General features: G+C 41.5%; 1 protein-coding gene across 1 annotated transcript; it reads left to right on the top strand.

The window, feature by feature from the left end:
* Nucleotides 1-8,063: 8,063 nt before the first annotated feature.
* Nucleotides 8,064-55,845, top strand: pcp4b (Purkinje cell protein 4b). Its single transcript, XM_024014058.3, has 3 exons — nt 8,064-8,181; nt 39,164-39,215; nt 55,491-55,845. Exons 1-3 carry the CDS (start codon nt 8,173-8,175, stop codon nt 55,631-55,633), a joined length of 204 nt encoding a protein of 67 aa, XP_023869826.1. The 5' UTR covers nt 8,064-8,172; the 3' UTR covers nt 55,634-55,845.
* The last annotated feature ends 9,094 nt before the right edge of the window (nt 55,846-64,939 follow it).

Raw genomic sequence — 64,939 nt, 5'->3', positions numbered from 1 at the left:
GACACTCCCATAAACAAACAAAACTCCTCTCCTCTCTAGACAATACCAAAACACATTACAAAGCTCCCTCCTAGTCTCATCTACTCCTGTACCTCCTAACTAAATATAATAAGAAACAAAAGATAAACTAAGCCAGGGCGTGACAGTACCCCCACCCCCCCCCAAATGTGCGGACTCCGGCCGAAAAACTTGACACAGAAGGGAGGTCCGGGTGGCCTTCTTACGCGGCGGCTCGGGTGCGGGACGTGGACCCACTCCAACATAGTCAATACCCGCTTTGTGGCGCTCTGGAGCGAGGACCCTTACAGCGAGTCCCGGACTGAAGACCATCCCAGAGGCGCCACTGGACGGAGGCAGCTCCGGACTGAGGCGGGCAGCTCCGGACTGAGGGGCAGCTCCGGACTGAGGGCAGCTCCGGACTGGCAGCTCTTGCAGCTTCCGCTGCGCGGGGCTGGCGGCTTCTCTTCCTGACTGGCGGCGGCTCTGGCGCTCCTGACTGGCGGCGGCTCTGCGGCTCCTGACTGGCGTGCGCTCTTGCTGCCTTCCTGTATCCCTCCTCGCACTGTTCCATTGAATCCCAGGCGGGCTCCGGCACTCTCCCTGGATCGATCGACCAACTCTCTATTTCCTCCCAGGTTGTTTTCCACGCATCCTTCTCCCGGGTCCATTTTTCCACCAAATGCTGTTCCTCCCTTTCACGCTGCTTGGTCCTTGTTTGGTGGGTTATTCTGTCACGATCGTCGTATGGTGGAAGAGAGGATGACCAAGGCGCAGCGTGAAGTGCATACATACTACGTTTAATGACACGAAACGAAGAACACTTGACAAACTATACAAAACAACAAACCGACGAACGTGACGCTAAAGCTAAACAGTGCAGACACAGGCAACTGACATAGACATAGACAATAACCCACGAACTACCCAATGAATATGGCTACCTAAATATGGTTCCCAATCAGAGACAACGATAGACAGCTGTCTCTAATTGAGAACCAATCTAGGCAACCATAGACATACATACACCTAGACTAGACACTGCCCCATAAACATACAAAACCCCTAGACAATACAAAACACATACATCTCCCATGTCACACCCTGACCTAACTAAAATAATAAAGAAAACAAAGATAACTAAGGCCAGGGCGTGACACTGTCTGCATTGTGYCCCACCACCCACCAACCCCTCTTTACGCTACTGCTACTCTCTGTTCATCATATATGCATAGTCACTTTAACCATATCTACATATACATACTACCTCAATCAGCCTGACTAACCGGTGTCTGTATGTAGCCTCGCTACTTTTATAGCCTCGCTACTGTTTTTCACTGTCTTTTTACTGTTGTTTTTATTTATTTACTTACCTATTGTTCACCTAATACCTTTTTTGCACTATTGGTTAGAGCCTGTAAGTAAGCATTTCACTGTAAGGTCTACACATGTTGTATTCGGCGCACGTGACAAATAAACTTTGATTTGATTGGATTTGATTTGAATCAATATGTTGATAGAATTTCAGGAGCCTTTTCCTCAAATTTGCTTTGTTAAAATCCCCAGCTATAATAAATGCAGCCTCAGGATATGTGGTTTCCAGTTTGCATAAAGTCCAGTGAAGTTCTTTGAGGGCTGTCGTGAAATCCGCTTGGGAGTGGATACAGACCTCTATATCCCCCCAAGCGGATTGCTATCCACAAATGCAATTCCCTATCCACAAACAAACACCTTTTGATTTGTATTTGTAAATCGGTATATTGCGTTAGATTTTTTTTTATAACTGCAGATATACAGGTCCTTTCCAAGGGCCTTAAGTAAAAGGACTGCCATGAAGACAAAAAGTTATCACGCTTTGAAAACGCTTTGTAGTCGTAGAAAAAAGTTGATCCCAAAAAGTTSATCCCATTGATGCTGTTGACCCGGATCACTGGTTGCTGCGGCAAAGGAGGCCCTGGCCCCGTGCAAGGGGGGTGAGTGTAACCAGTGTGAAATGGCTAGCTAGTTAGCGATGCGCGCTAATAGCGTTTCAATCGGTGACGCTGTGAGACCTTGAAGTAGTTGTTTCCCTTGCTCTGCAAGGGCCATGGATTTTGTGGAGCGATGGGTAACAATGCTTCGAGGGTGACTGTTGTCGATGTGTGCAGAGGGTCCCAGGTTGGGGCGAGGGGAGGGATGGAAGAAATACTGTTACAAACTCTGATCCCATATCCTACACCTCCCCTCTACCTTTTGCATGCCTCTCCTGGGGAAATGGTTAAAGGCCTCAGGAATATTTATGTCTCCTTAATGCTCATCGTCTGTGCAACATGAGACAGTGGATGGATTATAATAATTTGCAATGTATGACATATCCTTCACATTTAGTGGTGCTATCACACTGGCCAGCTAATTCAACTATTTGGGTGATGAATGGGTGTAGACCGTAGTGTTGCAAATATAGAGTAATCTAAAGCTAGGGTTTTGATTTATTTATATTGGACATACTATGGTTACACATATGGTTGACATATTATGGTTACCATGCTATAATTTCTGCAGCCTTGAAAGTCAGGCATCAACATGGCCGAACGAGAGGCTGCCAGCGATTTATAGAAATCGCTTACTATGAGTTCAAACCTTTTTTCTACGACTACAAATCGCTTTCTACCGTGATAACTTTTTTTCTGTTGGATAACTTTTTTTCTACCCGTGAGAACGTCTTGCCTTTTCCTTGTCGTCAAATCCCTACCAAAAGTCAGGTGACCTAAGCGCTTTCGAATATGGAGTTGCAGGTTTGCCATATCTGTCATGTTTGCACATATCTCTCCTATGTGCAAATCTTTATGGCACTCATTTTACCTCTACGGGATTGGTGTCCTCCCTGCGGGACGGTTGAGCTAATGTAGGCTAATGTGATTAGCATGAGGTTGTAAGTAACAAACAAAAAAATATCCCAGAATATAGACATATCTGATATGGGCAGAAAGCTTAAATTATTGTTAATCTAACTGCACTGTCCAATTAACAGTAGCTATTACAGTAAAATAATACCATGCTATTGTTTGAGGAGAGTGAACAAATATGAACTTGAAAATGTATTAATAAACCAATTAGGCACATTTTGGCAGTCTTGATACAACATKTTGAACATGCATTGGTGGATTGGTTCATTGGATCAGTCTAAAACTTTGCATATACACTGCTGCCATCTACTGGCCAAAATCTAAATTGTGCCTGGGCTGTAACAATACATTATGGCCTTTCTCTTGCATTTCAAAGATGATGGTACAAAAAAAWATATATATATTTCTTGGTATTATCTTTTACCAGATCTAATGTGTTATATTCTCCTACATTAATTTCACATTTCCACAAACTTCAAAGTGTTCCCTTTCAAATGGTATCAAGAATATGCATGTCCTTGCTTCAGGTCCTGAGCTACAGGCAGTTAGATTTGAGTATGTAATTTTAGGTGAAAATTTTWAAAAGGGTCGGATCCTTAAGAGGTTTTAAGGCCCTTGGAAATGACCTATGTCTGCAGTTATAAAAAAAATTCTAATGCAATATATCGATTTACAAATAAAAATCAAAAAGTGTTTGTTTGTGGATAGTGAACTCCATTTGTGGATCGCGGTTTACATTTGTGGAAAGTGATTTACATTTGTGGAAAGTGATTTACATTTGTGGAAAGKGATTTACATTTGTGGAAAATGATTTACATTTGTGGATTGGTGATTTACATTTGTGGATTGGTGATTTACATGTAGAAAGTGATTTATATATGTGAATTGTTGATTTACATTTGTGGAAAGGGATTTACATTTGTGGAAAGTGACTTTTGTGGATTGGTGATTTACATTTGTGAATACATTTTGCATGATATTGATCCCATAGTGGAGATACATTTTCATGATAAACTAAGCTAAATGAATGAATTAAAGGAAGATAACCTTAGTGGTTATTTTTGGTTAGTCAAAGCCAAGTATTTATCTGTGAGAAAAGCCAAGAACATTCCCCTAATGATGCCACTGATTAAACAATATTCTTTGTCAATAACTACATATGTTGGATCTTAATTTGATCACCCTGTTGCAGGAGACATTTTCTGCAATCCAGGAAATGTAAAACATGTGTTGTGTTTGAATTGTAAAAAGGTTTCTGAAGTTTGTCATTTCTACTTGAAATTTCAGACTTGATATTTGCTTATGAAAAATGTATCAGCCCTTACAAAAATGTACATTGAATATAATCCACGTAATAATTCAAATTTCCTGTTGCAGCAGGATTATTTTCCTGCTGTAGCAAACTGGCTAAAATTCTAATAAAATCGAATTGTATTTGTTACATGCTTAGTAAACAACAGGTGTAGACTAACAGTGAAATGTTAACTTACGGGCCCTTCCCAACAATACACAGAGAAAAATAACATAAAAAATAACAATAACTTGGCTATATATACTGTAACTATTTAGCAGACTTTTGGCTTGAGGGTAGAGGCTGTTCAGGGTCATGTTGGTTTCACACTTGGTGCATCGGATTGAACAGTCTATAACTGATCCCACTTCGTCATAAAGTTTGAAAGACATTCAAGTCACACTTATAATGAAATGACTTGTGCCAAAAATAGGGTCTGAAGTGCTAAACTGCTCTCACCAAATCTCATTCTCTTATCGCTACTGATTTATTGCGGGTATTTAGCACTATTTGAATGATAAATTCTTACACCTTGCATATTAAATATCATGTGCTGCTAAAACAATGTTTTCACATTGTAATAACATTAGCACATAATAGCAGGGCCACACAATTGGACTTTTGTACGTACATAACGTTTAAAATAATATTTTYCCTATATCCTTGTTTCACAAGTTTTCTTTCCCATCATTCTTTGTGTAGTTTATCTTGTAATTTAAATAGAGGAGCTGCTTGGGTATTTAGATCCCTAAAGGGGTTGGAAAAGACCCACACCGCATGCCATATTTATTGAATACATAAAAGAGGCTGCTACCACAGAGGCAGTGCTGAGAGGAGCAGGAGCAGTGCTCACACACACTCACAGCGCCCGCATGCGCAACGCCCCACACGCACTCACACATGCATACACATAGTTACACACCTCTGAAATAGACATTCTATGCAACCCACTGAGGGATGAGCAATGCCCAGAACTAACTAAGGAAATACAATCAAATACAATGCTATCCCTTAAAATACACTATGGTCACACTTCACGCTTACAAACACTAAGGTGAGATATGAAGGATAARTATGCAAAGTTATTAATGAAGAGCTAAGCCTCACACATTATCATCATAAACTCATTGTGGGGTACAGGACCTTAGGCACCTTTGAGAACTGGGGTTCCTCATTAGGACATGGTGAATATGAATGTCCATTGGCTTCTCTTCTCAAGTATGATAATAAGGGAGATATGCTGTATGGTAGATGCACATTACATATGGGTCTCACTGGATGGATATGTATAGACACTTCCTCTAGATGAGGTGATGCCCTCATCAGAAGGACACAGACGAGAGGCCTAGGCTACATTTGTAATCCTTCTCCCTTCCATCTGTCATCACTCTTCAGGGACTACACTGGCACTCTGATGACAGTCCCGGCCTTAGGATGCTACAGTAGCTATAGGAGGACGGGCTCATTGTAGTGGCTGGAATGGAATTAATGGAACTGAGTCAAACACATGGTTTCAATTATATGTTTGATGTGTTTGATACTGTTTCATTTATTTCATTCCAGCCATTACAATGAGCACATCCTCCCACCAGCCTCCTCTGCCGTACACCCCTAAAGTGAAAACCAACTACAAAGGCGCTGAGAATATCGCTCATCTGCAATTCCTACTTGTCCATAATGATTTCTGTTAAAGAAAAAGATACGAAGAGATGAGTGAATGGGAGCACGTTACATGTGGGTGAAATCTTTCCTTCCCTATTGAGTGAACAGAAAACCATTGCTTAATTTGTGTCCAGTATGTTCAGAGAAAAAATGTGCAGCTTGGAAGCAAATTCTAATGAGCTATCCTCAATTCCATTTAATAGACTTTGTGGGGATTATAAATGGAGATGATGGATAGAGAGAATAAGAGCCAAAGAGTAATAGAGTGGATATTTTATTTTTTACGCCAATAGACCTATATGCAATGGCATGCAATGACATTGAGGACTAGCCTACTAATAAACGTAATGATATGACAAATAATATCAGAATTTTTCAGGCCCTTAGGAGAATTGTTTTGGGAAACATCACTCTGAAGAGATTGTCAAATAGTTGATAGACCTAGTTATAATATGCATTACCATATCCTTATAACACCAAAGTAAACTGTCCTAAAGAAAGATCACTTTAAATACAACCGTCTCTGACCACCAATTCAATCTAAACCCTGGAGATTCGCCAAAGGAATTCTAATTGGTTCAGAACAAAAAAGGCAAATACAATTTTATGTCTCAGTTCACCTCGGAGATTCTTTGAAGCCATAAAACACCCACGCATGGTGAGACCATGCGGAACTTTGTATAAGTTACTCTCATTAACTCTCTGGTGCAAAGACATTCAAGTGTTCAACCTCTCAACACAACCTACTGTACTGTTAAAATCTAAGTAAAAGTATCAATTACTAGCCTACATATGTGTCAAGATAGTCAGATACACTACATGACCAAAAGTATGTGGACACCTGCTCGTCGAACATCTCATTCCAAAATCATGGGCATTAATAAGGAGTTGGTCCCCCCTTTGCTGCTATACCAGCCTCCTCTCTGTTGGGAAGGATTTCCACTAGATGTTGTAACATTGCTGTGGGGACTTGCTTCCATTCAGCCACAAGAACATTAGTGAGGTCGGGCACTGATCAGCATTCCAATTCATCCAAAAGGTGTTTGATGGGGTTGAGGTCAGGGCTCTGTGCAGGGTCAGTCAATCTCGACAAACCATTTCTGTATGGACTTCGCTTTGTGCACGGGAGCATTGTCATGCTGAAACAGGAAAGGACCTTCCCCAAACTGTTGCCACAAAGTTGGAAGCACAAAATTGTCTAGAATGTCATTGTATGCTATAGCGTTATAATTTCCCTTCACTGGAACTAAGGGGCCTAGCCTGAACCATGAAAAACAGCCCCAGAGCATTATTCCTCCTCCGCCAAACTATACAGTTGACACTATGCATTGGGGCAGGTAGCGTTCTCCTTGCATCCGCCAAACTCAGATTTGTCCTTTGGATTGCCAGATGGTGAAGCGTGATACATCACTCCAGAGAACGCATTTCAACTGCTCCAGAGTCCAATGGCGGCGAACTTTACACCACTCCAGCTGACGCTTGGTATTGGATATGGTGACCTTAGGCTTGTCTGCTGCTGCTCTGCCACGGAAACCCATTTCATTAAGCTCCCGACAAACAGTTATTGTGCTGACAAACGGTTAGTGTGCTGAAGCTGCATCCAAAGGTAGTTTGGAACTTGGTAGTGAGTGTTTTTTTAAGCACTATGCATACGCTTCAGCACTTGGCAGTCTGGTTCTGTGAGCTTGTGTGGCCTCCCACTTCGTTGTTGCTCCTAGAAGTTTCCACTTCACAATAACAGCACTTACAGTTGACCAGGGCAGATCTAGCAGGGCAGAAATTTGACGAACTGACTTGTTGAAAAGGAGGCATCCTATTTACTACCAATGTTTGTCTTTGGAAATTGCATAGCTGTGTGCTTGGTTTTATATACCTGTGAGCAACGGGTGTGGCTAAAATAGTTGAGTCCACTAATTTGAAGCAGTTTTCACATACTATTGGTGATGTGGTGTATATTGTGGGTCCCTCGCTCTGCGTAAGAAGAGATGCACAGTGATAGGATAATGACATCGCAAATTCATAAAATGCCTCTCCCTGTTTTAATTCATGACCTAAAGCTTGTCAGAAAGAAAAGAAACACTGGTTTTGGAATATAATGAAAAAAGCTTACACAGTCTATGAATATTTTAAAGAGATGGGTGGTGACATGTGAGACAAATTTGCCGACGGCATTCCTATTGGTTTAGTGGGAACGTGATGACACAGGAGTTCGGCATAATACTTTAAAAAGGTTCTCTGTCCGTGGTGAGCCACTGTGAAAAAGACGACCGTTATCTCCTGATAGGCGAACTCAAGCGTTGGAAACCGAGAGCAACCTCGAGATTACTACTGAACATCATGAGTGAGGTAGGATACTTTTATTTTATTTATGAAAAAATTGAGAATGGAGAAGTATTTACACACGGGCGCAGCTCTTGTATGAATAGCCTAGTTCTGAATAAATGGCGATACCCATCTTTTAATAATCCTCATGCTCCATAACCAACGGATTGCTACCAGCTACCAAATGATGTGATTTATTTACCTTGAATTTGATGTGATGTATTTACCTTTAATCCACTGATGCTACGAACAGACATGATTCACGTTTGCAGTTGGATGCTGCAGCATCAAAGTGCCGCGCCGCAACGCTCAGTTTGTTTGGAACTCCGCGGGCGCATCTATACTGTACTACCCTCAACTCATCCCACCTGCGGTTTAGAAAGGTTTACACGGGTTTACGAGTGGACTAAACAATGTAAGCCTACCCTTCATTCATGGGCACTGAGTTGCAATATGACCACGAAACTCTTGTTTATGCCTTTACAATATATAAGTTCGAAGCCTACTTGTTTTTCGATTACATGTGGCATATAAACTGGAACTGTACCAATTGGAACAGATTTTAAGTAATTGTTGCATGGCCAGGTGAATTCCGGGTGCCTAGAGTATAGTAATTMATTTCCAATTTTAGGCTAATGAGTGTATTGAGAATATCACAGATCAATATGTCTTATGAAGATTCACTTTTATTTAGATACAATGTCAAGGATCCCTCACCATGAATTGCAATGGCCAATATACTATAGCCCTCTGTAAACATTTCTTAACGATTTCCTTGAGGAACAAATAACTTGATGACTGCCATGAATAGGTTTCTTATCATTCATTCGACAACGAATGATCTTTTCATCTCAATTCATATAAACTACTGTACCACTGGCAGTCTATATGTTAGGTGATTGGTGAGATTGGTTACTGGCTACTATACCCTCAATATAGCTGTAACCAGCACGGTCCTAAGCAACAAGAGCACAACCAACTTCACAGGGGTTTACAGCTTGGAATGGAAAACTGCTGTTAGGTTTTCCCACAGCTAACTGGCCTCTGATCCTTAGTCACAGATGTTCCGGCTTGATTCCTTTCAAAGTGGTTGGAGGGGGATATTAATAGCATTTTTTTTCTGCCAGAGCAAGAACRTTTTATCCGGCAGGGTCTCTCTCAAAAGTTCATTATTGAATATTCGCACATTGGTGGAGGTCACAAATCTCTTTTGCAGCTATGGTGTTAATAGGGTGCTTATATGTGACAATGTCATAAACTTTAGTGTTAATCGAGTTTCATAAACCTTGTCACATTACAATTTTGAAGGTCCAATGCAGCCGTTTTTATCTCAATATCAAATGATTTCCGGGTAACAGTTAAGTACCTTACTGTTTTCAATCAAAATGGTCAGTAGTGCTGAGCATTAGTGCTTTCTGAGGTCGGTTCAGTTTCGGTTCTAATATGCAACAATTATTTCGTTTTTTTTAGTTTTTTTTTWCCTTAATGGCATTATGAAATATAGCTTTTTTTAAAGTAAACATTAAATTGTCAAAACATTGAAAATATTCCATTGTCTTTGTTAGGTCCACATTGGGTAGACATCAATAGAAAAATAGGAAATTACTATGAAATAATTAAATATTTCAGTTGTGTATATTACTAAATCTCACCTCTGCTCAGGCAGTAGCAGTCTGCCAGCCAAACCATCTACAGTATGTGCTCAACATACTGTACTGTCTTTAGTCATCCTGTYTAGCCAGCCTGCCTACGTAACCTATGTTGCAGAGCTATCTGACGAAATAATTTGACTAGTTCTTCAAAGTAGATATGCCATACTTTCACGAACTGTCTCTGTCCCTCTCGTTGTTGTGTTGTGTACATTCCACTTTCATGCGGTGTGTGTGTCTAACGTAACTAGCAGGCGTAAAAGTGTATCCGTCCACAGATCTGCATTTAATGATGAGATGCTCATGTCTCCACCCTAATAATGGGAGTCGTTGTCCCAAAGGCGGGAAGGCAAGCGACAAGTTTATATCCAAAATAAGCCCATAGAAACACATTGGGCTTATTTTGGACACACTTTGGTGAGAATAAAAGCTTTCGCTTTGCCTCTTCCTCTCTGATCCATCTCCGTCCGAGACTGAAAACTGGCGCAATGGATTATGGGATTGTAGTTAATTACCACTTTTCTGAGCTGAACTAGGTTGAATATTTGTTTAATGAATACAACTCCCTTCAACCCAGAGTCCCACATGGTTCTTGACTTGATTTCTGTAATGATGATCTGAAACTGCATGCTGGGCTCACAAAAAAAATGGAATTCAAGTAATTTAACCGACGTAGGTCAATTAGTTGTTTAATAACAGAAGAAAAACAAAAATGTCGGTTAATCTCTCAGCAATAATGGTAAAAAATAAACAAAAATAACTTCTTAGCAAGAGCAATTTCTCAAGCAAGAATTTTGCTAGGGCTGTCTGGGAGTGGTCTGAACAGGGAGATGAAAACKGAAAACTAGCTGTTATTGGCAGAGAGGTTTGGAACTCTCTTTCTTATTGGTCTATTAACTAATTTACTCCTTGGTGATGTCAAAAACTCCATCCCACCAAAACAGGCTGAAAGCAGCTCTTACACTAAAAAGTARTTATCATAATTTCCACAATTTCACAGTATTATTCTAATCTCAGTCTGTAAATATATATAAAACACAGGGAAATCACGTTTTTGACTGCACTGGCCTTTAAGTAATTTGACTGACAGCTTGCAATACACATATTTGGGGGCAAAACTATTCTGAATTGTCACCATATTGTCTGTGAAGTCAAAGATGTTCAGCTCTCAATTCTGCTGAGAAGTCAGTCACACTTGTGGAAAGAGCGAAAGATTAATGAAGGCTTTTCTGCCACCCAGGGAATTAACAGGCTTAGTGCTCTTACTGTGACATTCTGTCTTCAGAACATGAGTGACAAGTTAGCAGACAAACCACTTGAGTTTACTCACACATTTAGGCTGGTACACTGTATATGCAAAAGTATGTGGACACCCCTTCAAATTAGTGGATTCGGCTATTTCAGCCACACCCGTTGCCGACAGGTGTATAAAATCGAGCACACAGCCATGCAATCTCCATAGACAAACATTGGCTGTGGAATGGCCTTACAGAAGAGCTCAGTGACTTTCAACGTGGCACCGGCATAGGATGCCACCTTTCCAACAAGTCAGTTTGTCAAATTTCTGCCCTGCTAGAGCTGCCCCGGTCAACTGCAAGTGCTGTTATTGTGAATTGGAAATGTCTAGGAGGAACAAGGGCTCAGCTGCAAAGTGGTAGGCCACACAAGCTCACAGAACGGGACCGCGAATGCTGAAGTGCGTAGCGCATAAAAAATATTCTGTCCTTGGTTGCAACACTCACTGCTGAGTTCCAAACTGCCTCTGGAAGCAACGTCAGCATAAGAACTGTTTGTCAGGAGCTTCATGAAATGGGTTTTCATGGCAGAGCAGCCGCACACAAGCCTAAGATCACCATGCACAATGCTAAGCGTCGGCTGGAGTGGTGTTAAGCTCGCCGCCATTGGACTCCGGAGCAGTGGAAATGCGCTTCTCTGGAGTGATGAATCATGCTTCACCATCTGGCAATCCGACGGACAAATCCAGGTTTGGCGGATGCCAGGAGAACGCTACCTGCCCCAATGCATAGTGCGGAACAATGGTCTGGGGCTGTTTTTCATGGTTCAGGCTAGGCCCCTTAGTTCCATTGAAGGGAACTAAGGTGCATGAATTGGAACGTCGACTGCAAGCCAGGCCTAATCGCCCAACATCAGTGCCCGACCTCACTAAGGCTCTTGTGCAAGTTCCTGCAGCCATGTTCCAACATTTAGTGGAAAGCCTTCCCAGAAGAGTGGAAGTTGTTATAGCAGCAAAGGGAGGACAAACTCCATATTAATGCCCATGATTTTGGAATGAGATGTTCAAAGAGCAGGTTTCCACTTATTTTTGGTCATGTAGTGTAGAACACAGACTCTGAGGTAGACTGAAGCGAGGATGACACTGTCACTTTGAGGACATTTTGTGCTGAAAGTACCATCTGAGTTGTGGAAGAAACCTGCTGGGCATGTGTGCATGTGCGCGCGCCTGTGTCCGCCCGTGTGTGTGTATGTTGAGGTTGCCTGAGAGCACTGCGGTCCCTGAGGATCTGCATCAGCAGCAGACTGTTAACCTCGCGAGACACCGTGGATCCTCTCTTAAGACACAGGCTAAGGGAGGCTTCCAGCCTAACAATGCCCTGGGACAGGAAGCTGCTCCAAGTTAACACGAGAACCAACAGAGGTTATTCAAATGCATATTTATTTACAGTCTGGTGCTCTTCATTTCTTATTGTTAGTGTTACATGCCTCAGACTGAGACGTGGTCAGCAGATGATAAACCTGGATTAGGGTAAAATGATGAGACGGAGAAACGTTAGTACTGTTCAGTAGTAGGCGTTCTCCAAGATTTATTCAAATATTGTTCATATTTTTTTGTTGTCMAAATCAATTATCYATTACAACTCTATTGTAGTATTACATCTGCACATTTCATATTCTAGTATCAAAAATAAAAGTTCTCAGGTTCAAAAACGATCACCATACATCTACACATTCACATTATATATAACTCAATGTACTATCACTGTCAATTTCAAAAATCTTTAAATTACTGGATGCCTGTGCTAAACGATCCTACAACCATTACATTATAAACCACAAACATGTAAGCTAACATTGAATGAAACCAACTATAGTTAGCAAACGCACATTTGTACATTGCGCTGTAAATGTACAATTTACCTTATTTTAGCGCCCAAAAAACGTAATACTTCCATGTCAACTGTAATATGAATACCATTGTAAAGCACAATTTCTCCCCTTTCCAGCAAAATAAATGACGAGACCTTCATGCTACCCGTCTCTGCATGATTGAAGAAGGCAATGAGCTCTGTCGGGTCTTTTTAAAAATGGCGAGTGGGGAAGCAAAACCTACTGCGTGATCGGGAAAGGTTGAGATAAGCCGTGTGGGGAAACTGCTTTTTTCACCCCATCTGTCCAACTTATCACCTCTAAAATGTAAATTAAACACTATAAATAGTTTATATAATTTTAAGGTTTGTGTCGAATTTGAATTGGGTTTTTAGGGCAGCGCTAAAATTATCTTCAGAAGTAAACAGCGGCTGTCACGGCTTTTGAGAGTCATGATGGCTTGCAGTGATGACGCAAAAAATGAATGCATTCAGTTGTACAATTGACTAGGTATCCCCCTTACCCTGTCCCTTTCTTGTTTTAATCTGCGAGAGAAGCGCTACACCTGGTGGGGAGAGGCTAGGCTGTATGACACAGAATGATTTGCATTATGTGTGCTGTACGTTACGTCATGACACGTCACAATTTAACGTACAGCGTCAGAGGGGTCCGCTTTTTCAACTTTTCTCCAATACTATCGGGCCATTACCATGTCAATCAACGCTTGAATAGAAACGTAGTTCACACCCCAGTTTTTGATGCCAACACAGTCGCTACAGTCCCATTAGTTTTCATTGCAGCCTCGTTTGAATACCGCGATTGAGCAAATTTGTACGGAATGGGTTAGTCAACAGTAGCCTAAATTTGGTTAGCATCAAGCTAGCAAACTGTCAAACGCTATTTTCGGTTAAAACTCCCTTCAATTGCCTTCAAACATCACCAAACCCATAGACTATGTAGTTAACCATGTTACCTCAATACTTTGAGTCATATTGCACTTTTGCACATTACATACTTGAATTAACAGGGTAAAATGATGAAACATTAGTAGTGTTCAGTAGTAGGCATTCAGTAGTAGGCAAGTCCTCACAATCTCACTAACGCTCCCCATTGGCATCACAGCTCCCCCTAGCGGCAGTAATCATATACATTACTTTAAATGCAAATACCTGGGAGGCCTAGAAAATGATACAAGGTATTGGCCCCATAAAATAACAAACGAAATAAAACATAAAAAATATGACCATACATATTTGTGTGTCACATTAGCTTGGCCTCAAAAGGTAGATTTGGAAAGGAAAGGAATTTGCAATGAAATTTGCCTCATTGTGTTTAGGCTACAGTTGTTTATCCAGCATTGTTCACCACAATGAAAATGAAATGTGTATATTACACAACAGGAAATATAACAGGTCTTGAATTATTGAACACTTGCCAGCCCTGACCTAAGGGAAATTAAACGTCCCTTGTAAGATATGCAAGGCATACTGAGCCTCCCATATGCAGCTGATTCAGAGAAGTGTAATTTCGGTGAGGATACGTCCAGTGTGGTTGGCGGACAGAAATCAAAGAGGTTATTCTGTTTAGTTTATGTATTTTGTCAGGCCCATGCAGAGCAGAGTTGTTCTCAATCAAAGTCGGCTGCCTCTCCCCCACCAAGCTTGACATGAAGCCAGTAATTGAAGCACAGTAGCCAGCACGTTCTGGTTTGAATACCCTAGCTCTGGTCAGCAATGCAGCATTCTGCTCTCTCCCCCTCCTCTCCTCTCCTCCTCTCCGATCGTCCACACACATACTTCCTCTCAGCACATTGTAGAAGTGCACAACTCTGGGCTATTCTTTTGACAGCGAATGAAAGGCTGTCAGAAAATATATTTCTTAGCCAGGCTTTTAGTCTAATGAATCTACTTTTCAGGGATTAAACATTCAGCTGAATAACCTGAATGTCAAAAGCTTTAGACTAATGAAATAATGAAAAGACAAGCTGGACTGAAAACTAGCATTCTTGGGAAATGCAGATAGCTACTTTCCCGATACTCCGTCTTTCCATGACCTAAAGCAGGGCTCTCAAACCGTTTTCAATCCAACCCCAGTTGTAACTAATCTGATTCAGTTTATCAACCAGCTAATTATTAGCATCAGGTACGCTAGGTTAGGGTTGGAGCGAAAAGCTACAGGACGGTAGCTCTTCAGGAACAGGGTTGATATCCTGACCTAGAGTAGAGACTATGTGTATTGTAAGTTACTGACACTAAAACCCTTTATGGCTGTGTTGGTTGATGTACAGTTCTCCACTCCACGTCACAAAGCCTTAGACAGAGGTTTGTGTAGCCGTATGCTGGATTTTGAGGATGGCCCTGCATCTTGTGCACAACATAGCCCCACTTGGCCAATCAATCATACCTGTACATGTAACCGATGTGAAATGGCTATCTAGTTAGCGGTGGTSCGCGCTAATAGCCTTTCAATCGGTGACGTCACTTGCTCTGAGATCTTGAAGTAGTGGTTCCCCTTGCTCTGCAAGGGCCGTGGCTTTTGTGGAGCGATGGGTAACGATGCTTCGTGGGTGACTGTTGTTGATGTGTGCAGAGGGTCCCTGGTTCGCGCCCGGGTCGGGGCGAGGGGACGGACTAAAGTTGAACTGTTACATACATCCTATAAGACCTGTTTCCTGGCCTCTGAAAGTATTTTGCTGTCTATTGTGGCCACTGTTTTATGATGAAGATAGATACCACCTTCTCCTCGTTGGTGTGTAATGAGAAAGCTCTTTTAGAAAAATCAAACATTAGTCAGGGAAGATAAACTCTTTACTAGACTAATTTTCCGTCCGTTTTTAATTGCATTAAGACATCAATGCACACTTGCCTGTAATCCAATATTATTGCAACATACATGTACAGTAGCACCATGAAGCATATACTGTCAAATCAGCAGTGTCAGTGGTCATGGATTTTATCCTTCTACATGCAGGGTTCCAACTAATTTCATATTCGGAACACAGCGTTCAAATGAACTGTAGGATATTCTTGGATCTTATTCATCTTACCTCAGCACCTCCACGCCACATCTTCGTATATACTTATTAAGATCGAAGAGGTCTTGTATCACAGTGCTGTAACCTAATGCACCAACACAGACGTGTTAGATAATGAAGTCAGTGGATGTGCAGGAATTGGGTGTGGTCTTGTGTGTTTTTTTCCTCACCATTAATTTTTACGACCTGCAACACTTTTGAACAAGTCAGCCCAGCTGTAGAGTGGATAGGGATGCTAATTACGTGACGTGAAATTAGCATAAGCTCAGCCCAGATCCATCCTGCCAGCTCATTACCACATGTTCCAGCTCCTTGGAGAATTAGAGTTCTTAATATCTAAAGAAAGCTACCAATTATTTGGACGACTGCAGTGAGAGACCATATGCTGTGTTCCACCAATTTGCATTTGCCTCTCCTTATTTCCTATTTTAGAGTAAATCCAGGAGACCTTGGATGTTCATTCATTTAAAAAGCTGTTTAAATCCACTTTAAGGGACTATTGGAATTTGACACTTGTCTTGAATAACCCCAAAACATTTAAACTGGGATGACAGAGGTGTCGTTCGATATTCACTACACCTAAATCTGCAGACAATATTTCCAGGCTAGGACTGAATTTAAGAGACCTTAGCTGGAAGACATGGTAGGTTTAACAGAATGTCTTGGCTTTGCTGGGGAAAAAAGTGAATCACTTATATAGGTCCATCTGGAAAATCATCCTCCTTTGCTGCAGATACAGGTTGCATGATGGCAAACATGTCAGATAGGATTTTTTTCAGCGAGGAGAAAATGTATTTCACTCAGTTGATGAACTCATCTATACTGAACAAAAATATAAATGCAACATGCAACAATTTCAAAGATTTTACAGAGTTACAGTTCATATAAGAAAATAAGTCATTTGAAATAAATTCATTAGGCCATAATCTATTGATTTTGCATGACTGGGCAGGGGTGCAGCCATGGATGGGCCTGAGTGGGCCTTGGAGGGCATTTTGAAAAAGTAATTCTGATTGGCTTGGCCTAGCTCCCCAGTGGGTGGGCCTGGCTGCCAAGTGGGTGGGCCTATGCCCTCCAAAGCCCACCCATGGCTGCACCCCTACCCAGTCATGTGAAATCCCTAGATTAGGGAATCATTTATTTATTTAAATTGACTGATTTCCTTATATATGAACAGTAACTCAGTAATATCTTTGATATTGTGTTGCGTTTATAAGGACTGAATATTTATTGACTAAAGACATTTCAGCTTTAAATGTTTGATGATTTGTACAAATTTAAAAAACACAATTCCACTTTGATATTATGGGTTATTGTGTGTAGGCCAGTGACAATCTCAATTTAATCCATTTTAAATTCAGGCTGTAACACAACAAAATGTGTGAAAAGTCAGGGGGTGTGAATACTTTCTGGAGGCAGTGTATGGATGGAATCACAGAGGAGCCATTGAGCATTTAATCTGATTTTGACAGCTCCCCAATAATTGCCATCCTGATTTCAGACAGTGCTTTTCTGTCCTCCTCTCCCCTCTAATTCTGTGCTGACATCTTCACACATCATCGCACTCCCATTCCCCAGATTGGATTGCTTTATTCTACTCAAGAGCCCTTGCAGTTGCTCCGGAAGCATCCGGGTGGACTAGCACCAATCAGATTGGACACATGAGCTACTGTAGGTCCACTGTTTTATTATCTTGCAGTTTGCAATTGGTTACTTCCCTGCTTCAGTTTGATGTATTGTTATTAATAACAGGGTTGGGGGTAATAATATTACTGTACTGCATGGATCTGTTTGGTTCAGTTCAGGTAGAGATGTTCAGCTGTGATCAGTAAAGCTTTTATTTTGTGTGTGGAAAAGGGAATTTGAGAATAATCATTTGCATTCATCTACCTATATTACCATGAGTTGAGTTAGGGAGTACAGGGAAATCAGATTTGGCACAGAGATATAAGATTTCAATGCACTTTTTCCGATATTCTGTGAACACTTTTCATCCTAGTTCAAGGGTTTGCACTGTTATCGATTCAAGTAGGAGACTGCCACTGCTGGTAGCCGAAGGCTTTACCAAGGTTTCAGAAGGCAGTTATTTAATCTTCAAAGCACAGGCTGTGTTTTAGGGAATAAATCTGCATATATGGACCAGGCCAGAGCCAAAGGATAAGCAGCACATCCCAATCTCTCCAGATTGGTTGCCTTTGAGAGACTGGAAGGCTGTCGCTTCTCCCTACTCTACAATATTAAGCTGCTTCAGGGGATACTTATGTTGCTGGCCTGGATTAGGGAACTTTGGTGGATTGTGTAGAATAGATGCTCTGCTGTTGTATTGTGTGGCCTCCCACATTGCCAGACTGATACTGGGTACAACAGGCAGGCAGGGCAAGCTGAGGGATCTTCCTTCTCTAATGACACACAGGGGTTAAATAGCCTTAGCCTCTCCAAATGGCAATGCTCCTCTGTCGGGATAAAGTGCAACYTCGCAAGAGTAAATCATCCCCCTGACAATGAATTTATGGGGTAGCTAAGCATAGATTTGTGTGTATTGTTGTGAATTGTTAGATACTACTGCACTGTTGGAGCTAGGAACACAAGCATTTGGCTTCACCCGCAATAACATCTGCTAAATATGTGTATGTGACCAATAACATTTGATTTGATTTGAGGARTGGGTTCCGTCTGGCCGCTCTACCATAAAGGCCTGATTGGTGGAGTGCTGCAGAGATGGTTATCCTTCTGGAAGGCTCTCCCATCTCCACAGAGGAACTCTGGAGCTCTGTCAGAGTGACCATCGGGTTCCTGGTCACCACCCCGACCAAGGCCCTTCTCCCCCGATTTCTCAGTTTGGCCGGGCGGCCAGCTATAGAAAGAGTCTTGGTGGTTCCAAACGTTTTCCATTTAAGAATGATGGAGGGCACTGTGTTCTTGGGGACCTTCAATGCTGCAGACATTTTTTTGGTACCCTTCCCCAGATCTGTGCCTCGACACAATCCTGTCTCAGAGCTCTACCGACAATTGCCTCGACCTCATGGCTTGGTTTTGCACTGTCAACTGTGGGACCTTATATAGACAGATGTGTGCCTTTCCAAATCATGTCCAATCAATTTAATTTACCACAGGTGGACTCAATCAAGTTGTAGAGACATCTCAAGGATGATCAATGGAAACAGGATGAACCTGAGCTCAATTTTGAGTCTCACAGTAAAGGGTCTGAATACTTACATAAATAAGGTATTTCAGTTTTTTTTTTTATACATTTGCAAAAATGTCTAAAAACCTGTTTTGCTTTGTCATTATGGGGTATTGCGTTTAGATTGATGAGGGAAAAAAATKATTTAATACATTTTAGAATTAGGCTGTAACATAACAAAATGTGGAAAAAGTGAACGGGTCTGAATACCTTCCGAACGCACTGTATATCAACTATCTAGACCTTTATTAACAGGCTATGAAGATCTACAGTAACTGGCTATTTGCTCCAATTAGAAGATCATAAATCACTTGTGTCTGTGTTCAACACTCACCAACATACTGTGCTTTAAGAGGCTTTAAGTATCTCCAGGAAAATATAAAGTCCTTAATAATAATGTGTGTGGTATTTGTTTGATTACTATCGTAAATGTTTCCAGCTCTGCTCACGGTTTTATAATAGGCCTGTGCACTGCATCTAGCAGAGGCAATGCCTATTGGTAAATTAAATCAATAAAACACATTGGAAATACATTGGAGGGCAATAACACCACTTTGTCCATTGGCTGATGGGTGAGACTCAGTCAGCAAGTAGAACATGCCAAGTATGTGAATGTGTCTTTCATTGTAATGGGTTTTCTATGGGGGTAAATATTTATCAGAACACTGAATGGGAATAGCTAAAATTAGCGTCCGTGTGGGGGGACTTTGATACTCTCTGTATTGTAATTACATGAATCAGGAAACAATGGATCTGGCTGTTATTACAATGTTATGGTGTTTCCAGTCTGGTGTTTTATCCAGACATTGGGTTTCCACAACTTCCCTCTTATAAAAATGTGAGTGCTTTATGTGTGACATTAGTTAGTGTGAAACCTAAATCAACTCAGATGTGAGGAATAACAGATTTGAAAGGTTTTGACAACAATCGATTGCTTGACTAGTGGGTATCCCATCTGATAACATGAAACATTGCGGCATGAAAACCACCATCATAGAATTCCACGGAATCATTTATTCTGTTTCAGCTGTGTCAGCAACACTCCATTACCCTCCCCGTGTATGCTAGTCCCTCACCTCACGAGATGAGTGGGTGGGTGGCGATGGGGGGGCTGAATTAGCAGAGTGACAGTTTTTTGCCATACACAACATATTTTTCCTCCCAGAAAATCATTACAGCAGTACACTCCGCGGATTTGGGGCAGAAAACATCACATCGGGGATTGCAGGGGTCTCCAGACCAATCTAGTATGTAATGGAGACAAACATCATCAGGGAACACCATAATGTACAGTTCTGTAGAAGCTCTTGTCTGCATTTAAACCATACATTACATAATCATTTTAAAAACATTTTCTGTTTGAGGGTGATTGGGAATAGTCAATTATGAATATACATACAGTATGTTCCCATTCATTGGATGTTCATATACTGGTATCAGAAATTTGATTTTCATCAAGCAAAGATCAAGATTTTCTCTTTGCTTCACATGCCGTGCAGGATTTTTTATCTGATTTTCCAAACAGCAGAGCAAGGCAGAACAACAAATCTTGGCCAGCATCCTTTGCAATTCTCTAGTGCTCATTGCAATAACGTGAATTTAATGTAACCCAAATGTGTCAATTTTCCCTTAATATGTTCAAGAGATTGGAAAATGTCCTAGTATGGCTTTGGTATTTTTAGGGAAAGGGATTGAAGCTAGCTTAATAGTTCTTATGGGAAACGTGTCATTTTAAGTTTTGTTGAGTCTCTTGTATCCATTTTACGGACGTTACTCAACACTGAATTCACAATGATGAATGATGTGTCTGAGAGGATTTGTGTATTTGAAATTAAGTTGCATATTGGAAAGTAAAGCGGGTTGCTTTTTGTGGATGGGGAGTTTTTGGTATTTTATTAAGATCCCCATTAGCTGTTGCAAAGTAGCAGCTACTCTTCCTGGGGTCCAGGAAGAGTAGTGGGCTAACTTAATCTGACAACGGGCTAACTTAATCTGACATCAGAGAGGTGGAACTTCATTGGGTTGTGTGTTTCTTATTGGCCTAAAAAGCGTCTACCAAGTTATTTTAAAACTCTAGTGTAAAGTCAGAGACATAATCTTAAATAGTGTTTTATTCATTCTATTCTGAGTGTGAGTTGACAACCAGCTTCATTTAAAGACACTGGTAAATGGTGTAACGGGATGGTGTGGTAAATTATCTGAGCTCGACTGGTAATGACTCTAATGAGGGAGCACAGCCTGAGCTCCAGACCGACCTTCCCCTCAGAAGATGTAGTTCTTTCACTAAATCTAGTGGCAATTTGCCACCAATATCAGGGTAACACAGAAATTATGGTATAGAGCTAGAAAATGCAGCACAGGCAAGGGTGAATGTTGCTGTCTACTACTACGCCTGTGGAATATGTGATGCACTCGTGCTGTTTTTCTTGAGGATCATCGGCCTCTCATCTCCGCTAAAACTAACTGTAGGCAAGGTTACTGAGGTGAAACAGAATGTTGCGTCAGACGTCTCCAAATGGTCACTAGTACAGTCTCAGCCGACCTGGTTGGGTGACTAGAGCTGTTGTGTTATTGATGGCATTTTCAACTCCCATTACTGGCTAAATGGAGCAAAACTGGTGTGCTCATTTATAAACTCACTCAAGTGGAAGAGAAATCTGCTGCCTGGACTGAAATTATGTCTTTCTGGATGAATTAGCGATAGACGAAGATCGAGTAAAGACACAGGCTACGATGTGGTTGGAGATTTGAGGCRTTTCCCGTGGTGTTGGTCCAGGGGACTGCCTGACAGGTGGCCATAAATCATCTCTTCTGCTGACAGTCAACATCTGTCATTCAAACTCTCAACTCATAATTAATTTGGGAGTTACCTGTCTCTTGGATGCGCACAGAAGAGATCCCTGTAGTGATTTTGATTGCATCAGACCTGTTACGACTTTGAACTCCCAAGATTAGTATTCTGTGGCCAATTCTACTCAAAGTGTGCATTTGGAGAAAATACTTTCACAAACCGTATCTTGGGAGCGTAATACTCACCATATGGAGACAAGTGAATTCTTCCAAAAAGTAGAATGACTCACTCCACCGCTTAGATTAACAGAAGTGAAATTAGAGTCTCAGAAGTAATGATATGATTTGCGTCAGGGAAATCCAAGGACATTAGATCCTTAGAACAGCTTTGTCGCTTGTCTTTGGCAAGGTCCACTCTAACCTTTCCTGCAAGCCCACTCTGACATGGGCACTTCTCAAAGTAAATATGTCAAAATCCCCCCTCGGATTATCAGACCGTCTGAGCCAGGAGCCTGATAAAGTCCTCTCTGGATGTCACAGAAATGGGACAAAACTTTCAAGGCATTATTTTATAGGTGGTTGCATAGTCATATGAGATAATGGTACTGTAACGGTTGGAGTGAATACCAATGCATGCTGTATACCTTGAGAAAATACAGACTTATCATTAGTCAAAGGAAGTGATGGGAGTGAGACATTTTCAATTTTCTTAGTACAGCTCAACACTCTTTAATGGGGCGGCGGGTAGCCTAGTGGTTAGAGCGTTGGGCCAGTAACCGAAAGGTTGCTGGATTGAATCCCTGAGCTGACAAGGTAAAAATCTGTCGTTCTGAACAAGGCAGTTAACCCACTGTTCCCAGGTAGGCTGTCATTGTAAATAAGAATTTGTTCTTAACTGACTTGCCTAGGTAAAAAAAAATGTTTGACTAACTGTCACTTCCCCTTGTGCATTATAAAGCCCCTCGGTGATATTGTTCTGTCAGAACGCTGTACATACAAAGTAGTTTATCAAACAGCCATTACTTGTCTAGATATATAACCAGTCATTGTATGGAAAGTTGAATACACATGATTGGTTTTGTTATAGTGGCCCAAACAAACCTCTATGGTTTACAAGGTTTGCCCTCGTGGCTTGTTTCAAGAGCCCTGCTGAACTGAACTTCTTATTCCATGGTAGTTGCCTCTCTGAGTTTGTACAGTAGGCTTCAATGGGAATTGAATTGAGTTCTCTACTCATCCAGCTCAGGATTATGAGGTGACTGTCTCTCTCGGGGAGACCCACAGTGAACTGGCATTGTGGTGCCAGGACAACAACTTCTCCCTCAACATCAGCAAAACAAGGGAGTTGATTGTTCACTTCAGGAAGCAGAGGAGGGAACATGCCCCAATACACATTTTTTATTTTTTATTTCACCTTTATTTAACCAGGTAAGCTAGTTGAGAACAAGTTCTCATTTACAACTGCGACATCAACRGGACTGCAGTAGAAAGAGTCAGCAGTTTTAAGTTCCTCAGCGTCCACATCACCGAGGACTTGATATGGACCAACAACACCACCACTCTTGTCAAGAGGGTGCAACAGCATCTCTASTTCCTTAAGCATAAATCATAGTCCACAGACGCTGACACGCGATAGTCCGGCTTCCGATTGTGACATAGCTACGTGGCTCTGAGACCAACATCCGCGGGGAACGCACAGCCCGAACCGCACCTTCCCACAATTCCCAATCAACTTGTCTCCGGTACACGTCCTCTATTAATTGGAATGTGTTGACAGTTGGAGATATTGTGTGAGCTGCGAAGAGAATTTGAAAAGTATGACTGCCAAAGGTCCAATATTCTACAACAATGCTGTGCATACACGTTCACGTTTGGTACTCTGATAGACCCTTAAGGCGGCTGAAGAAATTCGGCATTCCACCACTGCACCATCGAGAGTGTCCTGACCGGTTGCATCACGGCCTGGTATGGGAGTTTCTCTGACCACAACCGCAAGGCACTCCAGCGGGTGGTGAAGATGGCCCAGTACATCACTGGGACCGCGCTCCCACCCATCCAGGACATTCGCTCGAAACGGTGCCTGAGGAAGKCCCGYAGCATCATCAAGGACCCCACACACCCCAGTCACGAGCTGTTCACTCCCTTAGCGTCGGGCAGACAATATCAGAGCATGAGATCTGATACCAACAGGTCAGAAACAGTTTATATCTACAAGCCATCAGACTGCTGAACACTTGACTGGACTGACCACCTGCTCGGATTCTCCGCACCTTAGGACACATGCACTCACTTACACACACACACACACACACACACACACACACACACACACACACACACACACACACACACACCACACACACACACACACACACACACACACACACACACACACATATACATTCATGCTACACAACTGCTGCTACCAGACTCTTATTATTATTGCTAAATACTGCACAATTTAAACACTGCCCCCCAATCCCCCTTACCCAATACACGTGTAAATATTGGACTATAAATTGTCTTCCTGTATTATGCTTATGCTAAAATATTTATTATATTCTACTGAGCCATTTACTTTATGTTCGTATTAGTATCTTTTCTTATTGTTGTTGCTTTGTCGAAAAGGACAGGTATTTTTCTAAACATTTTCTTCGTTTTTTTCTTCTTTTAATATTAATAGATTTTTTATTGAGATTTATCAGGGGGTGGTGCAGCACCCTCAGCACCCCTACTTCCCGCGGCTATGTGTATCCTGTACATAAGACTAACAAAACGTAAAACTTGAAACTAATTCTTCACTTCTCTTATTCCTGAACAAGAGGGAGAGGAAGCGATCGAGCCTTGTGTTTCTTCTGCTTGAATTGTCTGTGGCCTAGTTCTGAATCTCCTCTTTAAATTCTTAATGGACATTGAGTGCTGCATGGAACTCTTTCGGACCGCTCAAGYTGCCAAAAGCCTTAAAATAGCACTACAAACGGCTGTGTGGGATTATTKATTTATTTGAGTAATTCCACCCTTGCCACTAGATTTGCTGTGCATTTGGTCAGAAGATGTGCCATTTTCTGCCCAAAGAACAGGAAGGCCCGCACACTGTTTATGCTCCCATTTTCTGCCCAAACGCTGAGGTTTTGTATTTGCTAGCATTATACAGTAGGTATGATTAGTATAACCACAATAGTATGACAAATAGTTATCTTGGTCCCAGACACGACAAATAGTAACAACAACAAAACAACATATTTCAAGGAATGCAAGAGTTTGAGAAGGATACACATTTGCTGGAATGTAACCATTTGCTGTATATTCATGAGATCATCTTCTTCCTCTAGCATTTTCAGTTCAGGGAGAGGGCTATCTTCTCCCCTGGGGACACTATGTGGGATRCTTCCGGTCCAGCCATCCTCAAGGGGCAGCACATGTTGGAGAACAGATTCATAATTTCACCAAATTACGGGCCTAAATTGAACACCGTGCTCTTTTCTGCTAATTTGCAAGCTACTCTCCTGCCTAGTGGCCCACAAAAACAGGCAGAGCGGTTACGATAAGGGATGAGGGAAGAGTCACATGGACCCTCTGCGGCTTTGGCCGGCATGAGTTTGGCGGTGATGACTATCGGTCCGCCTCTAAACGAGTGCTTCTCTGGGACTGAAAGCGACACAAAGTGGTGGGTGTTAGCTGAGCCAGTAACAGTGACCAGAGACAAAACATCCATAAAACATCCATCTCTTCATAATGCCAACCGTGTTTCTGCATCAGGCGTTACAGATTAGCAAACTAAAAGGGGTCCGGCATGGAAAAAAGGCTATTGATTTTCACATCCAATAAGTCCAGGAGRCTTCCAGGTCATCTATGTTGTCATACTGTAGTGGTAAACATGGGGATGGATCGGGGGAATGTCCTCATTGTCTCTGTCTGAACAGCATCTCTAAAGGACAGGATAGTTTATCAGGCACGGTTTGCATTGAAGATGTAGAACCAAGCATTGCAGGCGTAGTAGGTCTTGAAAATGGTCACCATACTCTGAGACACCTGACCTAGAAAAATAGTCCCATTAGATGCCATCAYTGCATGCTAATGTGACGCGCACAAATGCATGGTCACATTTGTGTTTATGTATTGTTTCTTTGTATTGGGAAAGAATGCTTTTACTGAAATGTCAGTCCTCCAAGGTTTCGCCATTGCGAGGCATTTATACTACTGTTGGCCAGTTGGGAGCAGTGAGAAGTGTTCGCTTCACACTGGGACTATATGGRCTATATGCTGTGTGTTCTCATAATTAAGAGAACCTTTGAAAGAGAAGCCACGTTCTCCTGTTCAAATCAAATCAAATCGAATTGTATTTGTCGCATGCGCCTAATACAACAGGTGTAGACCTTACAGTGAAATGCTTACTTACAAACCCTTAACCAACCATGCAGTTTTAAGAAAATACCCCCCAAATAAGTAAGAGATAAGAAAAACAAATAATTAAGGAGCAGCAGTGAATAACAATAGCGGGRKTATATACAGGGGGTACCGGTACAGAGTCAATGTGTCAATGTGCGGGGGCACCGGTGAGAGAACAGAGAGAACAGTCTATGACTAGGGTTCCTGGAGTCTTTGACAATTTGACAATCTTCCTCTGACACCACTTTGTATAGGGGTCCTGGATGGCAGGAAGCTTGACCCGGTGATGTACTGGGCCGGTCGCACTACCCTCTGTAGTGCCTTGCGGTCGTAGGCCGAGCAGTTGCCATACCAGGCAGTGATGCAACCAGTCAGGATGCWCTCGATGGTGCAGCTGTAAAACCTTTTGAGGATCTGAGGACCCATGCCAAATCTTTTCAGATKTAATTATTTATCCTGTGTTACAGGTCAGTAAAGTGCAAAAATACACTGAATACCACAATATAGTTTTGTAACTTGCCTTTTGAAGTGATTRTAATGGTTTTGAACAACATAGTGATTGTATAACTTCGTACTAGACAGAAAACGCCTGTCGAGTGTAAAATGAAATGATGACAGTGCATTCCTTTGATCTAGAAAAAAACGAAGACACCCTCTGACAATATAGAAAATTTTATATTGTAGCTGTGATGGTTAAGCACTTTGTAATTGTTGTACAGTAAATGTTAGAAAAGCTGCTAGCTTAGAGCTAGCTCCGTTTAGCTATTAGCTTGCTCCGAATAGCTTTTGACTAGCTCCGGTTATCTGTTTGCTAGCTCCGGTCAGTTGTTTGCTAGCTTTGGTTAGCGCTATGCTAGCTTGTTCAATCATTTTACAATAATTAGCATTAATGGCAGTTGCAATAGTCTTGTCTTTCTATTAGCCYTTCTTACACGGGGTGAATGTATTTTGAGCATGGTATAAAGTAACTTCTATTGAGTTATACCAGTCTTTAAAGGCTTTCATGTTTTACAGTCTCCTATGGGGCTTTAGTAGGCAACAGTCTTCTACATAATTATAACCTTAACAGGTGAATTAAAGTTAAGAATAAATGTGTTTGGGGTATAAATGTAAATCATTTGAGGATGTGACTTGGATTGGAACATACTATTTTTGATGTGTAAATTGATGTATGTTTGATATGTGTATGAACTAATATGTCAGGGATTTATGAGACAGATGATTAAATACATTTTAAAGATAAACAAAAGAAAACATTGAAATGCAATGAAAAGACAGAAAAATACAATTTGCACTTCAGAGAATGTTGAATAAAATAATTGAGAGAACCTTTGAATGAGAAGCCACTTTCTCCTGTTTCATTATTTATCCTGTGCTACAGGAACTGTTGTCTGCTGCACCAGTCCCAAAACTGGGACCTGTAACACGAAGTCCAAGCAAACCCATTCCATGAGCTCCACTTTCAGAGTCCAGCCTCCAAAGTGACACTTTTGTGGGTTTTGCCAGGACTTCAACCAGCCATGTAGCTCCTAAAGTAAATCAGCTGGCTAATGGTACCCTCAACTCCACTGTGATCAGGGGGGACTCCCTCACATATTTCCCAGACCAGTGGTTACATACTCTCTGTAGCACTGCAGTGCTCTGCTCCCTTGAGCTATTGAAAGAAATGTACAAAAAAGTAATCTCACCAATTTCAAGGCTCATTAAGCTGTGTAACAAACGCGAGTTTGAAGAAATAATTTGAAGAAGAGTGTTAATATGTTTTTTCTCTCCCTGCACGTGGTAATTGGCATTATTAAGAAGGAAAACTAATTCTTTTTTTGGAGGGATAGCTACCTTTGTAGTCATGGCTTTCCTGACCATGTAGAGGTGAAGAGTACTCACCTGTTTCTGTAGAAATTGTGCATCACAATTCACAAACATATTAAATCAGTATGAAATAGTAAAGGGATGAGGTCTGAGTGTGTGTGTTTGCTTATGTTTTTCCCTTATGAGGGGTTTGCTAAGGTCAGCTCTGTGGGTGCGTAATACACATAATTATTGCACAAACATTGTGCAACCCTCTTTAGTTTAAAGTAGGAATGAAAAATATTACACTGTTTTATACAGTGTATGTATGTCTATGCTCGTTGTTTGAAAGTGCGTGCATCACTTGTGGAGGTAGCTTCCGAAGCCAGTCAAAGAGGTTGTCTGTCTGTGTACGTGTCTCTGTGTGCACGTGTGTACAGATGCCGTATCTTAATTTGAGAATCCTGTTGTTGMCGGAATTTTCATGCACAGCAGGAAATGCAAATTTGTAGTGTATTCAAGGTTTAAAAAGGTTTCTAAAGTTTGTCAATTCCATTTCAACATTTCAGACTTGATTTGCCCGAACTAAAAATGTATCAACCCCTACTAAAAATGTCCATTCATTTTAATCCAGATAACAATTCACATTTCCTGTTGCTGTAGGATAATTTTTCTGCTGTGTGAAACTGGGTCAAATTAAGATACGGCATGTATATGTGTGTGGGTGGGTGTGAGAGAAGTGGCGGGGATACTCTTGACGTGGACTGACAGAAGTCTTGACTGCCATGAAATAGAAAACCCAGAGAACACAGTTGAGCAGCGCTCCGCCCAGGATGCCGGCAGACCGCGCCTCGGCTGAGCCTCGGCAATCAATGTCAAACAGCTGATATTTATGACAAGCAAATTTGCCACGTCCCCTTCTCCTTAAGTGAGACATTGTCTTGCTGTCCCTCTCTACTACTCCCAAAAGAAGAAAACCATCTCCAGCCTGACTTTTGATAATAGGAGATATTATATATACATCCTTCAATTCAATCCCCCCCCCCCACAYACACACTTCGCTCAAGCTTTATTCTTTGATCAGAGAATGAAACAGCATAATTATGCATTAGCATGAAGCAACACTGCATTGAATAGAGATGCTTCTTAAGAGAGACACTCAATAAAAAGACTTGGCCCCATTTGTAATGATAATAGTATTTCATTATGTTCTCATTTTCTCCTCAAATGTACAGTGTTTGCRCTGTGGGGTTTGTTTTAAAACTCAGCTTCATATTGGAGGTACATCTTGTGCATTACATCTAGAACATAGCACGTGCTGAATGATTCCAGAACACTGATAATTGGTTTTCTCTCTATTGTATTCATCACAGTCGGCCTTCAGTTCTTTCCTCTCTGTGTTGTAGTTTGTTATCCTATCGGTATGTAAGAGGCCTCTCCACCATGAAATTAATGAACAYTGATTACATTGTAATAATTTGTTCTACACAGCTCAAGCCCCAGTCAGAGCATAGAGTTCTGCCTCTCTGGTTATGTGCAAGAGCACAAAACAGAGAAACTAAAAACCATTGTGAGGAACTATTGACCTATTACTGACATGATGATGTTCCACACCATGCCTGGAAGGCATGATGACAGCATGGTTTATGTAAGCCTCTCTCACAAAGAGAGATGATCAAATCAGGAACTTCCCCAATGTGCAGCCCTCTCGTTTCACAGCCAACACRGGGAGTAGCATACTATGATGATTGCTGAAATGTTAGGTAGGAGGATCAAGTGTCTGAAGGATTAAACCTTCTTCTACAGCTACATGTTGTATGTCTTTTTTGAAACTGTAGCCAGACCTATCTCTAAACCAGCATACTGGCATTTTCACTGTCCACTTCAGTCAGTAGTCTCAACTTCCCAACCACTGTGTCTGTGTTGGCCAAGTGAGGCTACTGTCCAGCTGATGTTAGCCAGGTGGAGAGGCATGGTGGAGGTGGGACCTAAGGCAAGACTATAATTAATGGTGATGAAGGAGTGTAACCGGTAATGGGTCTAGACACCATTCCTCACCGGCTATTATGAACCCAGTCARAGCCATCCTCCTCTACCATCACACCACCAGGTAACAGCAGAGTGACAGCATGAATAGGTTCTATGGGATTCCCAGACCTAGTCCAGCTGAGAGAAGGTAGACCTTTTAGAATCTGCAACATGTACAATACTGCAGAGGAGATTTTGACTAAAGAGGAAAATAGAAGGCAACCTCTCAGCAGAAATCAGGGTGAAATCATGTAAAAAGATTCTCTGTGTAAAGCTTCACCCTGACTGCCCTCCAAAGAGCCCAGCCCAGTCGGAGGAAAACATACTGACATTTTTCTGATCTTGTGTACATTAATTCCTGCATCTGCCTTTTGCCTGACTAGGGAATCGTTTCATTCTGTGTATGTGTGTGTGTGTGTGTGTGTGTGTATGTGTGTATGTGATGTACGTGTGTGTGTTTATTTCCTTGAAGTCACCTAATTGACAGCCTAGAGGCGTGAATACTGCTGCAGCCACCATTGAATTTGCAATGTGTGTGTGTGCACGCTCATATTTGTGTATGTGTTTGTGTATGGACTTGTGTCTGTGTGCAGGCATGTGTAACGGCCTAGTGTTTTTGTGAGTATATAACTCTAAATGCCTAATGAAAGGCGCACTGCGTATCCCTCTCTTCCCTGTTATTGCAATGTAATTAGTGTCGCTTTGCACTTGATGGGTTTCTCCCAATATCGCTCTCCCCCATATCTCTAACTGCTGCACAGCCTCCCAGCACTACTTACTGTACATTGTTGTTGTGTGTGTGTGTGTGTGTGTGTGTGTGTGTTTTTTGTGTGTGCGTGTGACTTTATACTGAGGATATCCCTGCCCCTGTGCATGTGTGTATGTGTATTGGAGTGTGTGTGTGTGTGTGTGCGTGCGGGCGTGCATACTTTTGTATATCTGCAGACTGAGTATAGCCCTTTCCCCATCAGTAATCACACTCACGGAGCCACTGTTATTGCAATTTACACTTGGCTCAGCCTCAGCCCTAATGGTATTTCCTCTCCCCTGTCTTTCATTAGTCTCTCATCACCTCTGGAGTGATCTGAAGCGTTGTGTTTCACCACTAACAATACTCCTTCCGGTGTCGTCCGAGGATGCTTAACTGCAATATTTATCCCTACGTTTAAAGGAGGTACGCTGTGCTGCTCCACAGTCTTGGTTAAGAAACCACAGTGGCTAGTGTTCATGCAATGTTGCTGAAATGTCATATAAACCACAGGGTATTTGTGAATGAGTTGCCTTTAGGTTAACCATCTTTGAATGCCTTTGCAGCTCGTGCATAGATTACCCCAAAGTTTTTGCAATGATGCTGCAATGTTCCTGCAATCTCAGCGCTCCAATAACACATATACAGGCTCGGTTGTGGTTGAGATGAAGGGCTGCCTCCTGCTGCCAGCTTCTGTGCCTTTTGGTATGTTTTTTGTGTGGGCACCCGTGCCGTGCTCTGTCCTCTCCTAATCAGAGTGGTGCTGATGCTAGCAATGGGAGCCACGTTAGCATAGCCTAGCGTAGCACTCTCTCAGGGCAGGCAGGCATCAGTTCATTTTATGGGCATTACATGGCCCTGATGCAGAGACGCGTCTCTTYCCTTTGAACTGGGATTAGCAGCCATCGAGAACAAATCAGCCTCCCTATCTACTGGGGATTGTTTGGAGCTGCAGGGAGGAAGGCAGGAGGGCAGGAAGACCCTCTCCACTGTGACTTCATAAGAAACAAGAGGTGGATTATGATATGAACTGTTTTGAGACAGGAGTTGCAGCTCCTCGTATTGTGACAAGGTAATGAGAGATTGTGTCCCGAGTGAGAGCTGGGAACTGTTTTGACAGGTAAACAACAGCAGTGATTTTCCATTTGCATATCTCACAGCCGGTAGTCCTAAATTGCATAAGAGATTTTTCTTGAATTTAGACTGCTTCCGCATAAGGCTGGGTTGTTAGGCTTGTAAGGACGTTTCAATCCCCCCATCCCACCGACTCCCCCCGCCCCACTCCTCCTCAGCATCAAAGCACTGTACATACTGTTTGAAATTCATTGAAAGCATTCTATTAATAATGCAGGAAGAGATGTGCAGAAGGAGCACATGTGCCTCCTCGGTTATTAAAGCATGGAAGCATCTCTGACATGACCAAATGGTGTGCAAAAGGGAATAGGTTGTGGGGGTGAAAGCACTGTTGAGAATAGCTCTATGGGGGAATCCCCAGGGTCCAGAATACAAGGTAGCTACATAAATTAAACAATTTCCTCCTGTGTTTGTGTTGCTGTGTAAACTCCCCATCCAATAGCATTTCCTCTGATTTGATTGGAATTGGGAAGAAAAAGCCTCATGAAATGTTTCATGGATACACACATGGATGTTTCATGGGACATAAAGATTCATAAAATATATCGAACGATCCATCCAGATTTGACTGGTCTTTGCAGTACCAAGCTTTAAAACATGCCCAGTGCAAATATCAGTCAGTGGCTAACTTAAGACTGTTATTGGCTCAGATTCTGGATCATCAGTTGAAAACCCTGCAGAGAGAGGAGGGAAGCATAGATACTGCAGTCCCACACCGTTGAGGACTCCCTCTCGCCCTTTTCCTCTCTCTTTCCCAGACACGAGTAGGCGCTCAGAGAGTTGATTCTGGTCATCCATCTTCTCCTTGTCATGTTTGTCTGAGCTAGTCTTGGAAATGCAGGATGTATCGATCCCCCTCTCCTCCACTCTTCATCTCCCTCTACTTATGTTCATGAGGAGAAATTCATCAAACAGCCCTGATCATTAGCCATAGGGAAACATGAGCTGAGAACCTCAGTGTCTCCCAGCCAGCCAGCCGGATATATGGTGATGAGGAAGGTGACTTTGCAAGATCTGAAACACCTTTATGACGCCATTAGGTAGCTAATGTTTTTTTTTTTTTGCTACTGTAGGTAGCGTTATATAGCACTAGTCGGCTGTACCTGCGCCAAAACTCTGGTATTTTTCATCTTATAAGTTGTTCTCCATCTTATTTTTAAATAGTGAGCCAACATGTTTTCAGCACTTTTATTTCCATGACTGATCGAAACTTGTTTTCTCATGCTCTCTCTTGTCCCTCTGCAGCAGACATGAAGTTGAAATCGGAAGTTTACATACACTTAGGTTGGAGTCATTAAAACTTGTTTTTCAACCACTCCACCAATTTCTTGTTAACAAACTATAGTTTTGGCAAGTTGGTTAGAACATCTACTTTGTGCATGACACAAGTAATTTTTCCAACAATTGTTTACAGACAGATTATTTCACTTATAATTCACTGTATCACAATTCCAGTGGGTCAGAAGTTTACATACACGAAGTTGACTGTGCCTTTAAACAGCTGGGAAAATTCCAGAAAATTATGTCATGGCTTTAGAAGCTTCTGTTAGCCTAATTGACATCATTTGAGTCAATTGGAGGTGTACCTGTGGATGTATTTCAAGGCCTACCTTCAAAACTTAATGCCTCTTTGCTTGACATCATGGGAAAATGAAAAGAAATCAGCAAAGACCTCCATTGTAGACCTCCACAAGTCTGGTTCATCCTTGGGAGCAATTTCCAAACGCCTGAAGGTACCACGATTCATCTGTACAAACAATAGTACAAACACCATGGGACCACACAGCCGTCATACGCTCAGGAAAGAGATGCGTTCTGTCTCCTAGAGATGAATGTACTTTGGTGCGAAAAGTGCAAATCAATCCCAGAACAACAGCAAAGGACCTTGTGAAAATGCTGGAGGAAACAGGTCCAAAAGTATCTGTATCCACAGTAAAACGAGTCCTATGTCGACATAACCTGAAAGGCCACTCAGCAAGGAAGAAGCCACTGCTCCAAAACCGCCATAAAAAGGCCAGACTACGGTTTGCAACTGCACATGGGGACAAAGGTCATACTTTTTGGAGAAATGTCCTCTGGTCTGATGAAACAAAAATAGAACTGTTGGCCATAATGACCATCGTTATGTTTGGAGGAAAAAGGGGGGGGCTTGCAAGCCGAAGAAACACCATCCCAACCGTGAAGCACGGGCTGCAGCATCATGTTGTGGGGGTGCTTTGCTGCAGGAGAGACTGGTGCACTTCACAAAATAGATGGCATCATGAGGCAGGAAAATTATGTGGATATATTGAAGCAACATCTCAAGACATCAGTCAGGATGTTAAAGCTTGGTCGCAAATGGGTCTTCCAAATGGACAATGACCCCAAGCATACTTCCAAAGTTGTGGCAAAATGGCTTAAGGACAACAAAGTCAAGGTATTGGAGTGGCCATCACAAAAGCCCTGACCTCAATCCTATAGAACATTTGTGGGCAGAACTGAAAAAGCGTGTGCGAGCAAGGAGGCCTACAAACCTGACTCAGTTACACCAGCTCTGTCAGGAGGAATGGGCCAAAATTTACCCAACTTATTGTGGGAAGCTTGGGAAGGCTACCCGAAACGTTTGACCAAGTTAAACAATTTAAAGGCAATGCTACCAAATACTAATTGAGTGTATGTAAACTTCTGACCGCTGGGAATGCGCGAGAAATAAATAAAAGCTGAAATAAATCATTCTCTCTACTATTATTCCTACATTTCACATTCTTAAAATAAAGTGGTGATCCTAACTGACCTAAGACAGGGAATTTTGTACTAGGATTAAATGTCAGGAATTGTGAAAATGGAGTTTAAATGTATTTGGCTAAGGTGTATGTAAACTTCCGACTTCAACTGTATAGTGAGCAATATGTTTGKAACATTAAATCGCAATAAAATTGCAGTATTGAATTGCAATACAAATAGAATTGTGAGAATCGCAATGCATATCATATCGGCACCTAAGTATCGTGATCGTGAGGTCCCTGGCAATTTCCAGCCCTAGTTGATAATGCATCAGAGAAACCATTTCAAATATGTAATGTTGTAATAATGCAGGGACTCATATAATACATTGTAGGCCTAGCCCTTATTTGTCTTTTAATATTTCAGGTGGAGTAATACAATTGTGGTCGACCATGAGCAATGGCACATTGGGCAGGAAGTCCTACGTTCATTTTGTTTAGAGTTGYTGTGGTCCTTATTTGGAAGTTATATAGAGGGAAGTGTCTCCATGGTAGGTGCTTATAAATTATGTACATATTGAATGAATGGTGTGGTAATGTTTGTGGCAGTGACAGAGTATTGGAATTTGGTTTCTTCATGCTCCTCTCCATTGAATCTCACTAGCTATTATTTGTTTTGGYTCTGAAGATAAATGAAGACACCAACACAGTCCTGGAGAGATGCTAATGTTGAATTAGCATGGAGTAGGAAACAACAGGATCATCTGATGTAATCAGCTTTTATTGCTGCATTTAATTGGGATTGGTGTCCCTACCACGGGATGGTTGAGCTAACGTAGGCTAATGTGATTAGCATGAGGTTGTAAGTAACAAGAACATTTCCCAGGACATAGACATATCTGATATCGGCAGAAAGCTTAAATTCTTGTTAATMTAACTGCRCTGTCCAATTTACAGTAGCTATTACATTGAAAGAATACCAYGCTATTGTTTGAGGAGAGTGCACAATTTTGAAAATGAAAATGTATTAATAAACAAATTAGGCACATTTGTGCAGTCTTTATACAACATTTTGAACAGAAATTGAATGGTTCATTGGATCAGTCTAAAACTTTCCACATACACTGATGTCATCTCGCCAAAATTGAAATTGCACCTGGGCTGGAATAATACATTATAGCCTTTCTCTTGCATTTCAAAGATGATGGTACAAAAAAAAAGACAAAAGAACAGTTGGTTTTTTCTTTGTATTATCTTTTACCAGATCTATTGTGTTATATTCTCCTACATTCCTTTCACATTTCCACAAACTTCAAAGTGTTTCCTTTCAAATGGTACCAAGAATATGCATATCCTTGCTTCAGGGCCTGAGCTACAGGCAGTTAGATTTGGGTATGTCATTTTAGGCGAAAATTGAAAAAAGGGGCGGATCCTTAAGACTTTTTTTTAACATCCTTCATTGTGGTAAATGAGCCTTGGTATAGGAACATTATCTTTTTGAGAGGTCTATACCGTCAGTCCCTTGATGCTCAACCTTTTATTGACATAAATTAGAAAAAGGTCCCAAACCGTATAAAGGTCCCTTACTCACACTGAATGGGGTTGGTTAGATGCATAGCTAGTGTAGTATATTGCTAGCTTGAGATTCACCATACATAGTACCATCTGCCACTTTCCATTACACTATTTATTTCCATTAAATTCTTTGAAATGTCTCAGCAGAACATGCTTGCTGCTGTGAACAACCCAAATGCCTTACAGTTCGTAAGAGGCTTAAGATCCAACCTTTCACCCTGGTCCTCTGCAGCAGTCTTTTTGCTCCTTTGTCATTCCCTGTGATATCCCTTCTCTCACTCGCACCACTGCCTCATATTAAAAGGATGAGTATAATATGAATCTATGAATAGCCTCCTTAATCTCTCCATTGTGAAAGAGACTGTCACTCCTGTACTCCTCTCTAATGTAATATCTGCATTTACCGTGCCTGGGTCTTTTAGTGTGCAGATATAGGATCTTAATTTGATCACCCTGTTGCAGGAGAACTTGCAGGAAATTTAAAACGTGTAGTTGAGGTTTTAAAAAGCTTCTGAAGTTTGTAATTTCTACTTTGAAATTTCAGACTTGATTTTCCCTTATGAAAAATGTATCAACCCCAACAAAAATGTCTATTAATTATAATCGAAAACAGAAAGGAAACGCTGCACACTGCTGCTCATGCTCCCGTTTTCCTTTCTGTTTTCCATGAGTTTCTGTTTTCCACTCCAGCACATGCGGAAAGTACCTGRATATGCATATGTTCTCCATCTTTTGTACATTAATTATAATCCACAATCATTTACATTTCCTGTTGCTGCAGGATTATTTTCCCACTGTCGCAAATGGGCTCAAATTAAGATCCTTACATCTGTAGTGCTATCTGGACAGTACCTGCACTCACAAGTTCAAACAGCACATTGTGTCTAAACCCGGTGCATCTCATTCGTAGTGGAACCTCTGAGTGTTCACTGTTCAGCTCAAATACCCGTAGTCAACAAAGTTACGCAGAAAGCTCTCGCTACCCAAATCGGAGCAGGTGAAGATACCTTTTACACWCCCGCTCCTGTATTTCTTCAAAGCATGGAGCTTATTTGCAAGTTAATGTAATGAAAGGTAGAGCTTTTGGAATGGAAAGTGGTTAAAATCAGTAGCATCCATCAGAAGGTAGGCGAGATGAGATGGGCTRTGATTTCAGACTGGAGGTGACTCATACCGTTATGTTGCATCAGWTATGGAAAGACATTAATTATAGTGTACCCATGGTATTTCAGAGAACTGGGATGGTAGAGTCTCTGTGGTATCGATGAGGCTGTTTTTCCATATCCACTACCGTAGCTCAGTATCCCCACTGCATCTCCTCACAATCTCCGGTGTTGCTCTGTGGCAATGTCAAACATTAGTAAATGACTGGGCCTGGGGGATCAGATCTCCCTCCTCAGGCCTCTCTCCACCCCTGTCACAAGAGTTGCAAAAGGATGGTATATTACTTGGAAACCTAAGTTTACCAGTAAACTACAAGAATTTTGGTGTCTTTCAAGGATTTTATGTAATCTATCACAAGACATCTATTGGCCCTTTTGGGTACTTCCAATTTTTACAATGTCTGTAATTATCTCTGGCCCTCTGTGTGGCCTTATCACATGTAAAATATATGAAACAATTAAATATGATGATTTTCAACAAAAACAATTGAATGAGAAAGCAGAAAAAATATCCTAAATACAAAACATAAACTTAGTGAATACCATTGTTGTTTAATATGATGGTTTCAGCATGAAATATCCTTAATATCTTTTCTGTATTTTTTCTATGTCAGTATGTATTTGTTTTCAGTGTTTTGGTGTCAAACTAGTGGCAGTTGTGAAAAAAGTAAATAGTTGGAAGAGTTGCAGAGTTAATTGAAAATAATGCCTGGCCTCCCGAGTGGCGCAGCACTGCATCTCAGTGCCAGAGGTGTCACTACAGACCCTGGTTTGAGTCCAGGCTGTCTCACAACCGGCTGTTCCCGGTAGTCCCATAGGGTGGTGCACAATTGGCCCAGCGTTGTCCGGGTTAGGGGAGGGTTTGGCTGGGGGAGCTTTACTTGGCTCATCGTGCTCTAGTGAGTCCTTGTGGCGGGCCGGGCGCCTGCAGGCTGACTTCGGTCATCGGTTGAATGGTGTTTCCTCCGACACGTTGGTGCATCTGGYTGCGGGTGTTAAGAAGCGTGGTTTGGCGAGAAATGTTTTGGGGGACGCATGACTCGACCTTCGCCGAGCCCATTAGGGGAGTTGCAGCAATAAAACAAGATCGTAATCATGAAATTGAGGAGAAAAAAAAGGGGTAATTTTTTTTTGTTTGAATAATATTTAATGCCATTATTGGTCTGTCTACTAGAAACTCATGGACAATATGGACACAGAAAATGAATACTATATATGAATAMATTTTTTAGAAAATCATTCAAGTATAAATTACCAATATGGTAGATTGCCATAGATTTTCTGTTAATTACCAAAATTACTGAAGATTCCAGTAACTTTGGTAAACTACTGGTAGCTATGCAACCCTAACCGTCACTGTCCCCATCCCCATAGATCCCGCAGGCCGCTTCTGCCTTATTCATACAGTCACTGGAAGGGCCAGGCCACTCGCTATACTAGAGCACGCTAGCTAGTACACCAGATTAGGGCATCAGCCCCTTCTGGTTGTCAAAGCGCTCAAGAGGACACAATCTTATTGACAAGTGTGCACAACAGCTCCTGGAGTCAGACCCTCCGAGTCTTGGCCTGCGTCTAAAACCCAGAGGATCATGGGAAATGTCACATTTTCCTACTGGAGTCTAGAGGGGGTTTGCCTTGAATAACGCTTCTGAAAAACACTAATACAGATTGAAAGTCCGAAACCTAATATTTTTTGTGTCAATTGTGTTTTTTACAGCGACAAGGATCTGGTGCAGCGGGCGGAAACAGCAAAACATCTGGAGGACAAGGTAAACAAAACATAATTTTTAAGTAATTAGAAATCTTTCAAAGCCTTGCAATATGGGACTGAGGACATCCTATATGTCCCTGTAGTGCCTTTAACCCGTTATGTATTTAGCTTTTTGTTATTACAAATTTGTCAACAACAGGGTCTAAGTGCCCTATGAAAAACACTGCTGTTCTGCGTTATGTGAAATAAAAGAAGGCCGAGTATGGTAAGCATTTTAAAACAGGGATATTTGTGCCCTTCTGCAAAAAAAGAGAGCAGCTGGCCACAGCCAGAGCAACATGCTGAGAGAGGGAGAGCGAGAGGGGGGGGTGGACCATAACTGACACACTGGCCCCTGGCATCTTAAACGAGCTTTAAAAGGCCCACTTCTTGCCCCTATCTCTCTTCCTGGTGATGTTACGCAGTTGACGGTGATGAGGGATGAAGGACGAACGTAGATAGGAACAGGAGTAGACAGGAACAGACCGTCACAGAGGGAGTTTAAACTCCAGTGTTAAAGCAGACTTGACATGTAGAAGATTCTATTCAAAAAGTATTCATACCCCTTGACTTATTCCACATTTTGTTGTGTTTAGGGCTGACCCCATTTAGTCGACTGATCGATTGTTTGGTCGATAGCCTGTTTTGGTCGGCCGAGATTTCTTTAGTCCAGCAGTAGCAAACATTTTTTAAATAATCATGGTGTACAAGACACCTGTCTGATTCGCACCTGTCTGAGTGGACTAAAAGTGAGGAGAGAGGAAACCCCAACTTAATTAGGTCTATAATCAACAGCCTAACTTTTAAATGTGCCTGGCTATATATATGCATATATATCTACAGAAATAAGACAGATCCTGCTTCTGTTGCCTCTTTGAGTGTTTGTTTAATAGCCTACTGATTCTGTGAGTACCAAGCCTCACGCAACCACAACATGTCGGCTAAACAATTTCACAAATTCGGCAATTTTTTACCTTTGCTATGCTATAATAAAGGCTTTACACTTTTTTWAAAATTAGAACAGCCTCTCTGGTATTACTTATAATTTATTTTGTATTCTTTACACTTTTCCAAATTGTCAGAAWWWWWWTTKTAATAATAATAATAACCCTACTTTTTCTTGATCTCCTTCTTATTGTTATTAATACTATTATTATTACAATCATCATTATAATAATAAGTAAGTCATGTCGTTACCAATAGTAGGCGTAGTATAGCAGCCTTGTATAACCACCATCGAGTTTTAGGCCTAAGAGAGCACCCTGTTTAGTCTTAATACCGTAACTTACTTAGGCATATATTTCAGTAATTATATAGGCTACTGTATCAATCAATCATTCATTTGTTTGTGTCATCAAACAGCATATGAGTCATTCGTGATTTGGAATGCAATCAAGCATTTAGTTTTAAAATTAAAGCAAAGCGACCCTTGAATATTTAKCATAAACAATAAATGAACCGTTCCAATTTCGCAAACTATGTTCACGAATGAATGTGACTGTTTTTGTTTTTGTTGTAATTAAGGTTTTACAACAACCAAAAAACATTACAACAGACTCTCTGGTATGCTTATAATGTATTTAGTGTTGTTTACACTGCTCCAAATTGTTTGGCACACATAATATGCACGCAGAACTTGCTCCTTACCTTCTTTTTCTTGATCTTCAGTATTTTCCACAACTAGTCAAATTTATTCCACACATCTGACTTCCTCTTTACCTCCTGAGCAACCAGTAAATATTCCTCTGTTTCAAGTGTATTTGTCACGTCCTCTGCATCCATTTTGCTGTCATATGTGATAGCGGTGTTCCGAGATTTTTTATAAACAATTTATTGATGTGATTATGATATTCTACAGGTTAGGCCCTATTGGTTACGTGCATGCGATGCATACATGTGTCACGTAAAGAGAGCAAGGGTTGAGGGAATAGGGAATGATTTTCCTTAACAAATTAAGGATTTCAGTAACAGAACATTTCAGTCAGAAATGGCTGTAATTATATTGCAGCTTCAGCAACACGAACAGCGCGATAAACAATGTTGATGTTCTGTGGTGGTCGCTGCAGCAGTACTCTACACAGACAGGTGAGCCATAACCAATCAGAGCTGCAGTTGGCATATATGCAAACAGACCATTGCCATATATGGATCTATGCCATTCACTTTGACCTGGACTGTTTTTACAGCATGAGTGGTCGTGTGTAGATGCGCTTGTTTTGAGATCAAAGCGAGAGCTACCTGTAGCGACGTGTGAACATTTGTACATTTGTACAGTGAGTTTATTTGCCCAGTTATACTGTATATAATTTGTAGTCAGCAATAGGGGAGTGATTGCTTCCTACAAGAGCACAAAACATGTGTATTTCTAGATGTATTTGAAAGCGAGTCAGGTAAATAGCTTTTTTATTGTCTTAAAGGTGCAGTGTTATGTCCAATAGGCAGAGGGTAGCATAATTTGTCTGCTAATGGTATGGGAATAATGATGCATTTTATTTTGTAATGTGGTTTCTTGCATCAAACAACACAACAACATTTTCAGTCACCTCCTTGTCTGAAGGACAAGTGGATAAACGGGTTAGTGTCAAGCACAGCATGTTTTTTTTTAAAGTCTCAAGGAATATAGGCCTACATTGAACACCACACTTTGGCTGCTACTGTAGGCTGAATTATATAACAGCTATTTCCCATGTTAAGATGTTATGGGATGCATATTCTCCATAATTTTTTTATGGTAGGCCACTCTGGTAAGCCTACATTATGATCAAATAGCTACTGTAGCCTACTTGGCCACTGTTAAAACTGTAACTTAAAGCGGGTACAGCTTCTGTGTTCACACTAAACATGCGCTGGAAGCTGTACAGAATTTTCGCAATAACTACCTCATGAAGCTGGTTGAGAGATTGCCAAGAGTGTGCAAAGCTGTCATTGAGGCAATTGGTGGCTACTTTGAAGAATCTAAAATATATTTTGATTTGTTTAACACTTTTTTGGTTACTACATGATTCGATATGTGTTATTTCATAGTTTTAATGTCTTCACTACAATGTAGAAAATAGTAAAAAAAACAAAAAAACTTGAATGAGTAAGTGTGTCCACACTTTTAACTGGTACTGTAAGTATTCACACGCCTGAGTCAATACTTTGTAGAAGAACCTTTGGCAGCAATTACAGCTGTGAGTCTTTCTGGGTAAGTCTCAACCTCTGTCAAATTGGTTCTTTTCACGTCTTGCCATAGATTTTCAAGTAGATTTAAGTCAAAACTGTAACTCGGCCACTCAGGAACATGCATTGTCTTCTTGGTAAGCAACTCCAATGTAGATTTGGCTTTGTGTTTTTGGTTATTGTCCTGCTGAAAGGTGAATTAATCTCCTAGTGTGTGGTGGAAAGCAGACTGAACCAGGCTTTTCTTTAGGATTATGCCTTTGCTTAACTTTTTTTTTAATCCAGAAAAACTCCCCAGTCCTTAATGATTACACGCATGCCCATAACATGATGCAACCACCACTATGCTTGAAAATATGGAGAGTGGTACTCAGTAATATGTTGTATTGGATTTGCCCCAAACATARCACTTTGTATACAGGACAAACTGTTTAGGTACCTTACAGATAATTGTATGTGTGGGGTACAGAGATGGGGTAGTCATWAAAAATTATGTTAAATACTATTATTGCACACAGAGTCCATGCAATTTATTATGTGACCTGTTAAGCACAWTTTTACTCCCAAACTTTTTTAGGCTTGCCATAACAAAGGGGTTGAATGCTTATTGACTTAAGTCATTTAAGCTTTTCATTTTTAATTAATTATTAAACATTTTGAAAAACATAATTCCACTTTGACATTATGAGGTATTGTGTGTAGGCCAGTGACAAACAAAACTCAATTTAATACATTTTAAATTCAGGCTGTAATACAACAAAATGTGTAGAAAGTCAAGGGGTGTGAATACTTTCTGAAGGCACTGTACACTGTGTATTTCAACAACAATTCAATATTCCTCATCCTAGTCTATCTTTAACAAAACACAGGATATCTGCAACACTATTCAACTTTAAAGTCCTGACTCTAGAAAATAAATTACCCTTAGAATTCTTGTGAACCCAAAGCTCTGATGACTGTCTGTTTGAACCAGAGAGATATACAGTTGAAGTCAGAAGTTTACATACAAACTTAGCCAAATACATTTAAACTCAGTTTTTCACAATTCCTGACATTTAATCCCAGTAAAAATTCCTAGTCTTAGGTCAGTTAGGATCACCACTTTATTTTAAGAATGTGAAATGTCAGAATAATAGTAGAGAGAATGAGTTATTTCAGCTTTTATTTCTTTCATCACATTCCCAGTGGGTCAGACGTTTACATACACTCAATTAGTATTTGGTAGCATTGCCTTTACATTGTTTAACTTGGGTCAAACATTTCGGGTAGCCTTCCCCAAGCTTCCCACAATAAATTGGGTGAATTTTGGCCCATTCCTCCTGACAGAGCTAGTGTAACTGAGTCAGGTTTGTAGGCCTCCTTGCTCGCACACACTTTTTCAGATCTGCCAACAAAATTTTCTATGGGATTGAGGTCAGGGCTCTGTTATGGCCACTCCAATACCTTGACTTTGTTGTCCTTAAGACATTTTGCCACAACTTTGGAAGTATGCTTGGGGTCATTGTCCAATTGGAAGACCCATTTGCGACCAAGCTTTAACTTCACGACAGATGTTGATTCAATATATCCACATAATTTTCCTGCCTCATGATGCCATCTATTTTGTGAAGTGCACCAGTGCCTCCTGCAGCAAAGCACCCCCACAACATGATACTGCCACCCCCGTGCTTCACGGTTGGGATGGTGTTCTTCGACTTGCAAGCCTCCCCCTTTTTCCTCCAAACATAACGATGGTCATTATGGCCAAACAGTTCTATTTTTGTTTCATCAGACCAGAGCACATTTCTCCAAAAAGTATGATATTTGTCCCCATGTGCAGTTGCAAACCGTAGTCTTGCTTTTTTATGGCGTTTTTGGAGCAGTGGCTTCTTCCTTGCTGAGCGGCTTTTCAGGTTGTGTTGATATAGGACTCGTTTTACTGTGGATACAGATACTTTTGTACCTGTTTCCTCCAGCATCTTCACAAGGTCCTTTGCTRTTGTTCTGGGATTGATTTGCACTTTTCGCACCAAAGTACGCCCATCTCTAGGAGACAGAACGCGTCTCCTTCCTGAGCGGTATGATGGCTGCGTGGTCCCATGGTGTTATACTTGCGTACTATTGTTTGTACAGATGAACGTGGTACCTTCCGGCATTTGGAAATTGCTCCCAAGGATGAACCAGACTTGTGGAGGTCTACAATTTTTTTTCTGAGGTCTTGGCTGATTTCTTTTCATTTTCCCATGATGTCAAGCAAAGAGGCACTGAGTTTGAGGGTAGGCCTTGAAATACATCCACAGGTACACCTCCAATTGACTCAAATGATTAGCCTATTAGGCAATTAGCTTATCAGAAGCTTCTAAAGCTATGACATAATTTTCTGGAATTTTCCAAGCTGTTTAAAGGCACAGTCAACTTAGTGTATGTGAACTTCTGATAGGGACAGCAGTGGAGAAGGTGTAAAGTTTTAAGTTCCTCAGCGTACACATCACAGACAAACTGAAATAGTCCACCCACACAGAAAGTGTGGTGAAGAAGGTGCAACAGCGCCTCTTCAATCTCAGGAGGCTGAAGAAATGTGGCTTGTCACCCAAAACCCTAACAAACTTTTACAGATGCACAATCGAGAGCATCCTGTCGGGCTGTATCACAGACTGGTACGGCAACTGCACCGCCCTCAACCGCAAGGCTCTCTAGAGGGTGGTGCAGTCTGCACAACGCATCACCGGGGCAAACTACCTGCCCTTCATGACACCTACACCACCCRATGTCACAGGAAGGCCAAAAAGATCATCAAGGACAACAACCACCCAAGCCACTGCCTGTTCACACCGCTACCACCCAGAAGGCGAGGTCAGTACAGGTGCATCAAAGCTGGGAACRAGAGACTGAAAAACATCTTCTATCTCAAGGCCTTCAGACTGCTAAACAGTAATCACTAACTCAGAGAGGCTGCTGCCTACATTGAGACCCAATCACTGGCCACTTTAATGAATAGGTCACTAGTCACTTTAAACAGTGCCACTTTAAATAATGCCACTTTAATAGGTGTCATGAAGGGCAGGTAGTTTGCCCCCGGTGATGCGTTGTGCAGACTGCACCACCCTCTAGAGAGCCTTGCGGTTGACGGTGGTGCAGTTGCCGTACCAGTATTCTGTATTTTATACCATTTATTGCATCTTGCCTATGCCGCTCAGCCATCGCTCATCCATATATTTATATGTACATATTCTCATTCACCCCTTTAGATTTGTGTGTATTAGGTAGTTGTTGGGAAATTGTTAGATTACTTGTTAGATATTACTGCACTGTCGGCACTAGAAGCACAAGCATTTCGCTACACTCGCATTAACATCTGCTAACCATGTGTATGTGACCAATAAAATGTAATTTGATTTGGTACAGTATACAGGAAACCAATGTTATTGTGCTTCACGATTAAGGCCTGCTCTCTTTGTTCACTTAATTAAAACACACACACGCAGGCACATATGCACATGCACACAACAACACAAAAGACTGAAATGCCTTTGTTGTCTGACCTTGACAATTAATTTAATGCTTGGAAGGCAGGGGAAAAATGCTTCCACAGCATCCTGAGCCCCACTCAATACATACACAGAGCTCTTAGGCTGCAGAGGAGGGAGTCCAACAGTGCTATTGACTCTCTCCCCAACTCTACATACCTAGCCAATAGAGGAAAGCCTTTCAAAACCAACGACAATAACAGAGAGAGATATGTATTCATATTCATTGGTACACCCTATTCATTCTGTACTCCGCATTTCTGAAGAGCATCGTAGTCAAAGCCAAGGCTCTTTGCATGATAACTGTCTCTACAGAGAGATGGAATGGAATGGCCCACCAAACAGGAGCATCAGCCAGGGGTTTRGAGATATGAAGTCACCACATCTACACTAATGATAGCAACTTGCTCTGAGAGAGAGAGATATTGCAGAAGCCTATTCTGAGATTCTGACTATGATCACTCAATCACGTAAATTACTCGTTCACATAACCACAATATTCATATGACAATATTCATATATCTACCTAAAACATTTAAGGTTAATCTGTAATGAGTTTGGACAGAGTGGTTGATTGAATCCCAGCTGTCATACATTGAGGCCGTATGTTCCCTGGCTGTATGAAGTCCTACTCACCACAGAGACTGTCCCTCTCATAGAAACAGCTGGGGGTGCTGATGGAGAGATGACATGGTTATATCATGTATAAAATAGCATTTTAATGTATGATCTGAAAGTACATGRCATCATTTCATTTGATGTGTGCAGTGATAATTGGTTAAAAAAATAGGTGGGTAAACTCTGATCGCCTGGTCGCGGTGAAAAAAGTAACGCTCCTTATACTTTCAATGCATTTTTTCCACAAAAGGTGGGTAAACTGCATTTATCCTCCACTACACCACCGGATGTGAGGAAACAACTCCATTCAACCTTTTATATGGATTAATACATTACATTACATACTATACTGTAGTTCACAGAGTTTATAGTTCATAGATTTTATAACAGTTCATAATAATGTGCGAGGTATCCCCAAATGGAGAACTATGCAGATTAATCTTTTTATTTCAATGAGGCACAGCATAATCTCCAACTCCCTCATCTTTGAGATCAAAGTCATCATGTACTATACTTAGCTATGGACTAGCGCTCAATGTGAGGCCTGATGACCCATTTTCTTATGCTCTCATAATTAGCTCAATTATACCCAGAATATATTCACCTTGTTCTGTTAAATATCACCAATATTTAAGGAAAGTCCAAATTGATATCTAAATAAACCCATTATTACACACAGCAGGATCCAATAAATAACAATAAAATAATGGATGTCAAATAATTATCTGCTCCCAGAACATAATACTATATTTGTAGTACAAGTACATATTGAAGTTCACTTTACTTGTCACCATGACATGTTTATTTTGTATACTTCATCCCTGAAGTAAAACAAAAAGTAGCCACTGTTAAAATAAAATAAAAACACAAAAGGCAAGCAGTCAATGAGGCACCAACCTATTGATTCTACCTCATGCTTTGGTAAAAAAAAAATAGGTGGCTGGGGAGATGCAGCTAGGGTCAGTGGTATTTACCTGACCTTCACACACAAAGCCACGCAAAGCCCCATGTGGGACTCACACACACACACACACACACACACACACACACACACACACACACACACACACACACACACACACACACACACACACACACACTAAAGAGGAGTGAGAGATGGCCAACTGGTTCGCTTTGATGAGGCTGTCTTTTCCTTTCCAAGTTAGGGTCCTATGAGAATGAGAGTAGAAAGACCACACACACACCTGTCAAATTGTTATTCTATTGTATTAGTTGCGAGGCTTTTGTGAAGGTAACATGAGTAGGTTATAATGACATGTGCATTTTATTGCCTGTACATTGATCACATATCGTCCAGATAATGGGACCTGAGGTCATTGCTTGAAGTCTACAATCGTGTTTTTGTCCTTTCTTTTTCATGAAGGACCTTTTCAGATTCTATGACTTTGGAAAATACTATTTGTTTTATAGCAAAAATCCACCCAGCTCCGTTTTGTCACAGTACAGTATGTTGAAGTCGGCCAAGGAACCCATGCATTGAGACAGGGTGAATCAATTTACTGTGGCATGATGTCATATAGTCTTTGATAACAGTTGTAACCACCATCCAGCTGCCATAAACATATACTGTAAAATAATAAAAAATCCTGCAGCAAAAGTATTCTAAAGACTATTCAGAGTGTCACCCTGACACCAGGCATTACATTCACATAAGAGCAAGGACATGGCTGCAGAAAGTGCTGCCAAGAGTAATAACTTAGATAATCTGTCCTGTATGGAGAAAAGACGACTCCTAAAGCTACCCCAGTGAACATGATTCATCATTGTCATTCGGGCCACCAACATTTTTCAGCTTGATGAAGAATCCCCAAAAAACTACCATGCAAGAACCTCAACTATTTMTTAAAACATTTTGAATGGACACATTTATAGTTTAGATAATTACATTGTAGTAAGATATCAAATTTAGCCCATCAGCTTTGAGTCCTGAAATTCAAAATGAAGACGTTGTGGTTGAAAACACCTCTCTGTCCTTTGCAGCACAAAGCTTATGAATACATCTCGTTGTCGATACCGGGTAGGGCAGAGTTCAATAGCTAATGCTGAGAGAAGAATACAGAGCACATTAGAGCTTAGGAAAATTCAATACCAATTAATGCAGGGGGTTAAAGCCAGTGGCAACGTTAGCCCTGGGCTTCAGCCCTGGATGTTTTTGGTCCAGCCCCAAACCGTTTGATGTTTTTATTACATCTTTTATTTCAGGCTGTACGTCTGATATGAGTTTCCATAACCCCACATCACTTGCGCTATGCAGTATTTTTTGTAATTTTTATTGACAAAAKAAAAATACAATATACTGCGCTAGGCAGTAGCAGGCACTGCAAGAAGCCCTTGGAGTGATGCACCTTTGCCTGCTGTGATTTGGTCGAGATTTCACAACGCAATGGACCGCTCAAGTCCCTTGACGCCAGCTTTACAGTGCTGGTTAGATGTCAAGTCATCACAGAGTTTCTAAACCCAGAGGTGCAACATCGTGAGACATCCGGGAACGCTTACAAAACAGACCAAACAGACCAGCCCGGGGTTTGGGGTATGAGAAGTCAATGATGGAAGTGAAACATTCTTCCTTAGTTGTTAATTTTCTCGAAATCTAAAGGCACAACGTAGATTCGAGCCAATGTCTAAAAGAGTTGAACATTCCAGTGTTTTACAAAATATGGCCTGCACATGCACAGTTCTGCACGAGACGACCGTTAGACTTCATGAAGTGTTTATGCTCATGAGCTTAACTAGCCAACGTCACCATGACACCGCCTACAAATATGATCTGTGATTTATATTGGAAAAGCAGTTTCTGCCTATCTTCATACTGTACTGTCTTTGAAGTCATCACTCAGCAAAACGCCTGTCACTCAGTTAGAGCCTGCAGCATAGCACATAGCAATTATGGATATTGAGAATGGATATTCATACTCTTCTGCAAGGGAGGCAAAAAAAGCAAGCAGGTTGAGCATAAGCAGGCAATAGTGAATGAGGTGGAGACTGCAGAACAGCCAGAAAGTCAACGTGCAGAAGCAGCAGCAACAGAGTTAGTCTCAGGTTTGTGCAGGGTTGACGTTAGTTAACTAGCTAGCTAGTCACCCTTAGCATAAGAATTGGCTAATGCTAATAAACTAGCATTAGCRCTCAGCATCCATAAACTATTGGTTATCAGCCAGAGTTATTTAACAGTATAATTAGTGAATGSGCAAGCGAAGGTTGATATGTCATGATATTAGGAAAAGTGTTTATTTCCAGCGGGTATATTTCATGGGTTTAATTTATGTAGCTAGCTTGGCTGGCTAGCCACTTCAGTAGCTACTGGTTGGCTAGCTAGCTGAGACCAAAGAGATGAGAACTTTTTACTGACTGAAGCATATATCTACTGACAGTGACACAGTGCACCCCTGTGGACTGAAGCTGAACTTTACTACAACTAGATATTTAACCCTGTTTAAAATGGGYATGTGGGCTCMTCAATGTTGAGGAGGTAGAAGTGACGAAATGGATTAATCATAGAGGTCTTATAACCTAATCCATTCTACAGGTAGCATGATTGGCTCATGTCTGTTATTCCATATAGGCTATGTAATCTAAGCTTAGAGAYGATCTAATATTAAATACTGTTAAAGTAATATGGCTACAGGTTCATCTGCCTCACCTAAATCCCATTMTTGTGGGAAGCTGCTATAGACCACCAAGTGCTAACAGTCAGTATCTGAATAATATGTGTGAAATGCTTGATAATATATGTGATATCAACAGAGAACTATATTTTCTGTGTGATTTAAATATTGACTGGCTCTCATCAAGCTGCCCACTCAAGAAAACATTTCAAACTGTAACCAGTGCCTGCTACCTGGTCCAGGTTGTCAGTCTAACTACCAGGGTATTTACAAACAGCACAGGAATTAAATAAACATGTATTGATCACATCTTTACTAATGCTGCAGAAATTTGCTTTAAAGCAGTATCCAAATCCATAGGATGTAGTGATCACAATATAATAGCCATATCTAGGAAAGCCAAAGTTCCAAAGGCCGGGTCTAATATAGTGTATAAGAGGTCTTTGTCTAATACCATCTGTAAATATTTTAAATTGATGCTCAAAAACCTATAGAATCATATTTATAGTTGTTCAAAGCTCAAACTCCCATGATTCCTTTCGGCAAAACCACCCCCATCATAACTGTCGAATTTGCAGTTCCAGCTGCCATTGCGCTCTTTCCAAAACTTCATACTTTTCATAAGTTTCAATAGGTCTACAGTGTTGTTGGATGGTTGCTTGGACAGTTGCTAAGGCTGTATTTAGTTATTTTTTGCTAATGTTAGCACCAAAGATACAGCAGGCTTCAATCATGAGAGACTAGGATTCCGTAGTGAATTGCCTGTAAATTTCATAATAAATGTTGTATTCTTATATACTAACAGCATAGTAACTGGTTAAAGGGGTGGAATTGGCCTTATGTATCATGAATAAAGGTAAGACCCAAGTGCAGACTGTGTGAAGTAACAATGTTTATTGTAACCACAGGGGCAGGCAAATGACAGGTCAAGGCAGGCAGGTGTCGATAATCCAGAGCAGAGGCCAAGGTACAGGATGGCTGGCAGGCTCAGGGTCAGGTCAGGCAGAGGTTGATAATCCAGAGCAGAGGCCAAGGTACAGATAAAAACAGCAGGCCAGTGGAGCACTTAGAACAGCAGCAGCCAGGGGCAACTGGTAGGGAAGAGGATGATTTAGGTGACCCACACCCTCTTCCATGGCTACTATCTATAAATGCATTTGGAGACGTTTTTGAGATGATTACATCAAGATAGCTATCTAATAGGAAGTTAGCTATCGGATTACATTTAATTCACAATGCCAAACAGTGTGTAAAGTTAGTTAGCTAGCTAGCAGCTCAGTTGAGTGAGCCTACAAAGTGGCCTACTCTAGCCAGCGAGCTAGATAATAAAACTATTTGGACTCATCAGACCAAAGAACAGATTTCCACCAGTCTAATGTCCATTGCTAATAAGACCATGAAGGCCTTATTCACGCAGTCTCTGAACAGTTGATGTTGAGATGTGTCTGTTACTTGAACGCTGTGAAGCATTTATTTTGGCTGCAATCTGAGGTGCAGCTAACTCTAATGAACTTATCCTCTGCAGCAGAGGTAAGTCCCGGTATTCCTTTCCTGTGGCGGTCCTCATGAGAGCCAGTTTCATCATAGCGCTTGATGGTTTTTGCGACTGCACTTGAAGAAACGCTCAAAGTTCTAGAAATGTTCCGCATTGACTAACCTTCATGTCTTAAAGTAATGATGGACTGTCATTTCTATTTGCTTATTTGAACTGTTCTTGCCATAATATGGACTTGGTATAGTAACAAATAGGACTATCTTCTGTATACCACCCCTACCACAACACAACTAATTGGCTCAAACATATTAGGTGTGACGTGGTAAGGTTGGACCCAGGTGAAGAAAAGAGACCAGACRAGGAATCAGTGGTTGAGGGTAAACATAATTCTTTACTGAGATACAGTAGCCGTAGGATCACAGTACACTTGAAAAAACACAAAGTCTCAAACTCATTCAGGAAASGAACGCACACGGTAAACAATTCAAGCTTTTGCAAAGGACCACAGAAAACACACCACTTTTAACAGGGACACAATCATGACATAATAAGACACACCGGAGTCCAATAAAAGTCTCTAGAGCGGTATCTGCCGCCCTCTGGTGCCAGGAGGAACCATGTCAGTACCCCACCCCTCTAGGAGCGTCTCCAGCTGCGGAGCCATGATGACCACCACGTAGTTGTTTGAAGTCTAACAAGACCCGGATCCAGGATGTCCCGGGCAGGCACCCATGCCCGCTCCTCGGGACTGTAGCCCTCCCAGTCTACCAGGTACTGCAGGGTCGAGCCTCCAACAGACGCCGGACCGTTTAGGCCGTGCGGCCATCCACAAGTTGAGGGGACGGAAGAGCAGGTGTGGGGGGAGAGAATGGACTGGTCCTTACCAGCTTGAGACGGGAGACATGAAAGGACAGACAGACCCTCATGGACCTGGGAAGCTGGAGACGATAGGTGACCAGATTGATGCGACTCAGGATCTTGAATGGTCCTATGTAGCGTGGAGCGGGCTTCCGCGACTCCACCTTTAAGGGAAGTTCACGGGTGGACAGCCACACCTGTTGACCCAGTCAGAAGAGTTGAAGAGGTATTCGGTGCCRGTTTGCCTGGTGTTGGKGTCGGGCAAAGGAGCGGAGCAAGGAGGATCTCGCTCTGAACCAGGTGCGGCGACATCGTCGAATGAACGCCTCGGCTGATGGCACCCCCGCTTCGGCCTCTTGTTCAGGAAACGTGCTGGAGCGCGAACCCGAACTGGCACTCGAACGGCAACAGTCCAGTGGACAAGTYCGGCAGTGTGTTATGAGCATATTCCGCCCAGATGAGGAACTTGCTCCAGTTGCTGGCTTGAGTGGAGACAAAACAGTGGAGCAACTTCTCCAGCTCCTGGTTGGCCCGCTCAGTTTACCCATTCGACTGTGGGTGGAACCCCAAGGACAGACTCACCAACGCCCCCAACAGGGAGCAGAAGGCCTTAAAATACCGTGCAACAAACTGCAGCCCACGATCTGAGACAATGTCCTGGAGAAGTCAAAAGACATGGGTAATCATGAGATCAGTGGTCTCCTTCGCTGAGAACAATGAGGAGAATGAGAAGGACTGTAGCTCGAACACCAGAGAGCAGTGAGGAAGCACTTGCATCCTCCTGAGTGGTCATCATACCGCTGTGGGGCTGGGATATTGGGTTCCCGGTGCAGATTCCCTGGAGGAACTACGGCGACGCCTGTAGCATTGGGTGATGAGACTTGGGTATTGACTCCTCCTGGGTTGGGGTTGGACTGTGGTTGGAGGAAGTCGGTAAGGGCCCAGAGGGTCTCTGATATTTGTGAGAGTTGTTCTTGCTGCTGCCCCAGCAGTGCTCCTTGGTGGGTTACAACATTCCTGATCTGGGGGATCTCTGCTGGGTCGATGTTGGAGGCAGAAGCTTGCTGTGRYGTGGTAAGGTTGGACCCAGGTGCAGAGAAGAGACCAGACGAGGAATCAGTGGTTAAGGATAAATATAATTCTTTACTGAGATACGGTAGCCACAGGATCACAGTACACTTGAAAAAACAACAAACACTAAGTCTCGAAAACTCACTCAGGAAAMTAACGCACATGGTAAACAATTCAAGCTTCTGCAAAGGACCACAGAAAACACAATCATGACATAATAAGTTACACCTGAGTCCAATAAAAGTCTMTAGGGTGGTCTCTGCCGCCCTCTGGTGCCAGGAGGAACCATGACATTAGGAAGGAAAGAAATTCCACAAATTAACTTTTAACAAGACACACCTGTTAATTGAAATGCATTCCAGGTGACTACCTCATGAAGCTGGTTAAGAGAATGCCAAGAGTGTGCAAAGCTGTCATCAAGGCAAAGGGTGGCTACTTTGAAGAATCTAAAATATAAAAAATATTGTTTAACACTTTTTTTGGTTACTACATGATTCCATATTCGTTATTTCATAGTTTTGATGTCTTCACTATTATTTTACAATGTAGAAAATAGACAAACTAAATTAAAACTCTTGAATGAGTAGGTGTGTCCAAACTTTTGACTGGTACTGTACATCCACTGTTATGCACATCAGTTTATCCTGGTGTTATGCTACACCTGCAAGGTAGTCCCAGAAGCCGGCGAATTCTTTGACGCATTACAGAGTTTGTACTTTTTTTCCAGAGTAGAGAGACCCACAATAGCTACTGTAATTGAGTACTGTYAGTGTCTGCTGTGCCAGATGGGAAGGTGCAAGTTTTTGTACCTTCCCATCTGAATATAATATAWTTATATTGTATTATTATAAAATTAGTAGAAAAATATATATGGGAAAATATGAACAAAAAATATGATAAGTGAATATATTTATTGATATTAGTCTGAATATTATACCTGTACCTGTGTAACGGCCATTGAAAAATGACAAATTAAATAAAAGTTAGACACAAAAAAACATATTAGATTTAGGGCTCTATTCAATCCGAATCGTGGAAATTTTGTATTACAGCATGATTGAAATTTACAGGCAATGTTCCCTAGTGGAGACTGTATTCACGGTAAACACTGCATATGTCAGCTCAATCGGGAAATGTACCTTTACATTTCTAGCGCGCAATCTGTAAAACTTCAGCGATCCAGAATGAATAGAGCCCCTAATCTCTCAATGTTTATCTCAAAGGTCACCAAATTCATGCATTTAGCTGTTGAAATTCCTTGTTTTTTTTTACTGGCTTTGGGCTAAGCCCCCAATGTCTTCAAAACGTAGAAACGCCAGTGGTTGAAGCTAGCCTTGACATAGCAGTTAGCKTTTCGGTCTTGAATAGGGAGAGAGAGGCACTCGAACACAGCCCAAGGAGACCGGTAGGCTAGCTGCACAATCGATACATGAGTTTGCTTTTCTTTCTCTGTCTTTCTCCCTTTCTCTTTGTGTGGATCATACTGAAGCAGATCAATTCAAGAGGAGAATGTTCCATGCAATAATCCRAAGAGTTGAATCTCTGCTTTGTAGAGAAACTGTATTCTAAAACAGTTTGAAGTGGTTAATGATCATTGTGGTTTCCCATTTCTATTAGAATTGTGTATACCAACAACAGATCTGGTAAAAGGCTTCTCTGGTTCAAGTACCTTGTATTTATAAATCTTTCCCTCTTTATCCAAACATAATCTAAGCAGGACCGAGTTTGGGAAACCCTACTTTAGATCAACAGTTTACTTGGTCATATTAAAATACATACAGATTAAAAAATATATATTTATATCTTATCATGAGAAAATCTGTGAAGTGTGATTCAGTGTGTATCCTGTATAATGTATTGTAATGTGTATTCAGAGGGCCTCCCAGTCAGAGGAACCCAGAGTAGTAGTGTAGTACTCTGTGGAGACCAGTCACAAGCCTCATTTCCTCTTCCTCTAGATGCATCCAAGAAGTCCCAGGAAGTCCCAGCGGAGGACTTTGACATCGACATGGACGCCCCGGAGACTGAGAAGGCGGCCGTCGCCATTCAATCGCAGTTCCGGAAGTTCCAGACTAAGAAGAAGACTGACGACAAGTCATAGTGGCCACAGGGTTTCCCTGTAGCTGTGGAGACCTGGCAGGGGTGGCTTGGTGTGGTGGCGTTTGCATGTATACATATTCATACCGTACGAACTCAAGAGGTGGTGTGAGGGGAGAAAGCAAGGCAGAAGCCTGTCGATCACTGACATGTCTGTGAAACTCCATACGTAACCTATTATTTGATTGCTGTATCAATAAATGGCAAAGTTCTGAAGATTGGTTTTCTGTCCCGCCATTTTGTCCATTCATAGCTTGTGTAATGTGTTAGAGAATGTATTTTGTATTTCAGCTTTTTACCTCCACCATCCCTTCTGTATTTATCAGGTTCTCTCTATGTAGAATAGAAGACAATTTCACCACATTATAATATAAATGCATTTTTCTTATCCTTATGGCACCCTCTGGCTATGATCTACTGTGTAACAATGTACATTGAATTTAAATAAACATTCTGTGTGGATAAGTGCATATGTCAATATAGCAATTAGAAAGCGAGTAAATTACCTGTAGATATATATCAAGCATGCCATGTTGTTATTGTAAGCCACTAGGCTATCTATGATGGGGACTTGGTCATAACCCTGTGGAACTCTAAATATWGAAGGAGGATGAGGAGCACCACTCTCCTACGTTGTCTTCCCTCCCCTCTTCTACAGTTTCACCATCCCCATGAACAATTCTCCTTCWTCGATTCTGTCCTCCTCCTTCTGACTCATGGTTGTTAGAGCTCTCCTTACTTACAAATCGCTTCATTCGTAACTATCTAGGAGTTTTTCCCCTTTACACTGTGATTAATATTTTATTGGCTATTGAATGTTTTAGAAGGATCATCGCTACGCTGCCTTCTAAATCCCAATAACTTAGCAAGTTAGATACAGTGAGTCAGATCCAGAATTATTGGATCCCTTGATAAAGATGAGCAAAAAAAAGTACTGAGCTACAGTATATTGTATGCTCAAACAAATTGGGAGATTATATTATTTTACACTAACATAATTTCTCAGAGAAAGAGATTTTGTTTAACAAGTAATACAAATTATTCTTAAAAAGATAGGAGTCAAAATGATTGACAACCCTGATTTCAATACCTCACCTTGAGAGGATAATGTCACTGAGCCTTTTTGTAAAATGTTTGATGAGATTGGAGAACACATTGGGAGAGATCTTAGACTATTCCTCCATAMAGAATCTTTYCAGATCCTTGATATCCTTCATCTACACTTATGGACTGCCCTCTTCAATTTAAACCACAGTTTTTCAATGGGGTTCAAGTCCGGAGACTGGTCAATGCAGAATTTAGATTTTGTGGCCAATTAACCATTTCTTTGTGGATTTTGTTGTGTCCTTGGGATAATTTTTTTGCTGGAAGATCCACTTGCGGCCAAGTTTTAGCCTCCCGGCAGAAGCAACCAGCTTTTTGGCAAAAATGTCCTGGTACTGGGTAAAGGTCATGATGCCGTTGACCTTAACAAAGGCCCCAGGACTAGTGGAAGCAAAATAGCCCCATAACATCAAAGATCCCCCGCCATATTGTAAATTGGTACTGTATGGGGTTCTTTTCTGCTTATGCATCCTTATTTCGAGGCCAAACTTACCACTGTTGGGCGTGGCCAAAGAGCTCTATTTTTATGTCCTCCAACAGATGTAAAAGCCTGGAGTTTGCTAAACTGCATTGGCACTTGGATTGGAACCGGTGCTATGGTCAGATGACATGAAAACAGAGCTCTTTGGCCACGCACACCGGTGATGGGTTTGGCTTCTAAATAAGGATTCATAATCAGAAAATAAYCCCATACCTACTGTCAAATATGGTAGTGGATCTCTGATGTTATGGGGCTATTTAGATTTTGTTTTTKTTTGACCATTTTAATTTGAAAAAATCATAGTAAGGTACTAACGCTAAGGTACTTGAGAAAAAACAGCTGAATTCAAATTTWAATATATGGTAGTAGTATCTCAAAGTACGTTTTTTTCTGGCTAACAATTAAGTACCTTACTATAATTGTTTTCAATTAAATGGTCAAAAATAAGAATTTTGCAAGGACTATATGGGAGAGGTCTGAGTGGAGGGCCTAATTGGACGAGCCTAATGGGAAGGATATGTAAAAWWAAAAWAAWWAWAAAATAAAGATATATATAATAATAATAACCTAGCTGTTATTGGCAGAGAGGAGGGCAAACTCTTTTTGTTATAGGTCGATAAACTTATACCGCCTGGAGATGTCGCCAGGTGGTCCAAAACCCCACCCATTCAAAACAAGCAGAAATTTCAGGCAGTCTTTTCAAATAGCTATTATTCCAACCTCATAGTGTGGAAATATATATAAAACACATGAAAATCACGTTTTTGCCTGCATTGCCCCTTTAAGAGTATTTGTACCAGATATTTTTCTCTGGGATAATGAAGTGACCTGAGGTGGCCAGTGAGGTGCCTGAGCCTCTTAGACTACAGCATAATTATAGGGATTAGCAGGCCTCTGGGAGCAGCTCAATTGCCCTTTATCAAGGCCAGTAGGGACCTTTGAACTGCACCTCATTGAGCCTTCCTAGTGACTGACTCGATAACCAAGTAAACCGGAGGTTTGAACTGCTATTTGGCCCATTTCCTTGATATGTAAAGACATCTAGGGCCATATTGGCAGCAAAGAGGGAAGGCCCTCGATTTTAGTCCCACACAATGCAAGTGTACAGTATGACATTTCCCTCATCAAGATGCTTTCCAGATATTGAAACAGTGAAAATGTCAGTTTGTCAGTGATTTACTGTAAGAGCAAAGTCACTGTCAATGCAGTTTTTCAATAAAAAGTAACAGGAACAATGGCCTTCAGAGCTCTTGTGAAGGTCATTCCTCGCATGAGAAAATACATCATTCACTCGAGCTCCCCCTACAGCACAGTGCCACTTGCTGAGTTTAATACTTCTCCTGAGACGCGAGTAAAAAAGTGTCCTCTAGGTGTGTGTGCGTGCGTGTGCATGCGTGTGTTACAACTTAGCCCAGACAGTAATATTTCCCCCCTCTGACTTTAGCCCTGTTTATACCTGGTGCTAACATGCGTCCTTTGTCCACATTCTGATTTGCCCACTTTGCATTTACACATGGTATTAAAATGTGTGTCTTGTCCGTCCACTGTATTCACATTGTGACCAGATTTAATGGTCCGCCCACTGTATGCAAATATGTATTCATTTATTTTAAGAGACATATTGATGCCATAAGTGGGATAATTATGATTTAAATGGCTTTGCTGTCCAGATCTGTTTASACTTGTAAGATAATTCATAGTAATTTAGAGGTACTTATATTTGTCCTGTTACACACTTCTAYAAGTGTGTAATGGAAATTAGTTTCTTGCATATCCCAACTCCCCCTGAGACACCTGCAGGGAGTTGGGTCACAGCCAACTCCACCATTGTCCAGTGCCCCTAGAGCAATTGGGTTTTGCCTTGCTCAAGGGCACAGCGACAGATTCTTCGCCTTATCGGCTCAGGGAATCRAACCAGCGACMTTTTGGTTACTGGCCCAACACTCTAACCTAGAGGCTACCTGCCGCCTGACTACCACCGGAGGTGGTCAGGAACGTCTGATCACAATCAGATCACAATGTCTTTTAATCCTCTAAACCTGTCCAGAAATGTGTGCACAATCAAAATACGGACAAGGCTTTTGAGACAAGTATCTGGAACAGCAATCCTCTCCTCCCTGGTGGGATGATGGTGTAGGTAGAGAGTGGAGACTGACAGGTTTGGGATGAGGACTGGGCCTCAGACTCCTCCCTGGAGAGACCCATAGACCCAGGAGGGCTGGCACCCTCCTCTCACCTATAAATTGGAGATAGATTGAAGCACCATGGGGCCGGTAGGCCGGCACAGGCTTCATAACCCAGACATTATAGTTGGACGCAGGCCCTAAAATCAGCAGCATCTCTCAAWTGAAGAAGCTTAATTTCGTTCCACAATCTTGAGGGAAAAACAACACCTGTTTTGATAAACATAGAGTATAATGGAATTGTGGTGTTACACATAGACATGTACTGTATGATGTGTTAGGGGGACACTTTCACACATAATACACTCAATATTTTAACAGAGGGAGAGTCCATCTGAATTCAGTGATGATATGTCTACTCTTTTTGATRGAAAACCCTTCAAGAGCATGTTCTTATCTTGGTATATGTTCTTGTCATAGATTATATGTCTATGGTTGTCATGGCGGTGAAATACAATATATCCTCCATAGAGGAATAATATCACTCATGGATGAGTGTACTCCATCAAACATATTTCCCCTGTACTGTACTTCCATTTTAAAGCAACAGCAAGGTACAAAATATGTCCACTACCATTCATTCAATTCTAGACTGGACATATACACAAATTAATTTCACAGTATAAGGTTACTGATAATAATGAATCATCCATATTGTCAAGGGAACTGACAGTTCAGTGATTGTGCCTCGCATCACTGCACCGACACACTTCTTCTATATATATTTCAAAAAAATAAAAGCGAATAATGTGCAGATGACTTCCTGAGTTCCTGTCAAGCGTATTCTTCTATAATGAGAGCTTATGTTACAATCTCCAGACAGCAGTGATCCACGCACTTCCAGCATCTCTTGATTTGTTGGTTAGTGCTTAGGTGTTTCCTCTGTTGAGAAACTGTACAGGTTTAGACAGCACAGAAAAAGGAGCCAGATTGTAGCTATAGCCTACTGTAGATTTAATTTATTATATGTTATATTTCCAGCTACTACAGTATAATAATAGTTTCAATTATATGTATTGAATTCACTAGAAAATAATATTTGTGAAAATATGTTTTTGATTGTGTTGCGTGGTTCATCGCTCAAGATATTGCTCTATGTTATACTAAGGGGAAAATTCCATATAGGGAATCTGTTTGGACTTCAGCGCTACTAATCGAATGAAGTTTACCTTCACCGATCCTCATAGACAGAACCACATCCAGTCCTCTCAGATTTGTGTACACCGAAAGGGGTAGAAGCCACTGGACGATGTTAGGGTTAGGGTTGAGGCTAGGGTTACGGATGAACCAGGATGTGGACATGGAGCTAGGGTTAGGGTTGAGGCTAGGGTTACGGATGAACCAGGATGTGGACATGTAGCTAGGGTTAGGGTTGGGGCTAGGGTTACGGATGAACCAGGATGTGGACATGTAGCTAGGATTAGGGCTAGGGGCCATAATGGAATCAGCCAGGATTCAGTTTTCAATCTGGCCTGTCAGAGAGCTCCAATAAGTTGGAACTAAAGATGGACTATCACAACGTCAATGCTCCGCTTGCTCTTCTAAAACCACTGTCATTGCACATGAAAATATTTAATTGGGGCGTTAGGGGTAATGGAGGGCATACAGTATAACCGCCMCTTATCTCCAATGAAACTTGGAGCCAGGTGAGCCAGGTGTTCAGTGGTGATTTGAATAGACTCATCTGGTCTCTGGGACCAATGAAGGAAACCTGGTCATCCCTGATGTAAGATGCAGGTCGTTAGGTCTTTTTATGTGCCCATTGGGGTGGGTGAAACTGATTGGGGTGACGTAGTGCATTGCAAGTCTGGGCCTGAGTGCTTGACAATGGTTGTCCTTTTAGTTACTTGGCCTGAAATCAATGTGACCTGTGGTCAGGGAATTCCTCTGTGATGGAGGTACACGTATCACTGAACAAACAGTGCCTTTGTCTTCTACCTGGTATGAAGTACAAACACATTGAGTTACCTTCAGATAAACCTTCACACCACAGGTATTACTATCTGTGTGGAGAATAATGCTGTATATGATCAACTTTGCAATTAGAGCAGGATAMAAGTTCTCCGAACAGGCTGTTTAAACAGAATAATATTGGAATAATAGAATACTAATGCCACTGTGGGCAAATTAGTTAACCAGTGAACTTGTAAATTAATTTGATTAAACCTCATGAAAATGGACCTATTCATTTCAAAGTGTATAAATTAATTTCAAGGTCAAACATTCATAAACTACTGTATGTCTCAGTGTTTCTGAAAGGCCAGTGATCCCCATTATAACACAACCTCATTCAACCCTCTGTGTTTCCATACAGGGTTACTGTAACTCTCTTTTCTTCTCTGTCTTTCACCACCTTGAACAATGGCCTAGAAATGATTGGAGCAGCCAGGTTGCTCCAGTAGCCTCAGTAATTCTGGGCCACCCCCTGAACTACTGAGTATTTCTAACCAATAATGGGTCACAACTATTCACAGGTGCCACCATCCCGTTATAGACATAGTTCTCAGGTGTGTTCATCCTGACTTTTTTTGATTGATTTTACAGTTTTGCTCCTCCTATCCTTTTGGAATTCCTGCATGCATTGATGTGTATTTCCAATTAGAAATAAGACATGTATCTTAAAGATSAGAAGTTATAGAAGATATAGACACTATACTGATTTCTACACCATGGATTTCCCTGTTGTGTGAAAAAAGCATGTATTGCGGTATTTTGTGATCATTACAATGGGGAAAAATCACCTATGCATATTTCAGGTATGTAATTTTCTCCGTAGGGGGTTAGCAAATAGAGAAAAAGGACAACTCTCGCAGCAGGCCTGACTGTCTCAAGGTTGAACATCTACATGTACTGTATATAACAACACCTTTGTTGTTCATCCTTATGGTAACAACTGGATTTAGTCATAATGTGAACATGAAGATGTGTTGTTACTGTAACATAATGCTCATATTAAACATTCAACAGCAACCTGATCATCTCTAATGGTTCTAACTTCTATGGCCTCGCTCAAGTAAAGGGACCATTTTACCACATAAAACACACATAAGTGTAATGAATGCCCTCTTTTTCATTGTCAAAATGCTAAATATATACTGAACAAAAATATTAACGCAACATGTAACGTGTTTGTGTTTCATGAGCTGAAATAAAAGATCCCAGAAATGTTCCAATGCCCAAAAAGCTTATTTCGCAAACATTTTGTGCACAAATATGTTTACATCCCTGTTGTTAAGCATTTCTCCTTTGCTAACATAATCCATCCACCTGACAGGTGTGGCATATCAAGAAGCTGATTAAACAGCATGATCATTACACAGGTGCACCTTGTGCTGGGGACAATAAAAGGCAACTAAAGTGTGCAGTTTTGTCACACAACACAATGCCACAGATGTCTCAAATTTTGAAGGAATGTGCAATACGCATGCTGACCGCAGGAATTTCCACCAAAGCTGTTGCTAGAGAATTTAATGTTAATTTCTCTACCACAAGTCACCTCCAATGTCGTTTGAGAGAATTTGGCAGTGCGTCCAACCGGCCTCACAACCGCAGTCCACGTGTAACCACGCCAGCCCAGGACCTCCACATTCGGCTTCTTCAGCTGCGGGATCGTCTGAGACCAGCCACCCGGACTGCTGATGAAACCGAGGAGTATTTCTGTCTGTAATAAAGCCCTTTTGTGGAGAGAAAATCATTCTGATTGGCTGGACCTGGCTCCCCAGTGGGTGGGCCTGTTTCCCAAGTGGGTGGGCCTATGCCCTCCCAGGTTCACCCATGGCTGTGCCCCTGCCCAGTTATGTGAAATCCATAGATATGGGCCTAATGTATTTATTTACATTTACTGATTTCTTTAAATGAACTGTAACTCAGTATAATGGTTGAAATTGTTGTATGTTGCATTTATATTTTTGTTCAGTATATTTCAGAGTTAAGGAAAATTGGGGAAAGTCCCCAAGAGCATAGAAAGTGTTTGGAAGTACTGCCGTAGAGGTCAGAGTGTTAAGCTTCCTTAATGTTCGTGTAGAATCATCATCCCTGGGGTGATCAGCAGCAGGCAGGCAACCTAAAATTGTTTGACCAACTCCAGGCAGACTGGCCTACTTACATGTTTTACCCCAGACACTCATTGACTTTGGTTGACAAGGACTGTATAATAGTCACTAGGATGTCCTATATACAGAGAAGTACTGACGTGACCCAAAACATGCCTTTAATCTACATGCACCCACTTTCAGCTATCAGCGAATAGGAACCACAAATAACATTGATAAATCTTGTAGAATAGAGGCACTACTCACAGTACAAAAGAACATCTTACATGTGATAATGAGGTACTAACAGAGATACTTATACTGTGGTACTATAAGATAATGATGAGTTACTATAAGATACTGATAATGAGGTACTATAAGATACTGATAATGAGGTACTATAAGATACTGATAATGAGGTACTATAAGATACTAATAATGAGGTGAACATGAGGTGCTATAAGGTATGAGGTAGGTTGAGAAGGGTTCTATTGACATCCCTCAGCACCACTACACATGACCACATATATGTTTCATTTGCAGTCCCTCATGTACTGTGTAGCCTCCATACTGTATGGATAGTAATTAAAAGGAACTAATTGAGAGGAATCGAGAAAGCCGCCTGTCCGTCAGGACCTGTCTATCCTAGACCAATCAATATCTCACAATCTAGGAGCTGCATATTCCTCTAGCCGATCAGATGGGAGAATTCTGTCTGGCTGATTTAAGAGAGCAGTTAATAAACATTTCGCATGCCCTGGAGGGTGGCGTGTAAATCTCAGACCACCGCCATGGTTCATTTGGTTTCTAGGCCTACTTCAGAGGAAGTTGGGATGGAGGCAAGGAGGGATGAGGAGATGAATACAGTTATGTGGCATAAGGTGATAAATCCACCCCCCCGCCAGGAGGACGCACACCCAAACACGTCTCCCACCTAGTCCAGTCTGATGATAGAGGAAGCTCATGAGAGACCATTTCTTGTCAGAAGCATCCAGCAGCGCAGCTCAGACCCTTCAGTTAGGACAAGGACAAGACAGCTTCAGGATCCATAGAGCGAGAAGAGAGAAGGATACAGTGTTAGCAGGATAATGGGGGAAGACTGGTCTTGTGAGGAGGACAAGGGCTGACAGATAAAAGTAGCACAGGGTTACCTCCAGGGAAATGGCCAGTATTTCATGAGTTCCAAATTGCCCCCATCTGATGCCTGTTCTTCTGGCACCTCATTATGAGGCTAACGGTTGAGTGGTGGTCTATTCCAAACCTGCCTAAACTGACACTGCAGCACAATCCCCTCAGAGCCTCCCTAACCAATAGAACCATCCTCAGGGCATTATCTCTGACCTCTAGCCGAATCAGCTCACACACACACACAACTTTAGAATTCCAGCCCATCTCAGAAGCCATGAAACCCCTCTTCTACTGTACATTCACTCCCTGTGAGGCTGTACGGTCCTTGTACACTGTGCTACAAAACGGTCTTATCATTTCCGAACCCCAACAACACTGAATGA

The sequence above is a fragment of the Salvelinus sp. IW2-2015 genome, linkage group LG22, assembly GCF_002910315.2.
Source record: "Salvelinus sp. IW2-2015 linkage group LG22, ASM291031v2, whole genome shotgun sequence".
Taxonomy (NCBI): Eukaryota; Metazoa; Chordata; class Actinopteri; order Salmoniformes; family Salmonidae; genus Salvelinus; species Salvelinus sp. IW2-2015.
Note: the sequence above shows the minus strand (reverse complement) of the source record. Positions and strands in the feature narration are given on the sequence as shown.

Excerpts from the sequence above, each read along its gene's own strand:
- pcp4b (XM_024014058.3), top strand. Across the intron at positions 39,216-55,490 it reads CAAAACATCTGGAGGACAAG|ATGCATCCAAGAAGTCCCAG; the intron begins GTAAACAAAACA and ends CTCTTCCTCTAG.